At 39.0% G+C, this 58586-nt stretch overlaps 3 protein-coding genes across 7 annotated transcripts; 1 reads left to right on the top strand and 2 right to left on the bottom strand.

The window, feature by feature from the left end:
• The first annotated feature begins 1259 nt into the window (after positions 1-1259).
• Positions 1260-25567, top strand: CP (ceruloplasmin). 3 transcript variants are annotated; one of them, XM_030954149.1, is made up of 23 exons: positions 1260-1706; positions 2518-2607; positions 3250-3392; positions 3489-3669; positions 8356-8525; positions 10141-10385; positions 11295-11507; positions 12009-12182; positions 12756-13010; positions 14217-14382; positions 15333-15472; positions 16024-16155; positions 16278-16489; positions 16840-16990; positions 18588-18800; positions 19144-19351; positions 20496-20635; positions 21108-21236; positions 21802-21908; positions 22617-22833; positions 23489-23628; positions 24031-24193; positions 25251-25567. In XM_030954149.1, the coding sequence occupies exons 1-23, from the start codon at positions 1530-1532 to the stop codon at positions 25319-25321; spliced, it is 3837 nt and encodes a 1278-aa protein (XP_030810009.1). In that variant the 5' UTR covers positions 1260-1529; the 3' UTR covers positions 25322-25567. The 3 variants fall into 3 exon arrangements, with proteins under 3 accessions (XP_030810009.1, XP_030810011.1, XP_030810010.1); XM_030954150.1 differs by lacking the exons at positions 1260-1706; positions 2518-2607; positions 3250-3392; positions 3489-3669 and having other exon boundaries at positions 8371-8525; positions 16024-16170; XM_030954151.1 differs by lacking the exons at positions 8356-8525; positions 10141-10385; positions 11295-11507; ... (14 more) ...; positions 24031-24193; positions 25251-25567 and adding an exon at positions 4076-4421.
• HPS3 (HPS3 biogenesis of lysosomal organelles complex 2 subunit 1) lies at positions 22289-46219 on the bottom strand. 3 transcript variants are annotated; one of them, XM_030954152.1, is made up of 17 exons: positions 45723-46219; positions 44318-44812; positions 42842-43028; positions 41772-41857; positions 39885-40077; positions 39536-39617; positions 37616-37770; positions 35985-36093; positions 35593-35774; positions 35058-35235; positions 34185-34415; positions 32362-32547; positions 30994-31182; positions 30332-30439; positions 29772-29978; positions 28387-28477; positions 22289-27252 (listed from the first exon to the last, which is right to left on the bottom strand). In XM_030954152.1, exons 1-17 carry the CDS (start codon positions 45943-45945, stop codon positions 27125-27127), a joined length of 3030 nt encoding a protein of 1009 aa, XP_030810012.1. In that variant the 5' UTR covers positions 45946-46219; the 3' UTR covers positions 22289-27124. The 3 variants fall into 3 exon arrangements, with proteins under 3 accessions (XP_030810012.1, XP_030810014.1, XP_030810015.1); XM_030954154.1 differs by having other exon boundaries at positions 22289-25433; XM_030954155.1 differs by lacking the exon at positions 45723-46219 and adding an exon at positions 45504-45687.
• A 725-nt stretch (positions 46220-46944) lies between these two features.
• Positions 46945-50861, bottom strand: LOC115906765 (tubulin alpha-3 chain-like). The gene is made up of 5 exons (XM_030954215.1): positions 50833-50861; positions 49161-49383; positions 48478-48626; positions 47463-48143; positions 46945-47241 (listed from the first exon to the last, which is right to left on the bottom strand). The coding sequence occupies exons 1-5, from the start codon at positions 50833-50835 to the stop codon at positions 46945-46947; spliced, it is 1353 nt and encodes a 450-aa protein (XP_030810075.1). The 5' UTR covers positions 50836-50861.
• Between the last annotated feature and the right edge of the window lie 7725 nt (positions 50862-58586).

Here is a 58586-nt window from a genome sequence, read left to right as displayed (position 1 = left end):
GACCTGAAAAAAGTATCCGTAGTGGTGAGAGAGTAAAACAGGAAATATGAGAAGATCAAGAATGAGGACTTCAAAATGAAACCTCCTAGGAAAAGAGGAGAGTCACAGCAGAGAACAGGTAGAAGAATGGTGTAATTGTGTGAGTACCACCCTGCCCATTGCCTTGTGTGATCTCATGTTAAGCGATAGTATGCAATTAGTTACAACATGCAATCCAAACAGCTTTTATGAGAGGATGAGATGAGCCTCATGTGTGAAGAGCCTGAAACAGCTCACAAGGAAACACAAGGAAAATATATTGGGATGTCATTGCTTCTAAAAACAGCTTTCCTGCTTTTGATAGAGGCCCCTTTTTTATTTGTTTTGTGGAGGGTTTTTTTGGTTTGGTTTGGTTTTTTGTTTTGTTTTGGGGTTTTTTGGTGGGTTTTTTGGTTGGTTTTGGGTTTTTTTGGTTGGTTTTTTTTTTTTTTTTAGTTTTGTTTTGTTTTGGTTTTTTGTTCTCTGGCTGCAACTTTGCTATTGAGTAAAGCGTAAGGTCATTCTTGAGTTACTTTTCTGGTGACTCACAGGGGCATAAGACTGAAGGCTTGGGTTGTGCTGCAAGTGTTCAAGCTGCCCTGGCTCTGTGTTACTGGGATGGTGTTTAGGTGCTCAGGGGTTGGGGAATGATGACATTGACTATGGGAAAGCTGTCTGACTTTGGCTTTGCACAGTGCAAACAGCAGGCATTTCAAAACAACAGCCAGACCTTTTGTCCTGCACAAGAAGTCACATGTACGTCGGTCAGACTTGTAGCTGCGCAAGCTCAGCTGTAAACACAGAATGAAACAACTGGAGAAATAGCAGGATTTAATTTGCAAAGCACTGGAGCGGCATAATGCTGTGGGAAAGAGTAATTGATTGAAAGTGTGAAAATAAGTCTGCCTTGCAGTTTCTAACCAGTGTTCTTTGGGCTTCTGTAGTCTCTGCAAGATGGCCCAGACTCAGCCTGCTGCTGCAAGTCATTAACTCATTGGTTTCCCCTTAGGGTTCTCTTAATAAATCTCTGTAGTATAAGGCAAAGCGTGGTCTTCTGTACAGAGATTGGGCATATTTATCTTCCTACAGCCCCCTTCCCTATGCTGCAGTAAGGTTGAAAAGCCTTGCTTCTGTCACAAGCTATGTTGCAGTTTGTGTTGTGGGGAGGAGGAGATTTTTGAGCAGTCGCTAGGAAATGAGAGCTTTGAAGTTCCTTCCTGAGTCTGACTCCTAGACATATTTCATTTGGAAGATCACAAAGGAGGATCTTTTAAAAGGGAAATGACTACATAAAGCCGTGTTTAACGCAGGACAGTCAGTTTACACAGTGATATTCATCTGTTGTTCTGCTAACTGTTAAGCTCTTCTGTTCCTGGAATCACACCCCAGTCACTGGTTCCTGTGAATATGACATACTGAATCAAGCTGGGGAGGTCAAAATATTTCTTATATTGAAGGTCTTGTAAACTTTTATTAACTTAGAAGAAGGAAACTTCCAGAGTTCTTGAGAGATGGCTTTGGAGACATGCGGAAACTGTTTGAGTTGCCTGCTGGTACCTCTTGCACTTTGGAGTATTGTTGTGAACATCCTCCTATACTTTCCAAACGGGAAAGCTCTGCCTGCTGCCAGTTACCAGCTCCCCAACCATGAGTGGTATTTTGAAGGCATCTGTTTCTCAGGTGTCATGGTAAGTGCTCAGTCTGTGAATTTTTAATGAATTGCATTCTACTGCAAATAATATTGGATTACTCTTCAGTAATGTAATTGTTTTTAAAAAAGAGCATATGGATTTCTTCAACAAAAACCACTGCAGGCAGAAAACTCAATCAAACTGAAAAAAAATGGTATACTGAATGACAAGTTATGTATGTTATTAAGTGCAAATGATATTGCAGAGTGTGTTGGGGTTTTTTTTCTGCTGTCTTTTTGTTTATATGAAATTTATGTTTGCATTATGGAGGCAAACAGTATGTTGATTTAATCACCTGTGGAGGTTGAATTAGAGCTCTTTTACCCAAATGAACTTGAAAGACAAATGAAAGTCCAGGTGAATGTAATCAAAAGTTTGTGTTACTAGAGTGAATGTGTTGGTAAGGAAGGCAGTACTCTGATTTGTGTGCCTGTGTCAGCAAGAAGGTGTTGAACTGATGTGTTTGTATCAATAAAATATCCTTCTTTTCGCTCATATTGATTCTTTTGTTTGTGACCTTGGTTTTATAGTTTCGGCTTCACTGGTGTAGCTGTGGCCAAGGTCATAGCACTTTCCTGTGATGGTAGAGGCTGTACTCTTTGTCTTTCAAGTACAAGACACAAGTACACCAGCAGCCTACTAAAACCGCTCCAGTTCCATGTATGCCTTGAGTAATTGTGCTGTCCTATGGATCAGCTTTAAAATATCAAGACAGCAGAAGAGATGCAGTCCCTGCCTTCCAAAGGTGAAGGAGACTTTGGCTTAGTATCTGCAGTTATCTCACTGACCTTATGATGTTCTCTTACAGATCCTTCTTTTGGCAGTAATTCTAATAACACTGGAGTGTAGTGTCTTCTATCGATGCTGCCAGAGTGAGAGCTGTAACAAAACCTACAGGGTGAGTCTGTGTTTTATTTCTGTGCATCACATTAGTATTTGTTTCCAATGCCTTCCTGCTCCTGCTCCGGCACATCCTGCTGCCCTCTCCACTGCTCTGTTTTCACTTCCTTTCACAGAAGATTCTAAATTGGGTTGCAAGGTCACAGAAAGTGTAGCTTCTTTCATATGAAGCATAAACAGGATTAAAGAAAATTAGACACACATTCCCCCAAATCCTTGTAAAATAAAATAAGAACATAGAATGAAGCACACCAGCTAAATAGCTTCATCCCTTTGCCTGTATTATTTGGAAGTGTTTTTTTTCAGAAATTACTCAATACACTCTGTCTGGGATGCAGACAATTTTAATACACAGCTGCATTCCTCTGGTATTTTGGGAAACAACTTTACAAAAACGCAAGTTTAAAAACCCCACACAATTAATATATAACTTATAGTTGTAGAACTATCTTAAACTCTGTCTTAATCTTTATTTTGTATGTGTATTCTTTACCTGCTATTTTTCTTTCTGAGTTTTGAAGACTGGGAAAATCAAATGTGAAATTCAGCCCCAAGGAAGTAGCTAGACAGACTGAATGATCATATTTGCTGTTGACACTATCCCCACAAGGTAATACTTCTCTCTCTCTCTTTACTTCAGAGTTTTATTTCTATTGTGCTAGCCCTGCTTGGAATTGCTTTCTCGGGATACAGTTGCATCATTTTTACCCTGCATTTGATTCAAGGCCCTTCCTGCAATTCATCAAGTGGATGGAATTATATTTTCAAAGACACTGCTGGGGGGTAAGAAACATTGGTGTAACTCTTCTGGAAGAAATTGTTTACCAAATCAGTAGTCAGAAACATTCTTCTTACTTCAGTCTGGTCTTTCTCTAATAGGTACCTCACAGACTACCCTGCTTGGTCTAAGTGCACAGAACCTCCTAACATAGTGGAGTGGAATATTATTTTACTCTCGATTTTGATAGCACTCAGCGGGCTGCAGTTGATCATCTGTATTCTCAAAGTAGCTGCTGAGTTGAAACGAACACTCTGTGGGACCTATTCTGTCTTTGTGCAGGTAACAAAACATCTGAGGTTTATTTATTCAGCATCTCCTTGTCACTGTAGCTTCAGCAATTTCTCTCAGCTGGAGACCTACCCTTTTGATTTATGCATTCTCTATGCTACAGCATATTTTTTCCAGAGAATATGTACTGATAATACATTTGTTTGTTTTGATTCATCCACTAATTTCTTGTGGTATACAGAGGCTGGTGGCTGCTCACTCTGACCTTTTACACTAGGACTGAGAAGAAACAAAAGTGTTTAGGAAATTAACACGGTTGCCAAGTCCATTTCTATTATGTCAGCAGAGGTTGCTGAACACCTTTGTTCTAACATTCAATTGACAGACATTCTTACAAACGTGTGGCTTTCACAGCAATGATACGAAAGATTAGCACTTTTTTTTTTTTTACTTGCAGGCTGGGATTCTCTGAAAATGGCAAGGAAATTGTGGCTGCTTCTCCCCCATGCCCAGAAAAAGAGAGAAATGGCCTGTCCATAATCCATAGCGATAGATTTGAGTGCTACAAAGAAAAATGATACGCTTGTCTTAAATCTCTGTCCGTCAAACTTCTATGTTTTGGATGAAGTCTATTTGAACTGTCTGACATCTACATTTTTCTTCACCGGTCCTGTTGCGCCTGGCAGGGACACCTAATTTTTTTACCCTCCAAGTTGTTGTGACAGTAGGGATATTTTAATATAATGGAACTGCTTTTGTATTGAAATCACCTTATTGTTTTTTCTTAGTAAGCCGCTGTAGAACTGCTTTTGTACTCCTTTGTCATTGCTTAGACCATATGACTATTTGTGGTTTCAAAAGGGCCTGGTTCAAAGCCCAGTACATCAAGAGGGGTTGTTAGTGCACTGAGTGAAGCCATGATTTCTAAATGAATGAATTTTAGTTACAGACAGACCATGATGGCAATCACGGAAGGAGGTGGGCAGAGCCTACCCTTGTCCTTCCACCTTAGACGTTTGTAACTGCAAAAAGCAATTACTGAAAAAAGTCTGTCAAGTCTTTCTGTGGTAAAAAAGGCACCTGGGCCTGATTGACATATTAGAGACACAAGTCTGAACTCAGCTCTGCTAATTGGTACATGTCAATAGCTGCACTGGGTTTCTTTTCACTTTACACTTAGAGGAAATTTTTTTTCTTTCAGTCAAGTATGATTTGACTCCAGGGAACATATGAGGGAGCCTTGTGAGCACCCAGTGCTAGCTTATTAATATTCTTCCAAGTATCCTGACCTTGCTACAATGAAAGGCTAACATTCTTGACAATGATGATCCAATGAAAAAGAATAACCTGTTTTAAATTAGCAGCTAAAAGGAATTTTTACTTTCTCAGAGAATTATTTTTTCATTCTCAGTGAAAATTCAGGGATTCACGATGAAGTGGACACCTGGCTCATTTGCAGTTGCATGGCCAGCATTTGACTGTATTTAGCACTCGTGGTTTTGGTTTTTTTTTAGCTTTTTCCTCTGAACACTTAGAGGAAAGAGAAATATGTACTTCAGACTTGCAATAATGCATGTATGCCTATTACATCAGAACTAGTGCAACTCAGGTACATTGTCATCAAATACTAAACACTGTTAGACATGCAAACCATACAATAAGTGTCAGCTTTGGGTAAATTATTTAGAAAAAATTAGAATATATCAGTCATTTAGTTCTGTTTCAAGACAATGTTGAGTTTTTGCCTTCATATTGCACACTTGTTTTTCTCTAGACTTAAATATAATTATAATTTATCTTAAATTATAATCCTGCATTTTTATGGATTTGTGGACAGAAGGAAAAGAAAGAAAACTTAAAAAGCAACCTGTACTCCCACCAAACATCTCAGAGAATCTTGCTGATTTTTTGCCTACAAAGTCTGGATCTGTCTTTATCATTTTTTGTGTGATTGTGCCTGGTGAATTTACATTTCCACTCTATCACAGACATCTCTTAATTTTGGGGTTTAAATTAAATAAAGAGACACATAATGTAGTTCTTGTTTGGCTTCCTGATCCTGCAACCCTTAATTTCCAGAATCTGGCATCTCCATTACCATAACCAGCCTCAACTGCAACTTGGTGGTTCTGCTTTTAAAGATGCAATTTATTGATTTGAAATTGTTAAGAATACTAAAGGCTAACAGCGGGCTGTATTTCCAAATTTAACAGCCAGTTTCACACAGGCCTTTTGGATGTAAGGCAAAGTTAACCTTGATCTAATCAATTTAAGTCCTGATTCAATCCTAAGTATATCATCTTTAAAAAGTGGTGCTATGAGCTGTCTCTGGTAGCAGAACCAAGATTCCTGCAAAGAATTTTAATTAACTGCCTCGAAATCTAGACATAACCAATGATCCTGATGGTGGTGTTTGGGGCAATGTGACTGTCCAGCTGCAGAACACAGACCTCACTCAACAACAGGGAGAAGTGGCCCTCAGGGTCGGAACAAGGCTTGCACCATGTTGAAATGTGGAGAAACCCTTCCTTGCGCAAGAGTTCCTGGACATGAACTGCTGAAATCCCCGTGTAAAACACCCCAGGCACAGGAGGAAGAAAGCTGCGGATATGAGTTTATGAACTCCTGGCAGAGAGGAATTATTGCAGAATCTGCAGCAGGAGTTCAAGCATTATTTGTCCCCCACAGCCAGTGCATTTTGCCAGAGTATCAGGATTCTGTGTCTGGGACAGTAATGCCATTCATTAGAAGACTGTAGGTGGAAATCACAGTAGACTTTCAGTTTTGTAGTAAAATACTGTGGAGCCCCACCCATACCTTTGCATTTTAGGGTATATTAATACCTGTGTAGGTAAAAGTGACTCTTGCAAAACTACAGTTTCCTGGTTGTTCCCATTATGGATAGAGGGGTTTTCCACATAGAGCAGCAGAGGAAAAATGAAGCTGCACCAGCTCTTTAAATGGTGTTTAACTGCAGAGGTTTACAGGCAACCAGAGAAGCAGCATGGGCAGCAGGCAACAGACACACATCATTCAAATGTGAGAATTGTGAAATGGTGGGGGTTCAATTCAGCCTTGCTGTGTGATCTTGTGAATGATATATATATGTATGATATGCATATCTTATGAATATGAATATATATGTGACTTTTTGTCAGAATATTCCATTTGGGGGTTTATTTATTCTTTTCTTTCAAGGAACATTTTGGAAGTAACATATTTGCTTTATCTTTTCAATGCAATTTTGGGGATTTCAAAAACAGTCTGAGTATTTCAGCATCCTCAATATGAGAAATTAGGTACTATGGTTTAAAACAATTAAGGGGTATTAATGACACCAAACTGCAGACCCATAATTTAACCAATTAAATAGGGTATTTTTATTTAGGTCCTGAGAGAAGTTCCTGCTTTTCAGACACCTTCTGAAGATAAGACTTCAGAAACTGAGGTACTTTTGAGCTCCTTAAGAAAAAGATAAGAGGAGTGTGTTTAGGCATACAGATAATCTGAAAGTTTGGGGGAGGTGCGATTAAAAGCAGGAGTGGAAAATATTGTCAGAAGTTTTTGTTATATTTTTACATTAAAAAACCCATTCAGTTCTTTTGGAAATCAAGGAAGAGTAATTTAGAATATTCGAAGGTGTAAGGCAAAGTAAAGCATATACTTTTACCCTCAAATAAATGTGGAGATTTCAAGGGTATTGCTGATGTTGTTTTTTCTCTTCCTCAATCAAATGGAAATCTGAACAAAAATATATCAAAAACCTACATACGCATGAACAACTTATTTATGAAGGAATGACTCTGACTTAAAGTATTTTAATAGGAGGTAAAAGCTTTCTCGTTTTTACCTCACTTAATTTACAAATGGGGTATTTACAACCCCAATAGGCTGATCTTTACACTGCTCTACTTATCTTCATCTGTGGCAAAAGGAAAAAAAATCCCCACAGAAATAATTTTGATCATGTGACATCAGCCTGTGAAACTCCAGAATTTCATCATAGATTCGGGCAGATTTCAAAATCTCAGCTTTGGCTTTGTCATTTAGAGAGAAGTAGAATCCTTCATTTAATCCAGATGTGTAGAAATATGAAGAAATTAAATATTCTCACAGTGACTGATAGGAATAGTGATTAAAATTTGTGAATTATCTTATACCATAGTCCTGGTGAACAAGACTTAGATTTTTATGTCATTAAAGGAAAACTGCTCTATTTTAGTTATATTCTGAATCTTAGTCTTCTATCCAAAATAATCATAATTTTTCTGCCCAGTATTAGAATAGCTGCTAAGAATATCCTGCTTATTACAGATAATTTAATAAGTTGCCATACAATGGAAAATTGTAATTTTAGTTTAGAATGAGTATAATTGTGTCAGTGCTCAGAGCACAGATGACATTTTTAAAGAATTCCCAAATCTGTAAATCCATTTAAATCTGCTTTCAATTCAGTGACAAGATTTGCACTCTACAACAATCTGAATGCTATTTTGTGTGATTGTAGATTGGCAGAAATAGAAAAAGTTTCTTTGCTTTTCTGAACTGATGAAGTTACCAGAATCTTTTGTTTGCTCTTGACACACAGAGACATTGTGCAATTGTTTTTATTGTTTCCACAAAAGCAAACAGGAGCAGGGAGGAGGAGGTAAGGATATGGGGAGTAGGAGAGATAGGAACATATAAAAGTAAATTGCATGTGTCCATCCAGTGTTTTTATTTCATGTTTTCCTCAAGGTCCATGAATGCAAAATGAAGCTATTTCTCCTAATCTGCTTGCTGGTTTCTTGCTGTTGCCGTGTTGGGGCAGTGAACCGGGAGTACTATATTGGCATTAGAGAGACTGTCTGGAACTACGCACCTGGCAATGCCAATGCTATCTCTGGGCAGCTTTTTGCAGAAGAAGAGTAAGTAAAGCAGAGTTGAGTTCTATTTTACAACTTCATCTGGTTTAGACACCAGGGCTGCACTGAAAACCTGGTGAAGGCAGTGAAATGAGTCTTGGTGTCAGTGGATTTTCTGTCAAACATATATGGGAATTTTGATTTTTTTTTCCTGGCTTGCTTGAGAATTGCATTCCAATGTTCTGCTAATTCAAAGCACTGGAATATGCAGTAGAGTCTGAATTTGTTGTAATGAAATATTTACTAAGTAGAGTTTAGAATAAGACCCTGAATATCTAATGGTGTTTAATTTTGAATGTCTAAGGTGCTAGTGCTGAAGAGATGGTTTTTGGTTTTAAAATGCAGAACTGAAAAATTTAAAAACAAATTATGAATTTAAAACTTACCTACTGAGCACAGGGGTTTTTTTAGTTATTCACTGTCAGCAGGGATGGTTTTCACTGGTGCAGAAAGACAGCTGGGTACTTCCACCCACAGTGGGGGAGCTGGGTAGCTCATTACAAGGCAAAGAGGGTCCTGTGTAGAGTGAGAGCAGTAAGCAGGCTGAAGATACGTAGGGTGAGGAGGGGGGAAGGAGGACGTCTGAATAATCAATAAAGAAAATCCAGATATAAAACGCATCAGGAAAATATTTGAGAGAGGAAAACTGTTCCTTTCTTCTCTTTTTTCAGTGCCTTAAAAATTATATAGGACTGTATCAAAGCAAAAACAATGATGAGAGAAATCAGAAATTAAAAAGTCCAAAATCTCAAAAATGCAGTTCTCATTTAGTCTGTGGATGAGGGATTACAAGATTTCCTGTGGTTTGCTTCCTTTAGTGAGAGCCTCAGCCATAACCTGCCATGCAATCAGGTGTGAGATGAAGCAGTTAGCTTTTCATTTTTTCCACTCACAAACTTTGTGAGCTGTAAAACACTGCCAGGGATTCAGCAGGCTAGTAATTCTGACTGGGGATGGAAACAGGGCATCCTGTCTGAGAATCGCAGAGCTGTGTTGTAATACAACAAGCCACTGCTGTTCTCTGCACTTTCACTGCTTTCCCCTGGTCTGTGGTGACATGCTGCATGCTACATTCATTTCAGGTTTGCAGTGGTTGTATGCCTGCAATGGAGCCAGTCCCTTGTATTGTACTTTTCAGTTTCAGCTTCTCTGATTCCCCTTCTCCTCCTGGACGCTTTTTGAAGATGTGCTTGCGTAGAGATTGATGTTTATAGGGGCAGGGAAAAACACAGTGCAGAAGGAACACTCTACAACTAAATGGCAGCTGTTTAAATGGTCCAAGAAGAGCCGTACCATACATGTTCGATTTAGGTTGCAGCTCAAGAGCCTCATGTACTCAGAGTTATAGTAACTGAGCCTTTTCTCTCCAAGTGGAGCTCTGGACTGGCATTTTAATTACACTTCTGACCTGTGCTTGCCAAGGCACCTACAATTCCTTCCCCATATGCTCAAGCAATACTCCATCTTGTAGAAAATGCTTTGCATTTTTGGGCAGTATTAACTTATTTCACTGCAAGGCTTGCATGTAGTTGTGCACAGTGCTGCAGAGACCTGGTCTTTATTTGAGACTATTAATTAAAAACCACATGACAGATGCATTTATGTATTTTCTTTACAGGCAGGCTGAAGTCTTTCTGAAAAGAGGACCACACAGGATAGGAAACACTTACAAGAAGGCTATCTACATTCAATATACTAATCATTTGTATGATGTGATAGTTGAAAAACCTTCCTGGCTGGGTTTTTTAGGTCCCATAATTAAGGGAGAAGTTGGAGATTCCATTACTATTCACTTGAAAAACTTTGCTTCCAGAAACTACACGCTGCATCCCCATGGTGTAAGATATACAAAAGAAAATGAAGGTAAGCTTGATTCCATTCCAGACCAGAATTTATCAAAAGTTAATCGTCCCTTTGAGTGTAAGTGGTATTCTTCCATCAGAGAGAAGACTGGTCAAGTAAAAAGAGATTTAAATTAGGACACAATCAAATAAAAATAGGAGCTGAGTTTGATAATTTTTCAAGAGTAAAATACAAAGCCAAAAGTGGAATTTGTGAAGGAGGCAATTTTAGATCAACATTTTACCTGAAATAAGAATACTTGTGTTTCAACCAAAATGAGACTATAAAGGTATATAAGAGATACAGGTATGGAGGATATATAAAAATTTGATGCTGTGTGGAAGACATTGTTAACAATAATAATGTACTGCTCCAAATTCTTAACACTAAATTTATGTATATGGTATATAAGATACACAAGAATTTTTAAAAATGGTTAAACAGATACTGCTTAGTAATTTGTTTTCACTACAACTAGCATGTGACACACTCTGTCGGATCAATGTAGCAGTACGTACACTTTTCAGAATTTTTTCTGTTGCTATCATTCCAGCAACACCTATATTCCTTCAGAGCATATGCAGTGTTTTAGAACAGTTTCCAAGATTAATACTTAACAAATGTTTTACAAATATCTGAATTATTATCTTTTTTACAAGAAGCACGTAGTCTCCTCCAAATAAATTAAGGACTAGCTTTAATGGGCCATTAATTGAAGTACTCCTATGGACTTCAGAAGCCAATGAAAAGATTCCTAAAGAGAAAGAAAGCATCTACTCATCTGATTTAAAAGTTGTGGGTTTTTAACCTGTATTCAGATGTTCAGTCAATTTTGCTGCAGCATGTAATCAACTTCCAGTATGGCAGGTGCTATCCTAGCACCCTGTTGTGAATGTGTTGTGCTAATGTTGACTGTGTGGAATTCTTCAGGTGCTTTTTATCCTGACACCACCAAAGATTTGCAAAAGCGAGATGATGCTGTCCAGCCTGGAGGCCAGTACACTTACACATGGGACGTGACAGAAGATCAAGGTCCAGCTAAAGCAGATGCAGACTGCATAACCAGGGCTTACCACTCCCACATAGATGCTCCCAGAGATGTTGCCTCAGGGCTTGTTGGGCCTTTAATAATTTGCAGGAAAGGTAAACCATAAATAAATGGGTAAATAAATGTATATGCAAGGTGATTGGTAATTATTATTGATAAATAACAGTGAAATAATTTCCTGGAAGAGAAGAAGATTACAATTGATTTTGAAATAACTGCTTTTGGTCTTCTCAATCAGCTCCCTTCAGTAGTGTAGGAAGTAGTCTGATTTTGTGTATGAGAGTGAATATAATTTGCAGAATGCTTTGTTTACAAATCCATATGAGTGAGATGTGCTATGCTAGCAATGTGTAAGGAATTGTAAATACTAATATAAGAAAGAAATTAACACGCAATATTTATTCTCAGTAATTTTATAGAATCTATCAGAAGGGATTTTTTTAAGTGTGTCTATAACTTTATGTATAAAATCATGCTCAAGGAAAGTGTCAAAACATGAAGTAAACAGGGTCCAGCCCTACTGAGACTAGAGTTAAAACTGACAAGAATATTAATGTTAGTTACCAAGATTTTGAATATACCCCTTTGTTTTTCAGGTACAATGAATACGGACACTGATCGACACTTTGATGCTGAATTTATCCTTATGTTTTCTGTGGTGGATGAAAATCTCAGTTGGTACCTAGAGGACAATATCAGAACATACTGTTTTGAGCCTTCCAAAGTGGACAAAGATGATGAGGACTTCCAGGAAAGCAATAAAATGCACTGTGAGAGAACATTATATCAATGTTGCTTGTCACTGATCTCGTGAAGTAATATTTTTCTGTCTTGTCTCTTTTAAAGATGAATGGTAGGATTTTTTTTTTTTTAATCAGGAATATTTCTTAGAGGATTAAGACAGATTCTTTTAAATAAAAATTTTAAAATTTGAAAGTGATGGCAAGTATTGTACAATCAAATCTTTGGAGTTGTGATATAAAATTCTTAGGGGCCAGGAAGCTCTTTGCCAGTGTAATTTTCCCAGGCAGTCTAAACAGAGTTGTGTTACTTTGCTCTGTTTCTTAGTCCTGAGCTCTGTACTATAGTTCATAGTTTAGAAAAACAGTTCTTACTGTTAGTGTAGACAAATAAGATACCTCTGGCTCTGGCATGTATTCCAGAATCATAGCTATGTAGAGGAAGCATGTGTCTGGTACTGGCACTGATTTTCAAAAGTGTGGAGCTTTCTTTTGAAGCTCTTTCTATTTTGAAGAATAGAGCAATGGTTGTATGATACCTGCATTTGAAGAAAACATCCTAAGGTCTGTGAAGTTAACTGTAATAAATAACATTTATTTTAGCAATCAATGGATACATGTATGGATACCTCCCAAACCTCACAATGTGTGTGGAAGATAAGATAAAATGGCATCTTTTTGGCATGGGTAATGAAGCTGATATCCATTCAGCCTACTTTCATGGACAGACTTTAATAGAAAGGCATCATCGAGTTGACACCATCAGCCTCTTCCCAGCCACATTCATTGATGCTGTCATGGTACCAAGGAGCCCTGGGGAATGGCTGCTCAGCTGCCAAGTGAATGACCACATTGAAGGTACAGTACAAGTTTCAGTGATCAGAATTTTTTACCTTAAGTTAAGAGTTTACTGAGTCACTTTTGCAGGGCTCTTGACCTGGTGATATGCCAGGCAATATTCTCCTCTAGGTAAAAAAAATCTCAGAGTAATTGAAATGCCCACAAGTGCATTAGATGGGTTTGAGCCTGTATCCATGGGAATCAAGGGATTCTTTTCCCTAATGGACATCATCATCAGCTGGCAGCACTTAGCCCAACTGCATTTTTGCAAGCCTCGCCGTTGGGCAAAAAACCGGCGTGATGTTTGCCCCCTGCTGGAGATAACTAACCACAATTTTCTGTTCGCCAACAAAAAAGTTAGGGCTCGTTTCATCTTTGAAAAGGGGCACAGAACAGGCAGGCTAACATGCCTTCTGACAAATACATGTTCTGGAAAGCGCATTCATGAATAAGCAGAGATGTTCTTTTCGCTTCTCTGTATTGTCCTGTATTTTCAGTTTTAATAGCCATATTAAATACTTAGAAGCTAATTCCAGGCTTTTGAATTATCTATATTCCTGTGAGCAAAGTGATTTATCACAGAAGTGGGAAAGAACACAGGACTGAAAATCATTCTCCAAGATCTGAAAACTCCAAAATAAAAAGTGTGTAACCTACAGATTCAATGACACAGAGGTTCCAAGCTTTATCAGATCAAGCAATATCCTGATATGGCTGAGGCATTCTGGCCAAGACTTAAACCCTAAAAACTGGCCTGATTTATAGCTGTAAAAGGGCTCTCTTCGCCATATTATTTGTGTCTCCAGCAAGCAGATTTGCTAACTGCTTCCCTTAAGATGCAGACTTGGGAGTTCCACAAGTAAGTTGTTGATTATATTTAGATAGAGGATGGTCAGTCTGATAACCTCTGACCTTGGCTGAATGGTTCATGGACAGCACTGTGTCCACGCTACCCTAATCCTCTTTGCCATGCCAGTGGCAGCTTTACAAGCAGAATGCCCGTTGCCACGCCTGTCTGCCTGCTGTGGATACCACAGCTGTGTTTCTATATCCTAGCTCAGCTGGCACACCTTCTTTTATAGCATTTATCTTCCATTTTGTGATTTGCACATCCATCAGTGGTGTGGGAATTGTCCAGGGAACAGAAGAGCTGTTGGACGCAGGGAAAGAGAAAACAAAATGCAGTTCCTTCTCCCTAAGTTTCTCTACCTCTTTTTTTCCCAGGTGGTATGCAGGCCCTTTTTAAAGTAGAAGATTGTAAGAAATCCACACCAGGTCACAGTGAGAGTACAAAGATAAGACAGTACTTCCTTGCTGCTGAAGAGATCATCTGGAATTATGGCCCATCTGCAATGAATCTTTTTACAGGACAAGAATTAATTGTGGACAGGTAAATGCCTCTAATTAAAGAAGTTTTATTTTCCAAGAAGAATTGATTTAATCATGCTAAATAAGGTAAGCATATGGCAGAACTGACTTTTAAGCATAATTGCTCATTGTCCTCATCTGTGCTTAAATATTAGTGCTAGAATATATATCAGACCAAATTAGGTTGTTTGTTTTCCCTGTAATCTTACCTTAAATTTTGCTGCTATGTTAGTTGTTTCACTGTGATTAAGATGAATTATTATGTCATATATAGGCTGTGACTCCTGATTATTCAAGATGGTTGATTATCCTGAGTTAGGGAACAAAGCAGGAGATCATGACCATTGCCTTCGATGATGAAACTCATGCTAACAGCATCTCATGTAGAACAGATTGCATGACATAGCTTTGCCCTTTACACTGTGTTTGCATATTTACAACCTGGATACACTGAATACATTGATTCCTCAAGTTTTTCATCTGCTTGCTCTTCCACAAGCAATGAGGCACAGCTCAATGTTTGAATAGCACTTGGAAAACATTGAAAGGTCCTTTCTTAAAGAGTAGAAGTGTCGACTGAATCTTCTCACTTTTTATACAGATGTTACATATTCTTGGTGTTCATATCTGCTCCTGTTGAATTTTTGTAACTTCTAATTAAAAGAAGAGTAAGTTCAAGATTATGAAACGTTGACTAGAAATCATCATTAATGAGTCTCTAAGCAGACTGGCTTTGTACGGGCAGCTCAGCACAGAGGCTTTTTCTTAATGAGAAGTTAGTGAAGGATAATGGATTCCTACACATCTTCTAAGTCACTGCATATAAGTGTGTGACCATACCACTGAAAAGAAATCCAAAAGACCAACTCAGCATGCCATAGCTCTGAAAACAGAGTTGAGGTCTGACTGCTTTTTTACAACTGAGCATTTTGACTTGACGTGTTTGCATCTATTGCAATTTCTTTTACACAGTGAATCTCACATCTTTTTTGAACAAAGTGAGACAAGAATTGGTGGCTCCTACAAAAAAGCAATTTACAAAGAATATACAGATGGTTCTTTCACTGAACATAAAAAAAGGCTTGCAGAGGAAGCACACCTTGGACTCCTAGGTAAGAAAGTCTAAAATTTTTTTGTGTCAAAGATTTATGAGAGTAAACAGTCACTTCCACTGGTTAGTAAGCAGTGCTCCCACCTCCAAGGAGAAGCCCTTAGCTCTCCCTGCCTCCGGCAGTCACTAGTGCCTGTGATTTCCCCCAGAGTGTAAAGTTCTTGACGCAACACTGCCATGGTACCCAGCTTCCCTGTAGGAGCATGCCATGGTCTCCAAAGGTCAGGCTCTTAATTACAAGGCCAGGCTAGGCAGATCTAGTTCTATTGATAACCTTGCTGCTCCTGGCATGGGTTGGTGCTAATGTCTGTAAATCGCTTTCCAAAGGGAAGGAACTGTCCTGAAAGTCACTGGGCCTCCAAGTGAACTGGAATTGGTTGCTGCTGGGCAGTCGTGTGATTCAGGCCACGTGCCAGGGACCTGGTCTGTGGCCACAGAGGCCGAGGGGCATTCCTCGTGCAAGGGAAAAAGGACCCAGCCATTGAATGCCATAAATTCAGGGTGACCATTTGATAGAAATATCCCATAATTAGACCGTGTACACTTTTCCAGGACCTGTGATCAGGGCTGAAGTGGGTGAGCGCATCAGGGTGACCTTCCGGAACAACGCCAGACGCCCGTTCAGCATCCAGCCCCACGGCGTGAGCTACCGCAGGAGTGGGGCCGGGGCGCGCTTCGGCGCCGGTGAGCCGCCCATGGGCTGCTGCAGCATCTGAGCACTCACTGTCTCACCTGCCCATGTGTTGCAGGTGAGAAAAGAAAGAATGTGTACTTGGCATAATTCCCAATGCTGATTTCTGTAATAGGTACGGAATCTCCAGCCTCTCATGTGAGTCCTGGCACCACATTTACATATGAATGGGATGTGCCAGAAGATGTGGGTCCCACAGAGCAAGATCCAGACTGCTTAACCTGGCTTTATTACTCAGCTGTGGATGCAGTTAGAGACACCAGTTCTGGCCTTGTGGGTCCTCTCCTAGTGTGCAGGAAAGGAGCTCTTCTTTCTTCTGGGAAACAGGTCAGTCAAAGAAGAAAACTGGAAACATTTGCATTGCCACAGCTGAATCTGCTTTCTCTTCTCAGACTGCACCATGTCGTCTCCACATTACAGTTTCACCAATGTCCTAAGGGGAATAAACAACATGAAGAAAGTGGGGTTGGTTTTCAATATGGCTCCATATAGACAGTCACTTAGTTACCAGATACAGTAATTACAGAGCTTTGAGATTATCAGAACGCAGTATCAATGTATGCGTTTACTCTATTTTTGTGACTTGTACTCATAAATTATTACAACATAGGATTTTTCCCCACGACATTTTCTGTTCATTCATTTGTGTTTTCCCTTCTACTATTTCTTCTCAACAGAAAAATGTGAACATGGAGTTTTTTCTACTTGCCACAGTATTTGATGAGAATCTGAGCTGGTATTTGGATGATAATATTTTGATGTTTACACTAAGTCCTGATAAAATTGACAAAGATGATGAAGACTTCCAAGAGTCTAACAAAATGCACTGTAAGAAAATGATAAGTTAGTGAAATATTAATTTCTGCAGTGAGGTTTTTACTTTAATGGTTTCATGTTTGAGGCAGGAAAGCTGTATAGTGCAGACACCTTTCATTCCTTTCCAGTGGGAAAAAACCCCAAACATTTCAGTGCAATTCAGTTTCAACCAAATGTGGTAGTTTAAAGTATAATGGCAGCTGTTCAAGGTGTTGCATGACAGTTGAGGATTTAGCATGGTTATGTACCACTTCGAGCAGATAGAAGGAAGAATTAAGTCTTCAGCCTGTATGCAACACTATGAGTGCAACCAGTCAGCAAGACAAGACTGACCTCTGCTTTGCAGATGGTGCAGTTGAAAGGAGGTTTTTCACAGAGTTACAGAGAAATTGAGGCTGAATGGGACCTCTGGAGATCACCTGGTCCAACACCCTGCTCAAGTAGGGCCACCCAGAGCCACTTGCCCAAGATCATGTCCTGATGACTTTTGAATACCTTCAAGGATGGAGACTCCACCATCTCTCTGGGCAGCCTCTGCCAGTGCTTGGTCAGCCTCACTGTGTTTCCTGACCTTTGGAGGGCATCTCCTGTGTGTCATTTGGTGTCTGTTAGTGTCAGCAGGGCTTCTGTCCCTATTACTGGGTACCACTGGGAAGAGCCTGGCTCCATCCTCTTGGCACACTCCCTGAAGGTGTTTGTACAGGTGGGTGAGATCCCCCAAGCTGCCCCTTCTTCAGGCTGAAGGGTCATCACATCTCCCTCAGCCTTTCCCTGTGGGAAGAGATGGTTTCTTGTCCCTTCATCGTCCTTGTGGCCCTTTGTTGCCCTCTCTCCAATGTGTTCATGTCTTCCAAACCGGGAAGCCCAGAACTCAACACAGCCCTGCAGGTGTGGCCTCAGCAGTGCTGAGCAGAGGGCAGGGATCCCTTCCCTCCGTCTGCCAGCTAGACTTTGCCTCAGAATGGCTCTTTGCTTCTTTAATAGGGCAGAACTGAGTTTCACACTGATTGTGTTTTAGTACTGCAGAAATGTGTTTCACAGGAAAAAGACTTTTTTACCTTCAGGCCCTAACCTTGCCAGTAAGTCCTAATCTTTAAGCATATTTGTTTTATGCATTTGAAAAAAATTCCCCTCAGGCCATTCCTGTTTACAGACTCTTGGTGCTGAGCATTCAGTAGTACCTGAGAAGCCCAGGATTTGAAAGTTTTGCAAAGGACTATCTAGAAAGGGTTAGTAACTCAAATGAAAAAACCCTCCTGATTGCCTCCACTGTACAGCTGGAGGGTGTTGCAGGGTATAAAACAGGATCCTTTATGCACCCTGTATACATGACAAGTAGAAAGCAGGGAAATTTCCAGTTGACCAAGGTAGCAATACGTGCTGTGGACATTGAAAAGGGAAACAGTTGGAAATTAAACGCTGGGGTTTAAAAGTTGTTTTGCTTGAATTGATTCCTTAGTTTTGTTGATGTGATAAAGTATTTTATCATTGATATTTCTGTCAGTCTAAGGCATGACATTACATCTAAAGTGTTTATTAGTTAATCTCTATTGCAGAATTAAGTAGTATATTAATCAAGGTGGCTTTTGCTTTCTCAAATCTTCTATAGCCATTAATGGTTATATGTATGGAAATCAGCCTGGTCTTGAGATGTGTAAAGGAAGTGCTGTTTCCTGGCATTTGATGGGCTTGGGTTCAGAAGTTGATGTCCATGGGATATACTTCTCAGAAAACACATTCGTAACTAAAGGAACAAGAAGGGATACAGCAAATCTGTTTCCACATACAGTTCTTACAGCTATTATGAAGCCTGACTCTGAAGGTAAATGTCTTATTTAAAAATCCTGTTACTAATGCAGAAACTGTTACCTATGAATGCTTTGTGCATAGAGACAAGCTTTAAGTAGGTGGTATATTGATCCTGGTACTAAAACTGTGCACAGTTGTGTTTGAAGGGCAGTAAACTGTAAGGACATATGTTCTTAATGCTAAATCCTTGATTTTCCTAGCTCCTCTGTACGCTGAATTTTATTACTACAAGTAGCCATGCTGCACAAAGATTTTGGACATTGCTTATATGAGATAATTATATGAAGATATTGCTTATATGAGCAATAATCTGTGTCTCGGTTTCCTCAAGTTTTTGTTTCTTATATGACCCCTAGGAGTTTTTGAGGTGTCCTGCCTGACAGCAGACCACTACACTGGGGGCATGAAACAGAACTACAAAGTGAAAAAATGCCACCGGTGGAATGTAGATTTATCTATGTATTTGCATGAAAAGATTTACTACATCGCTGCAGTGGAAGTTGAATGGGACTATTCTCCTAACAGGACATGGGAATTCGAGCGGCATCAATACCATGAGGAAAGGTACTTCAGAATATACACAGGGGAAAAAATGCAAAAAAAAGCAAAGGAGCAACTCACTTCTCCTCTGAAACTTTTCCTCTTCCAGACATTTCTAGACACACTTTCTTTTCACAAACATATTTTGGGTTCACTCGAATTTCTCCTTCCCCAGCAGTGCTGCCATGTTACTGAGCCAGACAGCATAATGCTTGAGAAATTGCACAGATCTTCTGTGGGACAGGTGTAGATTTTAATGGATCCCGGATAATGCACGTGCATTTGTTATTTACTGATGTTGGTAGTCCTTGATGTGGAAAGCTTAAAATGTTCATTGTCATTTTATCTACGATGACTATGTCCTGATAAACAAGGTCTTTGTCTCATGTTTATTTGTAGTCTGAGTAAGGTTCTTTGACCCCTCTCAATTTCAAGAGCTTACACAAGATACATTCATGAATTAATTCACTGATCATGAAGCTTGTTGTCTTGGTGTTTTATTTCCAGTATTTGAATCTCAATGAGAGAGAACTGATTGGATAAACTAGTTCATGCCAATTAGCAGAAAAGGCTAAACAAGAATGATGAATTTCTGTGTTCTACCTGAATACCTTGAGTAGCAGATTATAATTGTATTTTGTTTTTAACTTAATTGTATTTTCTTCTTTTTTCCTCAGTTTGATAGTACATATTTTGCCCTGTATACCAGTGGACTCTGACATAATTCTAAGCACAAGTAATATGGACTATGCTGTTACTAGACTTTCCCCCCTCATATTGTGTTCACTCCCCATGCAGTTCAGCTTTACAAGTTTTAGGCTTCATTTTAGATGTACACTGAAGTTGCCAAAAGCTCTGTTTTTCAGTGTGCAAGTTGCTGTGTGTCTTCATGCAGTTTGCAGCATTTGCCAGGCCAAGCACTCAGCATTTTTTCAAGTACCATAGACTTGATCTATTTATAGTGGGGTTTTTAACCTTCTAAAGGGGAACCTCCCAGCTTAACAAGAATGTTTTCATGTTGAAGATACTCGCAGTTCGTGAGATTACTCTTTCAGTTTATGAGATGACTATTCTTTTGAGCCAGATTCTTGCTTTATAGTTAATTGACATACCTGCAAAAGGTGTTCTAAAATACATGAAGGAATGCATTTCTTTCTTCTTTTGGCAGCCCTGGCAATCCATTTTTAAATAAAGATGACAAATTCATTGGCTCAAAGTACAAAAAGGTAGTATATCGTGAGTACACCGATCAGACATTCAGTACTCCCAAAAGCAGAGCAAAGGAGCAGCAGCACCTGGAAATTCAAGGTAAAGTCATCATGTTCAGTTTTGAAAATGCAAAATATGCAGTCACACAAATCAAAAGATACTATTTGAATAATATTGAGTGCAGTTCTACCCACAAAAAATTGCCTCAATCTAAATGGAAAACCTACTTGGAACTGCTACTTTTACTGCAGTGCTTTCCCTGCAAGATAACATTGGTGCTCTACAAGGAAAAAAAACCCTTTTGGTTTGCTGCTTGGTCAGAGATTCTAAGCCAGCATAAAACTGGGCAGCAACATCCAAACTGACTTCAGGTACACAGTAAGTGCTCAGAACTTGAGATGTAGAGGCCTAAATTTAACATCTCAAGTTGGCATGTCATAGTGAACATTTTCTTTATATAGTTTTCATCTGACTTACAAGCTAATGTTGTGAATTGGAACACAACAAGCTGGCTCTGTGTCTGTTCTGATGTTTTGTAAAACCAAGTTAATATTTCTTTTTAATCCAACAGGGCCGCTGCTTGTGTCAAACACTGGAGATAAAATTATAATAGTTTTTAAAAACTTAGCATCAAGACCTTATTCTATCCATGCCCATGGAGTGAAAACAGACAGTTCTGTTGTTGCTGTGACTAACCCAGGTATCAAACCACCCTTTATTATTTCCAGCAGGTAACATCAAGACTTCTGGTAAGATTTAGCAAGCTTCCAGAAGCAGGAAAACCATAATTTTTTTTGTCTTGCCTCAAGTTCTTAAATTTTTGACACTGATTATGACAAATATTTCTACAGTTCAAACGCCCCTCATAATTATTTCTGTGTGTCCTAGTCCTTGACTGATCAGTAATTTTTTGATACAATGTGGCTGCACCTTTCATGAAACCAAACAGATTTGGCTCCATAGGGAAAGCGTAGCTTATGCTGTTACTTCTCAATTTCCTCTGTGATCTTTACAAAATATTCAACCGACTGTTAAGTAAGTGACTGCAACTGGACAGTGCAGACACACTCACACACACAAAACCATTGTCAGGAAGAATCATGGATCTGCAGAAGGGGCCATCAGCCAGCCAGTGCAGTAAATGGGAAGGGGAACTTCAAGACAAATATAATAAGATGTAAATGGAAATAACATCTGCTTCATGATGACCACCTGGGTCAGCACATTGAAAACTTTAAAAATTAATTGATACTTATTTAATTCAGGTGATACAACAATGTATGTCTGGAAAATCCCAGAGAGATCTAGTCCTGGGAGAGGAGATTCACATTGTATTGCATGGGCATACCATTCAACAGTGGACATTGTTAAGGTATATTATTGATATCAGTTTTGTTTGTGTCTCCAACATAGATATAGTCAACGTAGATGAGTTTGAAACTTTTTCTGCTTTCTCTGTTACTTCCCCTATTACCATACCTTTGAATTTATATGCTTCTTGAAGGCAAGTTGCAAGAACGTCGGGGCAGAAATTCAATGCTACAGACATTCATGGTTTTGCTTCCTGGTTGTTCTGCTGTCAGTATAGATCATCTCACATTCCCTTCTTAAAGCTAACACTTTATAGCTTGCTCAATATCTAATCAGTCATCTGGGGGAAAACTAAAATGCAACTCTGAAACACAACTCTGCCATATTTTACCAAACATGAATTAGCTTTACATAGTATTTTTAATGGAAATGAATGTATTCTTGCCATGGTCTCAACAAATACAAACAGTGTCAAGAAGTATATTTTGAATGGAAATCAAGCTCAAAATTATAAAAATAGTTTGAAAAAAGAGCAGTAAATTAATATGGAAGAAATGTTTGTAACAAGAGACAAAAATGAGGTAGTCTTCATTGAACTTGATTTCTGCGTAGCATATAACAGTGGAGAAATAACTATTTTCGACACTGGCTTCCCTTCTTCCTAGATACTGATAGCTGTGAAGATAGTAAAAGGATTCCTGCATGTCATGGAAAGTACTTCTGTTTAGTTATAGCTTGCAATTATGTGGGTTTTCATTTGTCATTTCAGGACACTTATAGTGGATTAATAGGCACACTCATTGTGTGTCACAGACATTATCTGCCATCATTTCATACTAAAAAGAAAGTTCAGTTTGCTCTTCTCTTTATGGTTTTTGACGAAAATGAGTCATGGTACTTGGATGAAAACATTAAAATGTATTCTACCAACCCACACCTTGTTGACAAAGAGGATGAGGGATTCCTTGAAAGTAATAAAATGCATGGTATGTTTCCCAATTTAGTTCATATAGCTCTGCAAATTCTACAAAATTATGTATTTGAAAGTAGTGCATATAAATTCAACTTTCTCAGCCCCTTGAATTTCCAGTTCCAGGACAGAAGGCCTGAAAAACTTTACTCAAACTGTTTGAAAACACTGCTAATGCCAGTGAATGACTTTTTTTTCACAAGTTAAAAAAACCCTTAGCAACAACAAAATCCCCTGGTATATTATTATGTTGAAGTTTTAGTAGAGAAAGAATAAGAATGAAATTTTAAGTTCTGATTTGGTGTCAGTAAACAACTGCTCTGGATATGTTGGAAAGTCTATGTGAATCCTGAAAGCATGTCTTTGTAAAGCTTATTCTTTTACAAAGATTTACAGGAACTGCAGATCTTTAAAAAAAGACCTGCAATTCCCACAGCTCTTTAAAAACTGCAACAAGAGCAATGATGTACAGCAAAGACATTTTCTTTATTATGTCTTTCTTTCTATTTAATGTGGAACATAAACACAACCATTCATCATGTACCATCCAAAACCATTTCTTTTGTTTGGCATTGGCTTTTAAATCTTTCAATCTGTATTATATTGGAGATAACAATACACAATGCACAAAATCTTATTTGTTTTCTCTGTCTTACTTTCCTTCTTTTTAGCCATTAATGGAAAGGTGTTTGGAAATTTGCATGGCCTGACCATGCATGTTGGAGATAATGTCAGCTGGTATCTGATGGGAATGGGCAATGAGATAGACATTCACACAGTACACTTCCATGGCCACAGCTTTGACTACAAGGTATCAGGTCTTTTTCTTGCTGTGTTAAGAATGAGATGTAAGTCAAATATCAAGGACTGTTATCTGTGGTGAAAAGTCATGTTGCAATATTAAGCAGGGCTTGTACTTTGACCATAAGGGTTTTATGCCTCAAACCTGTATTTGATCAACATACAACAGCCAGAAAATATCTGCCAGTAGCATTCGCTCACTAGAAACCTCAGAAATTACTTCAACAAGATAGTTGTGAATTTTTCATGGCTGTGGTAAGACAAAAGCTATAGTTTTCCTTCATTTCCACTTAGTTGCTAGTTTATTGAACTTTGGAGCATGAAGTGGATGTGCAAAGTGATGTTTCAGTAGAAATGATACACAGAACATGGGCTTAACACAGTTTAACTGTTGCTTCTTTTTGTCTTGAAGCAAACAGGGGTTTACCGGGCAGATGTCTTTGATCTGTTCCCTGGGACATCTCAAACTGTGGAAATGACCCCACAGAACCCTGGAACCTGGCTGTTACACTGCCATGTTACTGACCACATCCACGCAGGCATGGAAGCGACCTACACTGTACTCCCAAAGGAAGGTAAGAGGCACCTAGCTTAGTAATGTTTGTTATGTTTTAAGATGCACAATGGGGCTCACAGACAGGCCAGCATACTTAGAACCAGTTCAGGCACCCAGCAGTATTCCATGTCTAGAAGCCAAGATGTTGCAGACAACCTGGTCATACTTCCTTCAGTGCTGCTCAGGAAAATGAAGTAGTTAAAGGACTGGATGATAACTGACTACTACTTCAACTTACCATCCATGAAATCTACATGACAGATTTTTTTTATTTCAAAAGAATTCTTCGTGAGACAGAGTATTTCTGTACCCAGTAGTGACAGACTTAATCTCAATCTTTGTTAAAACAAGCACCACTGATAAATACAGCTGAATTCATCATCCCCATACAGCTGAAGTACTGAAAAACTAAAATAGTGTTTACTTTCTCAAGGGCATGTTGTAGCTTTATGGACACTATTACCTTGCTCTGGCAATATCACCGGTGAAAAAACTTGAATTTTGAAGAAAAGTTATTATTTCTAAAAAGTTAATTCAATTTTAGAACCAACATTTTTCAGTACTCAAAAGACAGAGCATAACAGGTATGGAGAGAAACAGAACAGTAGAAATAATTCAAAATATGTGATGTATGTATATATATACAACCATGTGATTTACATTTTAGCAATACTAAAAAATACAGAATGCAATGTTAAACAGAAAATCTAATTCTATTTGATAAACCACTGGAATATGAAACAGAAACCAATTCAATTTTATAAACATTAAAACTGATTTACAGAGTATGTTATGCCAGATGTCCAGACAATAACAAGGCTAATTTAAGAGTATACAGAAAGACATGTAAAAACAGACTTTCAACTTGGATCAGCAGTACATCAGATTTTTTTATTATTAACCATCTAGACTGCATTAAAATGTAACCTTCATTGCATCTTAAAGTTGTTTTTAAATCTAACTCACAATGTCCAGAATGTACTTAGATCCTCTGTGCTCATTTTGGACTCTTCCGGCTGCATGCACAGACTATTCTTTTGATGAAAAGTACAATAAAGCTATTTTTCTTCTTCTAGACAAGCAGTCTCTGTTCCCAAGATTCTTCAATCAGTTCAAGCGTAAATGCATGCCAGGCACTCAAGAATGATGAAAGCATTTTAACACAGTGACACTCCAAGGTCTACCTTAATTTCTTGGAAAATATTCTTCTGGACCACTCATCTCTACACAGTTTGGAAGATTTCGCATAATGGCCATTGCTAAGAAAAGAACCACAGACTAAAACAGCTGAATGGATGTAACAGCTTATAAATATATGTTTCTGTAAATGAAAACAGTATATCGCAAGCAAAACATATTCTAGGTGATGGCTAATGCATATTATTTAGCAGATGAGGAACATGGAAGAGCTAATGAAATGTACTTTATTTTAAAGTTTGCAAGTAACCCTGAGTAACAGAAAATTTGGGGTATCAGTCATCATACTGTCACATTTTTTAGTATGTCTGTAGTAAATGTTTAGAAAACAGGAATTTGGTTATCACGTTATCCATAGGTTCACTCTGAAAAGATATATAGTATTGTATAATTGAGCAGTTAACAAAATAGTTATATTATTTCTATTTAATTACTTTACAATTTTATTCAGTAGTAACTCTCAAGAACGTGCATTTAAAAGACTTGGTTTTCTGTTCTGAAAATAATTCCAAGGCAAAATTAGGCTGAAATAAGCCTGATGAAATGCAGACAGTGAAGGCCAAAATTTAGTAACTACGGTACTGAAAAGCTTTGCTCTGACGAACCCTGCAGTGGAATAATTTTGCTGTTGCAGCTCTTGGCAAAGGAAAAAGAAAGTGTTTCCTGACAGGTGGAAGCAGCAGTGTTAGAGCATGGCTGATGCTACTCAAAAATAAAAACAGTAAGAGAGATAGGGTTGCGTTTCAATAACCCAACTCCTCATGTTAGATTTGTGCCAAATGAGAAGGAAAGATGTATGGGACAGGCAAGGAAAGCAAGATATCTAGGCTTTATGCCTGCAAGAATGAAATTGCTTCTCTTTAACAAGCCTAAATTTCTTAGGTCTTTTTTAACGGTTACACTGAAACCAGCACAATACCTATCAGTAAATTAGATAATTCATTTTACCTGTAGCAGGAATGCTATGTGAGTAAGTTAAACTACTTTTGATTTATCTTTTTTTTTTTGTTAATGTATTTTAGCTGAAATATAGATGGTCTCTTCTGACTGACTTCTACAGGTTTAAATAACATTGCAACTTCAGTGAAAACATTTTTATAGAGTCACTGTCAGCTAATTAGCCTTTAGATGGTTTAGATGGTTATGAGATCATGGGCGTCGTTGTATTTTTGGTAACTGTCAAAAACCCCAAACTACATTCATAAGGACGTTACAAACATTGTGACAGTTTACTATGACTGAATTCCAGCTCTGAAGGAGCAGAAAGATGCTTTCTGCTCACGAAACGGCCAAACATCAGTACAGACATGCACAAGACCTGAGATGCTTGCCAAAAACCCTAGAAGAAATTCAAGGAAATCTCTGTGTTACAATATCAAGTCAGTTGGGCCCAATTCCACTTGGCAGAGTAAGGTACTCACTTTTACTCATACAGTTGACACTGAGCCTGAATTCCTCCCTAGGCCCGTGATCCAACTAACAAAGATTTAAGACTGACTTTCTACTTTACTTTCAGTCAACACTGTATGTTCAGTTGTACTGCAGAGTCTGTATTTCCTAGCTGCTTTGGCACCAGAATTAGCTTCAAAACAGATGCTTTGCCTCAGGAAACACCTGTCCTTCAGCAGTTGATATAAGATGTATGTGAAGGGAGGCCCGCAGTACCTTATAAGGAGTTCTACTGGTTGTTTCATTTACTTTTTTATTACACCACACTATAGTTGAGTGGACAGCAGGTCCACAGGTCATTGATTTAGGTCAGCAGCTTCCTCTGGCTGCAGTGAAGAAGATGTGGCAGAAAAAATGCTGCAGTTCCATCTTCTGGTAGAAGACTGAGGAAATCCCTTAGCTCCAGTTCCATTGCAACAATTGATAAAGTTTCTACTCAGAGCAGGGGAGAAAATATTGTTCAGGTATTTTGAGTTTAGAACAAAGAAAAAAACCCCAAAGCATTAACAATGTAATTATTAATTAAAGTAATCAAATTATTTAAATATTGCAACTGGAATGACATTTGAGACATAGCCATTCGTGCGCAAACACAACTATGGGACATCTAACAAGGAAACTGAAATTATGACTTCAATCAAAAACAAGCCTCTATCTAACAAGAACATCGGGTCTACACATGGCACTAACGCTATGAAGTCTGATCTAGTATTTCACATGTTTTGCATGAAATGCAAAGCAAGCCCTAGAAATCTTACTAGTACCCTCACTCAACACTATCTGTAAAACTGGATGCTCTGCAAGAAGCTTTTCAGACCAAGCTGTGTAATGTTATGTTGTTATGCAATTACAACACAGTTACTACATGAAAATAATTCCAAAGAAAAACTGCTGGCAACAGAAACTAGGACTTTACAAGAACTGTGCTGCACAATGCAACGCCACAATGCCATTTTTCTCAGGCATTCCAATAGCATACTTTGAACAGTATATGTGCTTTATTTAATATTCGTAATTTGTCAAAACAATCACACTGGCCCCTCAGCAATACACAATATTATTGATTTCTTACAAACGTGTAATGATAGGACTACAGAACTACTAGGGTGAATTTCTCTACTTTTAGTATTAACATACTGTTTTTTTTAGTCTATGAACTAATCATCAATACACACTTAAGCCTCCCCTGTGTTATCACTAACAGCCTATTACCTAAGAACCATATAGTCATTTAGCCTAGAAAAAAACAACTGGAATTAGTTCTGTTTAGTAAGTTTGTTAATGGGGTCTATTCCTTACCTATACAGAAAGAGTATGATTACAACAATTTACCTGTTTTCAATACAAAATTAATGCCCTGATTTTTATCAGGCTACACTGTCTACATAGCAGAATTCTGTGCTTATGACCGAAAAGGCTGCTAAACTGCATTAGCTTTAACTGAAGAAAAAGACCCCTCTTTTTTTTTCAAATTATCAACTCAGTAGTCCTTAGTCTGAACAGTTATTAAGAATGTTAGCTGATGAACAAAGCCTTCTGGAGTTGAGTCACAACCAATTGATTTACCTTTGAGGGATGAAATAAGAACGGGGCAGTCATTTCCAGTAAGTCTAGTTCTCTTGCAAAGTTCAGGAAGCAGCTTGTTCCACCACAGAGCCTAATCCACAAAATCCAACAGCAAACGTATAAATGCACAAGGACTGAAATTAAGAGTATGAAAGACCTGCTAAAAATAACCCGAACTAAGCTCAGATGTGTACAAATACAGGTCAGTTATTATGAACTCAATAATTCATTTATATAATGCTTTGAAATGCAGTGATTTTGCATATGTTGTGTTTTTCAATCTTCAGTGTAACTTTTTTCTGCTCTTTATACAGTGTCCCTCATATCTCTATAGAACAAAGTTTAGAAGACAAAAACAGTCACCTAATTAGCAATACCAATTCAGTCAGAGAATTTTTTCTCTCAAAACAGCTTGACGGAAAGTGGTGAATAGCATTGCTCTGTCTCCTGACCTGATCTGTCTCATTCCAACAGCTGTAGTAGTAAATTAGGTTTTGTGCACAATTTTGGGAGAGAAGGAAAGCGATTTCTTTCCTCCTTTAAAACTGGTAACTATTTTCTTTCACTTGTGTTCAGATGCAGTACTGCAACCTCACATTCTACTCTAATGTGGGAACAATCACAGAAACGATTTTCAGATCCGAATAAAAAGCTCAAATCTGGTTCTGAATAGAGTTCTAGTACATCTGTCTGATAGAGATCACATTTCCTGACTCTGGTTAGCAGAGCTCCATACAATTCATTGAGTTGCTGTGCTGGGAAATGGAAATTACTTCTATTGACTACTTCCTGTAGTCCTGGACCACTAGAATAAATTCAGTTCCAACGCTAGAACTGTACAGAGGTGTAATGGGAAAATGGGACACAAAGATACAATCTTTCCACTAGTGTACTGGTACCATTCTGATTGCTAGAAGGTCAGAAGATGTCACTAGAACACAGGAAGAACATATTTAGTGCAATTTTATTCAAGGGACCATGTTCTCTTGTCAGTTAGCTTATTACTAAGATTTCATATACATTTATAAACATTGACAAACAATTCAGAACATAGTCAGTCAGTGAGAAACTAGATAGCTTTTCATTTATAGCAGAAAAAGAACATATTCTTTTTTCTGAGGCACTATACCATCTAAAAAGACTATGCTTTAAGTTTACCTCAGTGAATAGAGTAAGTGGCAAAAGAAACTGGAGGAAAAAAATATTCCATTACAATTACTGAGGACTGAGTTAAGGAATTAAAACGCCAAGAAAGAGGTGGAACGCAAGCTAAGCAATTTACTTTGCCTGAAAGCTAGGCTATGTGATGCATCCAGAGTCCATCTGTACGTACGGCATTTCAGTTTGGGAAATGATAGTGAATAACTGTATCAAAAGTAGCCCACCTGACTGTCACCTTTCAGCTCATGCTGAGCGTAGAACACAGCTGCATCAGGACACCTTCTGAGCAGCTGGTCAATGGCTTCCTCGTAGTTGCCCAGACGGGTATTGCAGAGAACATGGACAGTGAGGCCGACACTGTCAGCCTCTGTCAGGGGCTCCAAAACAGGCAGCGCTGAAGCTATATTGATTGACTGACTGCATAAAAGAGACTGAAGACAAGAAGTATTGTTTGGATTTAAGACAAACATTGCAAAAAATGCTAACCATAACCTTAGAAGAAAAGCCCTTACTTATTTGAATAATCCTGAAATAATACTTCCTTTAATAAATACTGCTGAAAATTGGGAAAGCAAGTTTAGAGTAGATGCAAATGTAAATACTGTTATCAACAGAACTCTTCAGTATTTTTTTCTTGCGTCTTTTCAGTCAACCTTTTATTTTGACTTGGACAGCTTAGGGGGGAAGAAGGAGAGTCTGCTGGAGAAAGGTGTTCGCAGAATCATGAATATTTGCAGAATGGATCTATGATGTAAAGCAATAAGATGTAACACTTGTTTCATACCTGCAGTCTTGAGATGTCTTCATGGTAATCTTTGTCAGATGAACATCCCACTGACATTATGGAAGCTATCCATGGAACAATCAACCCAAAATGACAACAGGAATTTATCTATATGAGACAGAATTAAGTTGCAATAAAAGAAACATTTCTGTTAGTAACAGTACCATACGAAGCTCATATGAGTAAAGAAAATTTTAATCTCAAATAGTATAATTTAGAAGAGCACCTACCCCTTCTTTCCTGATTTGTGCAATTTGATAACAAATAAACTGGAAACTTCTATTTATTTATAACCCCTATTAATGTCTGTATTTCAGCTTTCCTGTTCATAATTATTTAGAATTCATCATTCACATGATTTCCTCATTTAGTTAGCTTAGTAAAATTGTAAACAACCCACCTGACAAATTCTCACTGTTTCGTTTTAACCCTTATTTCTATGCAGAGCTGACTCCTGTTGGAAGTGTATTTGCAAATGTCCCCAAGGAGCAAGACTGGCCAAAGACACAAATACGAATTTGTAACTGCACATCACCTTATTTTATTTCAGTCTTCTTTTAAGAGATAAACTATCTAGAATTCAAATGGTAAGGATGGTACTTGGATAGATTGTGGAGGAACACTGCAGTCCTAAAACTTACTCTCTGTGGTTTACAACTTACTAGATCCTCTGTTGTTTTCAATGGCTTAGTCTCAGGAAGTTGCTTCTTTGATATTCTCCAAACATACTGAGAAGTAACCCTCAGTAGGAGCTCCTGAAGTATTTTTTCCTGAGAGGACACTACAAGAAGAGCTTCCCAGAAATCCACCAGGAGCTGGGGAATAGTGTTTTCACTGCTATTACACAGCATCTAAGAACAAAAATGATAGAAGACAGCAAGTTAGACTATGGTGATTATTAGTAGCAAAAGTTAGAAAAAACAGGAGGAACAGTTTTTCACTTTTACTAGAAGCAGAATTTTGATTTCATTTTTGTCCTGTGATTCTATGTAATACACTCCTATGCAAAGTAAAAAGTTCATTAGATGATTTTAAGGTAATCAATTCTGACCAACAGATTTGATTTCTTCTTCAAGATTAACTCTACTGCCAGAAATGTCAGTACAACTAAGCAAGTATTTACAGACTGCTAATGAGGAGCATTTTTACATATGCCGATAGACAAGTAAGTGTCTTGAAAAGAAGTCTCTATAGTCCATTATAACATCTGCTGCGCAGTTCAGCTGGGTATCATGGTAGAACCCACAAGGAAGATGACTTAGGATTTGCTGTGCCACCAAAAAGAATTCTTACTTGGTTCCCAAATGGTTTTAAACAACAACACTTGTTCTAATTGGAACTTCATGACTTGCTCTTTTTGATATAGGTCTTTCACAGTAACAGATATACTTAAGACTGCAACACATGTACATTGAAGAACATATCTTTTAACCCAAGTGTTTCTATTCATTGTAGATGAAGAAAAAAAACATCTGTCTAGTCCCAGTTGAGAGAAAGAAAACTTCAGGGACACTAGAAAAGCTATTATTATTTCTTAAAAACCGCAGACATATACTTTTCTTTCACTGATTTATACAGATCATCAGAACATTACATATCTGTTACATATTTAAGTCGGATTCTTTAGAAGTATATTTAATTCTGAAGATTTCTTTAAAAGAAGATTATGGAATTAATTTATCTAAATTCTATAACATTTGCATGGCCTTAGAAAGCTCAATTACTAGGAAGCCACTGAAAGGGTTCTGAGATCAGTGTATTTTCCATTCAAATGACAGGTTAAAAGCAAAGAACTTAATGGGTTGGTTTCTTGCTTTCTTTTTTTGCTTTACTTAACCAGTATTTCATTCCATAAGGTATGGTTTCTGACTCTGTAACCATCTATCATGACTAGAATATCTCCACCTGTCATCTCGCTCTCTCTGAAGAAGTGCTGAAATGTGTGTGAAGGAGCAGCTGAGGCTGCTTTTCTTTCCCACAACAATGTCACTATGAAAAAAATAGAAGCGAACACATGATCACAGGCCAACCTTGAAAAAGGTATCTGCTTCTTCTAGTTCAATTTTACTGTTCTCATGTAAAGCCACAGCGGCAGCCACCAGTAAACCAGGCTGCATCTCCTTCAGGTGAACAGCAAACTCAGTTGGTGTAACAATTCCTTCCTTACGCTGCTGCAGGAGCCGTGGTTGCCCAATGAAGCCGCAAGCCAGTGTTGTCTACAAACATCAACAGATACAAATCAGGTAAAGAATTCAATATATAGATTATTCTACTCAGTAAACTCAGTATTTCCTCTGGCAGTGAAATTTAGATGGAAGCAGTTAGGGAAGAAAGCAAATCCTTTCTGCAATTCACAGAGTAGCTCCCCAGAGACAGAGATCCAAACTACATTCTGGAGCAGCAACTCCTGAAAAACAGGCCTTGTACCTGAACTCTGAAAGTAATATTCTGTTGAAAGATGGAGTTAGTGTGCACATAAAATGGATTTCACTAAGTAATCCAAGATATTTGATATACAGGGTGGTTTGAAAAATCACTGGCTGACTTTTCAAGAGTCTACTTTGCAGAAGTGTGATTTTTATTATGAAAATACCCCTGAAACAATGATCAAAATGTGCTTCACTTTGTGTAACAAGAAGCTATTTTGAGTTATGTGAGTGCTTATGAAGGTGAATATAACATATTATTCCCATTTTAAAGACAGCGGCAAAATAATGCCTAAGTAAATTACACGAATTACACAAGACATATAAGGCAGACCTAGAAGAAATATTAAGATTAGCTTTCGGGAAGTGTTTTTCCTACTTTGAAATAAAATGCTTTTTTAAAGGTGAAGAGCAATAGAATATATTTAACAGATCAGATTAGAAAGAAAGAAACTCCAACCAAAACCACTCAAGCCTAAGCCACCTTATTCTCAAAATAACACCATGTAGCGTGTTTGCTCACAACCTGGCAATTCCACTTGATCGTGCTGCAAAAGCAGGTGGTGCTGAATATAATTTTTGAAACAGCTCCCCACAGTTCTGACCCTGCAACTCAAAACCAGCTAACTTTAAAAACTCTGCAGGACTTTTTCCACCAAAGCATGATATCTAACTTTGAAACAGCTAGCCATTTATTTCAAAAGTGTTTAGACTCCCAATATTCCACAATAAGAAAAAGTCTCTATTACCTTTTAATATTCCACAGTCTTGATCAAACTCAACAAGAAGTAATTTACAGACTGGTCTCACACAATGTGAACATCTGTGGCAGAGACAGCTCCACTAACATTTTTGCCCCCAGTGATGAGGAATTCTTACTTTCATAGCTCTGAAGTAGGTTCTGATCTGGTCTTAATAAGAGTTAAGTGCTTTTATTCCACATAAGATGTGAAAGTGTATACAGAAACTTCAGTTTGTAAGCACAATGAACAAATATTCTGTTCAAGAAAAATTTTATAATGGCTGTTTGTATACAGGTGTTTTGATGGGCATATCTCATATTAATTTCAGGTGGAGAGGTGTAGAAATGCTACTATACAACCCTCCCATGCAGCTGAAGAGCACTGGCAGAGTTGGTAACATCCCAGGAAAACAACATCTAATTGATCAAGAATAAAGAGCTTCAAAATTTGCTTATTTTGTAAGTTTTCACCAAGACAAGACTACCCTACCTGTAGGGCAAACTGTACAGTCCCAGTGTACGTCAGCCCTCCATTCTACTGTTACTGCAGACATTCAGTGGAGCCTATACAGCCTATCAGGAGAAAGACGAGTGACTGGAAGCTTCTTTTACTGTAAAATACAAGTCAAACTATTGCCCTGGACTTTTTAAAGCACGAACAGCTCACGCTCTTGGCATACTTTACCTCCTTATAGGAGTGCATTTCACGTTCATACATTGCCAGGTCTCCCATTTTAAGAGCAAAGAAAGCCTTAGTAAGTGTCAGGACCACTGATGGCATCATCTTTTCTACTTTCTGAAGATACTTCACAGCTGTCAAAGGACATATGTTTCTCATGCTGGGACTGCAAAGGATATCAGGCAGCTGCACAGGGTCCGCAAGATAGAGTATCTGGAGAACTTTATTTCCTGATTCCTATTGAAATAAAAGTCATTTGACAGTTTAGACCTTTTCAGATGTACATTTTTCGATGGCATTTGAAAGTACTGCAGTTCTGTTGTTTTGTTTTTTGTGGCAGGTTTGTTTGTTTTTTTTTAAAAACAGACAAGTTCAGCTCAGCTATCAAATCACAGCACCTTCCCTGCCTCTCTCCTCCCTACTGGTAAAAGTAAAGGATTTCTAACTGGTAGTCATTCAACTCATATTCTGGCATGGTAGGAAAACATCTACCACCAAAATGAATTGTTTTAAGCAATTGGTACAACTTAGCAATGATCAAAGAAACAACTTGTTTTGCTACAGAAATGGAAGATGACAGAAATTTGAGGCAGGGCTTTCCTAAAACAGAAGTGTCTCTGTGCAAGTGGGAATCAGATCATAGCAACATGCATCATGATAGCCAAACGTGTAAGACATTGCTTGAATGCAGTCCAAAGCATCACAGGTGCTGCTTGCTATTCAACAACAGTGGGAAAATAAAAATAATGTGAAAAAAAATAACTGTAAAACTAAAAAAGCAGCTCAGCATTTTCAAAGGGAAAGTGATTAATACTTGATACACAATTCTTAAAATCAAAACTAAATTAGCAGATTACAATTAAAACAACTTATTTCTACCTTACTTAATTCTTCATTTGAGTCTTCATTAAGAGAATGAGTTAAGTAAAATATAAATCCTCTCTCGTATGTCTGTATTTCATCACCTTCTGAAACTAGTCTCTTTAAAACTTCAGTCATGGATAAACCTGACATTCTGTAGTATGGCAAAGCAAGGTGGTAATCCTTTGTGTCAAACCTGAAGGAAATAGAGAGAAAGGAAAAAAATAACAAAACAACTAAGGGCAATGCTTTTGCCATCACTCTTTGTAAGAACTAAAAGTACATCAAACAAAGTCACAGGCACATCAGTTATCTGCATATATTGTTCATATTCAACATAATTCTGTTGAATTCAACATAATTCTGAATAATTCTGTTTAATGACAATAAAGACAACCAGAAGAGAAGACTAGACTAAGCTGGTTTTGTAAAACAGAAAGGCTTGTATGACATATGCAATATTAATGTAAAATAGCAAAGAATTATGGATTTTCATTTTAAGGTTACACCACTGGAAACACATGCCTATGCCACTTCGACATCTAAAACATACCTGCTGTAGCAGTCTCCTAAGAAGGCACAACTTTCTCTGAATGCTCTTAAAAGATCTTCCTTCTCATCTGATTTAAGGAAATGAGGGTCCATTATAGCTGCTCTGACCAGTAAGTGAGCCTCACTTAAAAGATGGATGCAGCTCTCAGTTTTAACATTTTCATAAGTTCTACTATATTCTACCTAGAACAGACACAGCATATACTTAGGCTGCTGACAAAAATTAAGAATATACAGGAACAATTTTAATGAGGACAGCATCTGTCTGAAATAGGACTATGGGCTATTCACAAGAAATATATTACACCATATTCAGCAATGACATGCATCAGAGATTAACTAGCAGTACTTATTTTTAGTTAGCAAATAACAAAAGTAGGAGTTGAGCAATACCATTTCTCTGTAAAGCTGAATTGTTGAAACAGTGTTTATAATATATAAATTCCAACCCAGCTCTGACTCAGAATTTGTTCTGGATTTGATGCTGTCAGCCTTTCTGGACCTAGAGAAAAAAGTTGAGTTGTCAGTGTTGAAATAAACACTATGCAACCAAAAAACCCCCACTCATTTTGTAATGCAAATGCATAAATAGGTATGTCTGCAGACCAGTAAGGGCTGGGGAGTTAAGCTCTGAATTTAAGTCATACTGGCTAATAACAGAACAGGGATAGGCATATTCACACATAAGAGTCATCATCAGAACTGTCCACTACATCTTCTCCTGTGCTTAACACCAGGGAGTATCAGGAATCATAGAATCATCAAATGGCTTGGCTTAGACCTTAAAGATCATCTAGTTCTAACCCTCCCATCATAGGCATGGGATACCACGCACTGAACAGGTCAGACTACCCAGAGCCTTATCCAAGCACACCTTGAACAGTTAAGTAATTTAAATTAGCTGTTTAATCTCCTGTAAGGACTTAGTGCATGGTTGCCACTGCAGTTCTATCAAAGTGTTTGCCAACACATGGCATAAAGAGGTATCAGAATACTTTTATTCTAAAACTTTGGCTTGGTCTATAAAGCCCTAAGGTTAAAAACACTGTAAGAAAACAGACTCTTTTTGTTCTGTTTTTAAATTTTATTTTAACTGTACAGACAAGAAGATTTTTACATCTTTATTTTCAAATGATTGTGCTACGTAGCTTAGTATTTGTCCATTACATTTTTTACAGAAGGCAAAAAGTGTATCTTCTTCAAACGTCAATTTGATAGAATATTTGAATATTTGAAACAATGCAACTGGCAGAAAATGTGCTTTATAAAAGAAAACTACAGTATTTGGAATAGTCGTTTTTCCTGACAGGTTTTTCCATATCTTCTTCGGCATAATGTCTGCTCTAGACTTTATGAAATACTGGGTCAACTAACTCCTCAATCAACTAAAGCTGGCTCACTCTTGTTAATTAACTTAAGCTGACTTTAATAAATGTGGTTTCTGAATAACTGCTTAGAATAGCTCCTTAGCTGTTTTATGAAAAGCCTTCAAAAATGGAAAGGGAATAGCAGTTTCCTTGGAAACTTGTAAAAAGTCAGATATACCTCTGGCTACACACATGCTATAACTGTAACCTGGGGCAAAGTCTGACCAACTTTTGTCATCGATAACTACAGTGATGTTCGCAACTTTCTTGGCAAGAACCCTTAGGCAAAGATAAGACATTTAATTTTGTGCTGCGACATATTTTGTAACCTGTAGCTATGGCACTACATATTTTTGGTACTCTACATTTTTTCTCAAGATAAGTACTTTGTAAATTCTCATGATAAATTCTTAGTAATGCTATTTTAACATTTTGTTGATTTCAGGCATTTGTGACTTTATGCTCATTTCCTCTATGTCAATAAATACAATAGAATTGAAAAAAATAAAAGCTTGATTGCTCTTCTCAGTCACTTAGAAGGCAACTATTTCTCAAGAGTTTTTCAACAGAAGAACCTCTCTTAAATTGCAATATCACAAGCTCAACACTGTACACAGAGCTGTAAGTACCAGCTCCCTAAAAGACACAAATTCTTACAGCATCCTTCTTGTAGGCTTTCTTCTTTCAGTAATATCTTCTGTGTCTGCCTTAGTCAAAAGAATTATATGGTTTTTGAAATGACAGATAGCTCTTGGTCCTATAAAAAGCTGCATTCTTAATGTACAGACATCCAGTGTGACAGGTGGACAAGCCTATAAAGGAAAGTGACTGTTTTGTAATTTCACTTGGTATGCACATTGAGTTTTTAAATAAATCAGAAAAAAAAGTAACCTTTGTACAATGATCTGACATTAAAAACATCCACTGGCTTTCCTAACTTTGAGTGCATCATATAAGCAAGAATAAAAATACTCATAAAGGCCTGAAAATAATTATTTAATAATGAGTGGGAAAAAAAATTATTTCATTCCTCAAAGCAACTGCACAGTTTCAGCTATGTTTCTCAAAATAATTGAACCTGAAGTAGATGCCTAACACAGAAAACTTTATCCTGATTAGTTTGATTTTGGCCGCTGATTATAAAAGTCTTTAGTTGCCTATAAAAAGCAATTACAGATAGAAGTATTATATTTGCTTGCCTATTGTTACCTTACATAGCCAGTATTATTTTCCCAATTTGTTCTATATGCACTTTTCATGTACAACATATGCTATCATCTATACTGGACTTAAAATTGAAAAATGCAGCCTCATTTGCACAGAAATATTCTAAATTTACAGCTTTAAAGAGATAAAATACTACACTTACAAATTAACATATATAGTGAAACAAGACAACACAGCGTTACATGAGTAACCTGCTTTTTGAAGACACCTCAATCTCTTGTAAGAGGTGGAGGCCTACAGTGGTGTTCTGGAGGCTCTAGACTGCCCTGGGCTCATGAGACCCAGAATGAGGCAGCGCTAAACCTGGTTTAAAAAAACAGCAGGAAAAATAATAATGGCAAATAATAAAAATAACCACCATAACATTTCAAACTCCACACTGGGGCAGGGATACCCCTGAGGGAACTGGCCCATGAAGGACTCACACCAGCACAGGGATGTCCCTGAGGGACTGTAGCCCATGGATGGATCCATGCCAGGTGGCAAGCTGTGGATGGCAAGCTGCAGCATGGAAATCTGTGTAGGACTGCAGCCTTCACACCTCTCCAAAACTCCTACAGACACAGGAGGCAGCCTGTTGGCTGACTGGAGGAACTATGACGGATGTCAATGTAACGCACAGTAAAAATGCAGAAAGCTGAGACTAGAGAATGGACAGGAGAGATTGTGTCACGTGCTGGTATTAGCTATCCAGAGCAGAGAATACATGTTTGGCTCTTGAAAAGTTTATAAAACTTCTAATGTCCTATGGTTTCTTTATATCTGCTGTCTACATGCTCAGAAAAAATCCTTAAATGCTACCTTAGAATATACCTCTGTCTATCTTTCCTACTACTTTTATTCATGTATATCACAATCTTTACATTCAATAGATTTTTACTCATAAGCAATTTAAGGAAGCAGAAAAGTTAAGACCTCCAAGGATCAAAAGCCCTCCTTCTAAAAAACATGCCCTAAGTATCTGGTAGCAGACTTGTTTGATTGTCTACATGCCTCTTAGAAAAACTGTTTTTTCAAGGACACCTAAGAGAGAGAAACATCATACAAAAAAATAAAACTCTGCACCCTTTGTTCAATTTTATACAGAAAAGCATGGAATGCAGTTTTAAAAATAAGTGATTTTATTGCTTTTCATGTTTTTGAAAACATTCTATAATGGTCTAAAATTTTACATGGCAATAATAGATTGTTTCATTGAGACATCTGTAGACCACCAAAATACAACATGACATTCATTTTGGATGTTATTTATTGGTTCAGCCACCAGAAACGAACAGGATTTTAAACCTTAAGTCAACTAAGTGCCATACCACTACTCCCATTCTATTAGTGAGGTAATGAGAGGTGTACCTTCACAGTCGTGTCAATATATGGATCCTCACTACGAGCTGCTGCTGCACTGCATCGCACTGTGAAGCACTGCAGGTTCTGACTAGAGGAAAAGAAGAAAACACAACAATGAAGAAAAGAAATTAAGATTTGCAAAAGTCAGGTAGCCAAGACTACAGTTAATCAGCTCTTTTTCCTTTGAAGAAATGGGTTTAAAAGTCCAAGCAGGAGGGTATGTTGAACTAGCACATGAGCCTGCCCAGAGATTTCCAGGAGGCTACGAAGGATGCATCAGAGGGGAAAAAATTTTGAAAGGACAGCAGCACAGAGAAACATAGTAATACTATCAGTAAAACCATAAGCATAGTACCTTGTAATGACGTGTAGGAACTGTGGAGTGAGGACTGCCTGCTCTGACTTTTCTGAATATTGGTAAGTAGAAATTAGTTCTACTAACTTCCCAAGAGAGTAGAGATATCCAACATGAGGTAAAGAGAAAAAGCAGAAGAGACTCAGAAGTTTTCTCTTGTTCTCAGTTTCCTCATAGGCTGTTGCAGGAATTCCTAAAGATAACAATGAGAAAGGCATTTTATGCGCTTCATAAATAAAAACCCACCAATTCCATTCCAAGCCTGATGCCTAAAGGACAGAATCAAACCTGCCCAAGTTGCAGACTAGTTTTCTTAGTAGCTAGTAAAAAGAAGTTTTATATGAAGCTCAGTGCATATGTCAAAAAATTGTATGACATGTAACCTCATTTGGAAGCATTTTCACAAAAATATGAATGTAGCACCTAGAGAAGAAATTCTATAGATGTAACAGCATTAGAAAGTCCTAAATTCACCAGAACTAAGCATCCATGGACTGAAAGCTTGATCTTAGACAATTACTTTTTGAGTTGGAATGAATGCTCATCCAGAGCTGCAGCTCACAAAAAAGTAGGTATTACTTAAGGGAAGGAAAGGCTGGAAATTGCAGAATTTATAGAATGCCACTTTAGCAGGTAACAGCTGTGATCATATTCTACAGACCCTCTTAACAAAGCCTGTAAGTCACACAAGAGCATAAGAGAGCTGGAGTTACATGGCAAGTAGCTCATTCTTTTCAGTCAGCTGCAAGTTAAATGAGGCATTGCTACTTAGCAGACAGTAAACCATCTCAAACTGAGTGAGGAGTTAATAAAAGGGCCAACCATATCCTGGGATGCATCAGGCACAGCGTTGTGGAGGGGGGCAGGGATAGGATTGTCTTGCTCTGCTCTGCACTGGGGCAGCATTAGCTTGAGCCCTGGGGGCAGTTTAGGGCACTATAATACAAGAAGGATATAAACAAGAGACTAAGGGAGGGCTAAAAAGATGGTGAAGAGTCTGGAGGGAAGGCCATAGGAGGAGTGGCTGACACTTGGTTTGTTCAGCCTGGAGGAGACGGAGGAGAGATCTAAGAGCATTCTACACGCAGTTCCTGAGGGAATGAAGCTGCGTCAGGGGAGGTTTAGGTTGGCTATTAGGAAAAGGCTCCTCTCCCAGAGGGCTGTCAGGCACTGAAACAGACTTCCCAGGGCAGTGGTCATGGCCCAAGCCTGCCAGAGCTCAAGGAGCATTTGTAAAATGTTCTCAGGCACTTGGTGGGATTCTTAGGGTTCTCCTGCACAGGCCCAGGAGTTGGATTTGATGATCCTTGTGAGTCCCTTCCAACTCAGGACATACTATGATTCTACAAAATCTGACTGCTAACATACAGCATTAAATTCTTCCATGGATCTTTTGGGGCTTGAGCTAATGCACCTCTAAAATCTGCATTCATCCCTTCCAATTTTAATTAAGGCCCTTCAGAAAGGTAACCAGTATCTTAGTGATTACTAAGGTTTACTACTCTGATTTCCTTGGCTGGCTGAGCGGCAGTCTAGTATCTTGTAAGACTAAGGAAAATTTTATTAATGTAATGTAAAGAGTAACTGGTTTGCAACACAAAATTTATTGGTAAAGAACCGATAAAAGCTGATTTAGTCACACTTACTGTGAGTTGAATTGGTATTTTAGTTCAAGTTTTATGTAGAACTTGAGGGAACTTAAATACTTTTTTGTTAACAGAAGCTCAGTTTAAATCATTGAAAAGGGAGAAAAGATCTCAATTTAGAAACAAATCAATTTAAAAACAAATCATACACAGTGTATAAAAGAGGATACACAATGAAGGTCTTTCCTTTCGCAAGCCTCCTGTGACACAGTCCATGGTGTATTCATGAATATCCACTTACCTGTCTGGTATACAGGAAGCAGTTGAACAGAGTGCAACTTCATCTCTTCACAAAACCCAAAAGGCGACTGGTCGGGTGCAAAACGTCTAGGAAAACAGTCCAAAAAATCATGGGACTGCAGTGAAAAATTATGATTATATACTTTGGACAAGTAAACAGCATTGGATAAAAGAGGCAAAGCTCATGTTTTAACACTCAACAACAATGCACACTCCTACTACCAATGCCATTAACAGCAATGCAAAGAAGAACATGGTACAGTTAGATGGAATTCTATTAATAGAGTTCCTACAACCTAAATCCTCTCTCTTTGCTTGTCTGCAAGATGCATGTCAAAGTTTGACATCACTGAAGAAATCCCACAACTGATTTTGACCTCAATTTAAATTTTTTTTTTCATCTTTCTTTTTAGTCCACTGAGCTATATGGAACACCATGCCATGTCCAACACTATTTTTTCCTACTATGTGTCATCCATTTTCCTGCTTTGCTTTGGAACTCACTGATGGACCCTGGCATCAATTCTTCCTTAGCTTTTGATAGAAATTTTGGTGAAAAAGGAAGACTAAATCAGCTTCCTGATGAGGGGACCTGGAGACACAGGTGCTGAACTGTTCTCCATGGGATCCTGGGAAAGGCTCAAAGGTGTGCCAGGGGAGGGTTATACTTGATGTGAGGAACCATTTTCTTACCAAGAATGGTGAAACACTGGACAGGCTTCCTAGAGAGATGGTTGATACCCTAGACCTGTCACTGTTTAAGAGGTGTTTGGACTGTGCCCTTAACAATATACTTTAGGAGTGGCTCCCCCCTGAAGTGGTCAGGCAATTGCACTAGATGATTGCTGCAGATCCCTTCCAACTGAAATATTCCAAGATACTAAAAAATGGACTTTCCTCAGTATCCCATGATTTCCTCAGTTCAAAAGAAACACCAAACCTTACAAAAACCCCAGAAGTCAAAACATCAGGAGTTTCCTTTCAAAAAGACAAAACACACAATGCAGTTTGGTTTTTTGTAGTAAATTAACCCGTAAAAGGGAAAATACATGGAAAATACATCTGTAATACCTGAAAAGCAGATACTGCACTTGGAAGTGCTTTGTGTCTTCTGCAGGTAACTCTGTAGATTCCAGTGTGACAGGTATCTCACATAGCTTACTTTCTTCCCCAAGCAGTTCCACTGGCTTCTGACATATGATGAACTCATCTAACTCAAGCTGTAAAGGATGTGCTGAAGGACTTTCATCTTTCACACCTGAGCAATGAAAATGCTATCTTAATTATTCAAACCATTCCATGCAGCAGTAAGAAAATAGTATGACAAAATTGATTAAATACTCCAATTACAGCTACCCTGCTAGCATTGGCTTCCTCAAACCACAAGATTTTGAAAACAGCCATACTACAAGATGGGAACAATTCCTATTTAAGCCTTAACAGTCTGAATACTTAAGAGTCAAGATTTCTGGGGAAAAAAAGCCCTAACAGGTAAAGTGCTCACTAGAAAGTGAGTCAATGGCAACTGGTGCCACGAATGACTGGTCATCAAAAAATGCTCACTTTTGGCTGAAGAGGTTTTGAGAAGGCAAATGCAGCTATTACAGGAAGCTGTGTTATCTTTAGCTCACTTAAGTCCTGGAAAGCAAATCCTAGTAACACTCAGAAAGTAACTAGAACTTTTCTAGGTGGTTTTAGTAATAAAAAAAAAAAAAAAACAACAGGGGGAGGACATTATTATCTGAGAAAAGACCCATCTTCACTCAGTGAAGAACATCGCATTTAAATTGTCCCTATCTGAAAAGCCTTATTTACCTATAAATGTTTTCTAGGTACAGTTTCCATTTCTAAATGACCTTCCTTTTAAGTTTCTTCAATTAGAAAGAAAGGACCTTCCTAAGGTTTGTTGGTGTTGATCTGATACATATATGTTTGGAAAAGTGGGAATTGATAATTGATTACATATGGATTGATATCCTGCAATATACAGGAATGAAACCTCCTGAGTACATCTATTTCTGGGATTTCTATAATTCTAAGACAAGCTCCTGAATAAGATAAAGGACTGGAAAAGGAGAATTTGCTTGATTATGGCAGGTTCTGATCCTAACAGTTAAAAAAGTATACAGATATACTTTTATACTTTTTTTACAGATTACACAACAGAAACATTCTTCATTGTGTAAGCCAGTTACTTAGGCAGTGACACTGATAGAATATTTTTCTGAACACAGCACACTGAACTACTACTACTTGAACTTGGCCCATGGTGGCATCCTAAAAGAGGGACCTAATTCTGTGTCTGCAGAGGCTGTGCTATCTTCTGAAGGTGAGCACGATGGCGTATTTGTTTGAAATGTTACCTCCAACTGCAGGTTGGTACAACTTTTCAGGCTCTAGAATATTCAGCTGACAGTCAGTGTTAGGACAATCTGGAAATATTTTTTGAAGGGCAAAGACCTTGTTCGAGACTACTTTCAGAACAACGGGAATCAATTAGCAGATTCTTGGAGATTAAAATATTTAAAAATTTATTTCAGCACCTACCTCCATCCACAGCCTTCTCTGGTGCACTGACTCCCCGAGCACATTGCTCTGTCCTGTCTGCACTTTGCTGGACCAGTTCCAGTTTCAGGATTAGAACATCCAGCTCTGTTGTTATGGCTATATGTCTGGCACAAAATGCAACTTCGGCAGGAATGAGGTTATCAATGTGCAAAATTAAGGAGCGTTCAAAATCTAATACAGTCAAATTCTGGTTTATGACACGGTATTTCAAACAGAATATGACAAGTTTATTCTTGCAGCCCACAAGTAGATCTCCATTCACAGGACAACATGAAATGCACAGGGGAGGATCTGAAAGTGGCATTTCAACAACTGACATTTGTTCTTTTAAGGCTTCACTGTATGACTCTTCCATCTTGTGACCAACCATCCGGACACACACACGAGAACTCCCTGCAGACATGCATCTCCAGTTCATATATGCTCTTAGGAAAGTTGCTTTGCTTTTTTCTTCAATTGTCACCAGATAGTCTCCTTAAAAGAAAGCAGTCATACTGAGAATCATTTAAAAATAGATTACAGTTTCTGAGCTCATTATCTGCTGTAGTATGCTACAAAGAACATCTTCAAGTCTCAACTCTTACAAAAAAAATTCCAAAAACAGTTTTCACCAATTTTCCTCAACTGAATACAAAGCACGAGTTTCTTTGCTAGGGGGCACACACTTCACACACTACTAAAAGCAAAGACTTACAGATGTAGGTTCAGAGTAACTCCTGTGTGAATCCTCTCTGTAAGTTCTGATTGCACACAAGGTTCCCCCCACCTCCCCGCCTTCTGATATCCATTAACGAGGAAATGTTTTGTTCTCTACAGACCATGGAAAGCAATGGACCAATAGATTCATGAAAAGCTGTGGAATGGGCTGGAACGACCATCCCCACTCCGTGCTCTAAAAACAAAACACCAAAAACAAGAAAAAAACCCGAAACAAAAAACAACAACAACAAAACAAACAAATAACCCCCCGCCAAAAAAAAAAATCAACGAACACCCCCAAAAGAAAAAAGCAAGCAGGGGCAGGTGCACAGACCCAGCCGAGGCGGAGGCAGACGATGAACGGCCTCCCACTCTCCCTGCAGGCCCGAGCGCTGCCTGCGCTGGGACCGGCCCGCGCTTCCCTGCCCGGCCCGCAGGCCAGCCCGCTCCAGCAGGCGCGCCCCACCTCCGGCTCGGAAGTACCCTGAGAAGGAGCCTGAGGGAGCCGCGGGTGGGAGGGCCAGGCGCTACTTCCGCGGCGGAGTCCGTGCGGCTTTGTTCGCCGCCCGTCTCCCGCAGCCCCCGGCCCCTGGCGGAGCCCCAGGGCCGCTCCACCCACTCAGACCTCACGCGACCCGGTCTCCCCTGCCGAGCACTCACGGACCCAGCGATGGCCGCCACTGACCTGCCGAGCTGTGCGCCATGCGCAGCACCGGACCCAGTGTGGCGAAGGAGCCCAGGGCCTCGCAGCGGCCCTGTTCGCGCACGGTGAACACGTCCACCCGGCAGCTGGCCGCCGTGCTGGCCACGAACAGCACGTCTTGGCCGCAGCAGAAGTGCGCCGGTTCTTGCTTGCAAGGCACTACTCGCTGCGACCCGAACGGGTGCAGATTGTAAAGCTGCACCATAGTCCCGAAAAGTTCGGCAGCGGAGAGGGCGCCCGCAGCCTGCCGGGGCGGCGCCCAGCACTTCCGCGGTGGGCAGAGCCCCCTCCGCGCGGCGCTGTGCGGGGCGGGCTCGGGCGGCGGTGTGGCTGCCTCGGCACAGGTGCTCTCGTACGAGGTTCCGTATGGCCTTGGCGTGGCTCAGCTGCTGGGTGAGCATCCCCGGGAATCCTCCATCATGGTAGAGCAGCGCCGTACACTGGTGGAGCTGTCGAGTGGAAAGAGAAACTGCGAGTGATCCATGAGGAGTGTGATGACGGAGGACTGGGAACGGTGGCTCATGAATGGAAGACCTTGCTGACGGGTGTTTCGTCGGTGGTTTGTGGGCAGAGCAGCTTTCACTTGGGCACGGCTTGGAGCTGCTACTGCCAGCAGGAGCACACCTAATGCATTAGGCTACTGAAACCTGGGTTCTTCCAGTCTCCCAGCGTCAAAAGCAGACTTTTTTCGTACTTAAATACACCAATTCTTTCTTAATAGCCAACAAACCCCCCTAAACAAAAGCCTAGTTATTTCACAGGATATTCCCATAAGGATCACTTAGCTAAATGGTCTATGCGAGGATTGAAACCACAACCTTGGTGTTGTTAGCACCATGCTGTAACCGGCTGGGTCAGCACTTTCTACACAAGCTGAATGTCCAATGATAGAGCTGCTTCCATGTGTCTCTAAAGCTCTATTCATGAGACCATACTAGTAAAGCTTATGAGATTTTTTTTTTTACTATGCTAATGTAGGAAGCTAAAAATTACTATGTACTTTTAAAGCAGGTAACAGATCCACTACCAAAACCTGCAATCTCAAATTGTCCTTCCTTCATGAATATGCACATTAATAGTGAAGAAGACAAAAAAGCAGCAGTATAATCTTTGGAACTTTATTTGGAAGCACATTTGAAAACAAACAGGGTTCTGCGATTTTTTTTTTGTTTTGGTAAACAGATTTTTCCAGGCTTTGGTTTTCTCAGTATTCGTCTCCTTCTTCAGCCTCTGCTTCTACTGAGTCTAGGCCAACTTCTTCATAATCCTTTTCAAGGGCAGCTAGGTCTTCCCGGGCTTCAGAAAATTCTCCTTCCTCCATCCCCTCCCCAACATACCAATGCACAAAGGCACGCTTAGTATACATGAGATCAAATTTGTGGTCGAGCCGAGCCCATGCTTCTGCAATAGCAGTTGTGTTACTCAGCATACACACAGCCCGCTGCACCTTGGCAAGATCAGCACCTGGCACCACAGTTGGAGGCTGGTAGTTAATGCCCACCTTCAAGAAAACAAATGAAAACTTTCCTTAGAAATGCCAAGGCTTAAAGACTCATTTCTGTTAACAAAAATCACCATGATTACAAGTAAATAAAAAAGCTTAATTTTGTACTTTATCAAAATATTTAACAGGGACATTACAACATTGTAGCACGACTGTCATCTCTGAAGACTACACAATTCTTAATCACTCAGATATCCAGTACTTAATAGGCTACATACCTTGAATCCAGTTGGGCACCAATCCACAAATTGAATGGTACGTTTAGTCTTGATAGTGGCAATGGCTGCATTGACATCTTTGGGCACAACATCGCCTCTGTATAACATGCAGCAGGCCATGTACTTGCCATGGCGAGGGTCACATTTGACCATCTGGTTGGCTGGTTCAAAGCAAGCATGGGTAATTTCAGCCACAGACAACTGCTCATGATATGCTTTTTCAGCGGAGATGATAGGGGCATATGTTACCAAGGGGAAATGGATTCGTGGGTATGGAACCAGGTTAGTTTGAAATTCTGTAAGATCTACATTGAGGGCTCCATCAAAACGTAGTGAAGCTGTGATGGATGAAACAATCTGCCCAATTAATCGGTTTAAATTGGTGTAAGTAGGACGGCCAATGTCCAGGTTACGACGACATATATCATAAATGGCTTCATTATCTACCATAAAGGCACAGTCTGAATGCTCTAATGTTGTGTGGGTAGTTAGAATTGAGTTGTAGGGTTCCACTACAGCAGTGGAAACTTGTGGTGCTGGATAAATTGCAAACTCCAGTTTAGATTTCTTGCCATAGTCAACAGATAGCCTTTCCATGAGCAGTGATGCAAACCCTGAACCAGTGCCTCCACCAAAACTATGAAAGATAAGGAAGCCTTGCAGCCCTGTGCAGAGGTCAGCCTATAACGAGGTGGAAAAAAATGGGAGAAAAAAGTTATTGATGCTTTTGGAGAAATCAGTATTAAAATAATCATTCAAAAGCATTTCTGTCATAAGTTTGCTGGTTTTACATTGTTATTATTTAAAAAACAGTGTTCTTGAAAGGTTCTGGTTTAACTGATTGAGTTTTTATTTAAAGGGGGGATGGGGCACACCAGGAAATAAAAGGTTTATTTTGTTTTGAACAATTAACTATGCACAAAATTGTTAACAAAAAACCAGCAAATCATCAATATAGCTTGCTATAGAGCTGTATCAATTACTTTAAATACTAATTTACAGCATGAATCCTTACCAGTTTGCGAATGCGGTCTAGCACTAAATCAACAATCTCTTTTCCAATGGTATAATGGCCTCTGGCATAATTATTGGCTGCATCTTCTTTCCCAGTAATGAGCTGCTCAGGATGGAATAACTGCCTATACGTGCCCGTACGTACTTCATCTACAAAAAAACCCAAAATACCACATCATAAATGTGATCTGTTCAGTTCTGTGTGTGCTGCCTAGTGACTACACACAAAGCACACGTGTCAAAAGAGTGTAGACAGCATTTCTGACTACACACAGTTTGTCTGACTAGTCTAAGAAATGGGCACAACTTTTGCCCCTTTGTTTCAGGGCAAACATCAGGCACACACAAAGCAGTATCTGTACTCAAAGAACACAGAGATCACTCAGAAAACTACATTACAGGTACAGACACAATACTGGATAGCACTCAAGCAAAACTCTGTATGCAGTGCAGCAGTCTGAAAAGATGATCCAGATAAAAAAAAGAGTTCTCTTGTTTTCCAGATATTGTTACTGGTAGACCATTATTTAATTTCTTTCCAATAACAATAACTACAAATGTCAAAGCAGCATCCAGACACATGTTTTAAAATCTATAGTGTTCTAAACAAACAAAAAAAGACAGTAGGGAATCCATAAAGGATCCTCACTTTTTCACTTAAGATCTTTAATGTTGGGTACATACCAACTACGGTTGGTTCTAGGTCTACAAACACTGCTCTCGGAACATGTTTACCAGCTCCCGTCTCACTGAAGAAAGTGTTAAATGAATCATCTCCACGTCCCATAGTATTATCACTAGGCACTTGACCATCAGGCTGGATCCCATGTTCAAGACAATACAATTCCCAACATGCATTGCCAATCTGAACACCAGCCTGCCCAACGTGGATGGATATGCATTCACGCTGCAAAGTAAAAAGAGAATGATAATGAGACATGGAGCCACTTGCCCGTGGGTTGTATCTTCCATGATCTTTCTCTGCTGCAATATTCCCTGGTTGCCCTTAAGTCATAATTTAAGAGAACAAGTTGTTGGCTGCTGGCAAGGCACTACTCACCGTTGCTGACCTGCACTGACTTTGTGAATATGGGAAGATCCTAAAGACAACATAGTTCCTATGAACACATGGGTGAATACAAATTCATTATCCCTTACAATGCTGCATATATATTCCATCTTTAATATTCAGCCTAGTCTCTTTTTACTCTTCTTTTAGTTTTTGGAAGACCTTTATATAATATCGTCCCAATCTCCTTGACTCGTTACCACACCATATACTGGGTAACTGTTGCAAGAATCTTTCCTGCACAGGACCATTCAGTACCTTTTCCTTTATAATAAGCATACCAGTACCTAGGCCCTAGCAATTAGTACATCTTTTTTTCACACATATTCCTACGTGAAATCGTCTTAAGAGTCCCAATCAAATATAATCTGCCCCCTTTAATCTAGCTCCTTCGAGTCTAAGCAACTGTGCCATGTATGTTTAATCTCCCAATACCTCAACTGCCTTACACCTGAGATGGAAATAAGCTGCTTTTCTAGTTTACTGTTAGAGTGTATCTAGAAAAAAGCAGAGGTGGAAAAGAAAGAGCAAGTTGTCTGGGTGCTCTTTCCCGTTGCTTTGGTAGCTTCATCAAATTCCAGTCTCCGCTCCAGTCCCGCAGATCCGCTACGAGACTCGCGGCGCCCACCGGGCCCCCCACCGCCGCCGGCCACTCCCCCTCCCCTGATTGGCTAACCCCAGCGACCGGCCCACGGCACGCACCGCCCGGCCCGCACCTGACGGCCGTCGGCCACACCCCCTCCTCTGATTGGCTACGCCCAGGGAGCGGCTCACGGCGCGCGCCGTCCGGCCCGGCCCTCACCGCCGCCGTCCCTCGAGCACGCGCCGTGCCCTCTAGGGCTTCACGCGCCAGGGCGGCCCAAAACCGGCATACAGATCCGGCCGGCGGCCACCATGCCCTGTCCCGCTATCTCCCCGCCGCCTGGACAGAGGTTTCAGTTCGTCCCTCGCCTTTTCGCGCGGGAGGTACCTGCTCCGAACAGAGTTCCTTTGCACATATCTCGTCTTGCTAGCTATCGGTCGGTTTCTATGCCTCGCCTCCCCTAAAGTTAATAAGGTTTCATACTAATTTCTCACCTTCTCCCCAACCCTTCTACCTTAGAACTACCACGGGAGCTTCAAGCAGAGACTGCCTGCGAGTCCTGCCGCAGCACGTGCAGTCACAAACTCCCCTGAAGTGCCGCAACAGAAGCGGTCCCAAACGCCCTTTCTCCCCCCGCAGCCACAAGGATCCCGTCTCCCAAACGCCCTTTCTCCCCCCGCAGCCGCAGGGATCCCGTCTCCCACCATGGTGCCTCGTTAAGGTGACGAACTCCAACTGCGCCACAATACGTCCGCCGCCGAGACCGACCAGCACCAACTGCCGACCGTTAACCGCCTCGAACGCCTCGCCTCAGGTGCTGGCTCCCCATTGGCCATTACCCGCGCGGACGGAGCGCGAGGGAAGGCCTCTGATTGGCCGAGAGAGCTCTTCTCCCAGCGAGGGGGAAGACTGCCACGAGGCAGGGCCGTATCTGGGGCGGGGCTCGAGCGGCAGGGACGGGGCGCGCGCGGCCCATCCTCTGCCGGCGGGAAACGGCCGCGGGGTGCCGGGGTTCGCTGCCGAGGCCTGCACGAAAGGTGGAGTGGTATCCCACTGCTGTGTTGTCTTCATGTGTCAGCGTAGTCTGTACTGGTGTGGTGGTAGACAAGTACTACTTCCTGTGGTCAGTCCTGATAATAAAAGCATACACATCTGCTTTCCGGAGGGAGATTTATTTGATAGAAATACAAAACTGAGGTGGTACTGTAATTACGGTGCTACTCTATGAGTAGTGAGCACACTTTCCGTTACCTGCTTTTGACTAGGCAGATTCACTTTGGCACTTCTGGAGATTGTGTCATTCACTCCTTAAACCAGCCAAGGAAGAGGGAGGAGACAGATGCCTTTTTGCTTATATGCTTAGAATGAAATATTAGTAAAGGATATCAAATGAAGTGCCAAATAAAAAGATTTATTGCTCTTGAAATATAAGAGTACTAGGGTATTCCAAAGAAATAGGTCAAAATATAACATCTTCACCCATTTGAACATTAGTGTTATTTGCAGTTTTTGTAAGACAACAAGGAGGACACCCTTGTTGATTTTCAGGATCCGGAAGACCAATGAGATATGGTCAGAACCTTTTTTAGAAGGTTGTTGTTTATTTTCCTAAAGAATACTGGATGGAAAAATTATTTGAAAATTGTTCCATAATTATTTAGAGCTTAATTATTAACCAAGTATGGCTTGAATTTCTTTACTTAAAATTTAAAGCAATCTTAACTATAAATAATGTCACATCCGTAGTATAATTGCTACTTGAACAGCTGCCACAGGAAAATTGCTTATTCCTGTTAGGCATTGTGTTGCATACATACTTATCACTGCACATACTTTTAAGTTCTAAGTACCGCTTTTCCAAGTAGGATTACTCTTAATATATTTTGAAATGTTAGGCCAGAATTTTCTGTAGTATGGGGCAGCTTGCGTTTTTATGCATTTTAGGCTATATCCTCACTGTGTATCAAGTGTTGTGATTGCATTTTGATCAATGGAACTGTTTTGAAGTATGAGAGATCAGAATGTTTCCTGTATGGAAATCTCTGGGATTAAGTATGTTTCTGTATTTGCAAATGATAAAACTCCTAAAGAACTGTGTGAGACATTAGTGAGTAAAATTAAGTTGGTTCTGAGCTCTGGTTCAGATGAAGAATGCACAGTTTGCTTGGAATCACTGACTCTTCCTGTGATAACACACTGTGCACATGTGTTTTGTAAAGCATGTATTTTTGAAGTCCTCAGAAATGAAGAGGTTGGTTGTTCTATGGTTAAAAGTAATTCTAATAGCAATTCAAAAGCAATGAACTGCTATCACCAGAAGCTCTTGTTCGTTTAAGTTGTGAAGCGTGTAAACCTAGTTATCATCTGGCTTGTAAAAACTGTTGACCTGAAGTCAATCTATGGAGAGAGTAGCTGTCAAACTGAACAGTGGTAAGGTCTATCACTATTTTCAAAAGCTCGTTCTGTAGTTCTTACCTTGCTTTTTCCCTGGGGTAAAAGTGTGCAGCCATTGTATGCCTCCACATGGCTGGGTGCCTCTTCACTGCTTGTATGTGATATGATGCAAATCATATATATTATTGCGCTTAAAAGAGACCAAAGCTGTGTATTGGAAGTTGACTGTTGAATTAAAATCATGTCTACACTCCTTTTCCAAAGCTGATAAACTTGGACAATGAAATAGCTGTCTTGCTAAAGGGCCATCTTTAGTCCCTTCTCTGGGCTCTCTCCAGAAAAAGCTTGTGAATGAGTATACTTGAATTGCTCTTTTGAAAACCGTAGTATTTATTTTTCTTGTGTGCTTCTAAGATATACTTTTCCTTTTTATTTGCCCTTTCTAGGGAAATATAATGGCATGGTAGTCTCACCATCTGTATCCAGTTCTGCTGCATTTACTCTTGGGAGTTGTTCTGACTCCCCCTCAGAATAGAGCTGCAAATGTTAGCACAAACCTGGGTGGTGCTCTTTATTAGGAACAAGCAGGGAGGGACAGGTTAGTCCCTACTTGTGCATAGTCAGCAACCTAAGAAGACAGAGGTGGAAAGGGTACTCTGTCTGGCTTCTGGACTGACATTGTTCCATTGCCAGATACACAAAATTCTGATGCAGCTATCCCACTCTCTAGAGTTTCTGATAAATTTGAGGGAAACTAGTGAAGGAAAGAGCACTTGCAGAGGCCTTTTTCCAGTGCAGAGGTTCTTGATGTGTTGTAGAAGTCAGTGTCCCTACTGAACCTTCTGGTGCTTTTAACATGGAGAGAAATAAACCGGGTTATGATGTGATGGAATTATCATCATTATATACTACTTGACTGTAAAGTCAAGTTACTTACTATGTTTTGCCAAGAAAGGACCATGGAATCTCCAGAACTACCACCTTTGTCCAATCCTGTGTTGGTCTATAGATTGCTTTCACAGTAGTGAAGTCTGAACAGAGGTGGGTATGGGTTCTGCTCTTTTGAACTATCATAAGTTTCTAAAACAGTGAGTGAATAAGCTTTCTTACCTTCAAAATGATTCCTGATTGTCAAGGAAGTTTTTGCAGCTTTTAGCCAAAACACTGACATCTAAACATGCATCTGTAAGTTCCAAAGTTGACTCTGACATGCATCTAAATGCATCTAAATTCCAAAGTTGGGGAATTCACTGTTTCCACATGATAGGGCATTTGATTTGGGTAGTTTCTGTGCCTGAATAGTTACAATGCAATTCTCTCATAGTAAATAACATGGGAAAGTACTTTAGGTGTCACCTTGAAAACGAAGCAGACCAATAAACTGCATACCCTCTCCCCAGAACAGCTTGGGTTCAAGCAGGATTCTTCCAGGCAAGATGATGGTTTCCATTATTAATACAAACGAGATGTGAAGCTGCAAGCACAAAACTGCTGAGTGAAAAGTTTGGCATGTCACAGTGTTACAAACTTGGAAATCATTTTATCTTTCTAATGTTAACCTGAAAGCATTTACCAAAATTGGAAAAACTTCTTGGTATGTAACAGCTTGAGAGTTAATACTACCTTCATTTTAGTCTTCTGTTGAGACTGTATTTAGAGTTGTGCAAGTAAGTAAAAATCCTATGCAGAAGCCACAATAAAGCTGTAAGATCTCTGTAGTAATCTGTCTTTGTGTATCAACTGCATTCTTACAAAAGCTTGCCAGATGTGCATTCGAACATTTTTTTTTTCTTCTAGCTGTTCATTCTAAGACTTTTTTGTCATTTTCACATGCTTTTACCATAAGTCTTCAGTATCTGTGTTGGCAATGTTCATCTGACTTTTGTGTTTTGTTTATAATTACAGTACTAAAGTGGAGAAGGGATGCATAAAAATGTGGATTTTTTATTAAAAAAGAAAAAGTCTGTGAGCATTGTTAGGAGGTTGTGGGTTTTTTTCCAGAAAATATTTTTCAGATTTAATAGAATTAATTTATTTTGGCTTGTCACTGGAGGATTTTGGGTTTGCTGCCAAATCAGGAATGGCTCATTCATTCACTATGTTTGGAAAACTGTTATTTCAAATTTCTTTGTGTTAAAGAGTCTGCCTGTTGAAAAGATATCTTTATTGCTGCAATAAATTAATGGATCAGACTATGACTGCTAGTCTCTCTAATTGGCTATCAATTCATTCCAGATTAGTAGCCCCCAATATTCATGTGCTTTCTGAGGTCTGATTTGAATCCTTTCTAAAGATGCCTTGGTTCTGTGGCCAGATTTCTATATAAACAGTGTTACCTAATTTTAAAGGGTTGCTTCGTTAGGCAGAAGTTTTTCATGTCTGTCATTTTTGCCTCACAAAATTGTCCATTTGTATAGTGCACACAGTCTATTATTAAATTTTCTTAGTAATCCTATGAAAGTGCTATTGAATAAATTTTGATTTATCTAGAATGTACTTCAGAGAAGAAGGCTTTGGTGTTAAATTATGTCTCATTTCATGTGTCTGTTGGGGAAAAAGAGAAGATACCCTGTGTCTGGTCCTGACAAAGCATATTTCATCAGACTGCTATTATTTCTGCGCAGGCTTTGAAGAAAAAGGGTAAAAGGTCATTCTTTTGTTTGTAACTAAGAAAGATATTGTCTTTGAAATATTGTTTATTTTTCTCATATTTTAAATTATCTTACCCTCATAGCCCAAATATATCCTTGCTTTAAAACCTTAAGATACATATTTCAATATAAATGTGCTCAGAAAGAAGACCAATTAAGAAAGGCTGAGTGTTTATAACATGTGCAGCATTTAGGTCATATTAATGATCTTGCAAATAAAATATTTTGACTGTCACAACAGAAATGAGAAATTGTGTTACAAGAATGAATCCTTGAGGATGTTTTTACATCAATATAGTAAACACATAAAAGGTGCTTTGTAAAGGTGGTATTTATCATTCACTATAAATGACTAGATTTAATACATTTCTTTTAATGTTGTTTGGGCTTTTGCACAGCCAAATGCCCTCTCTGTAGGAATGAGCTTCAAGTAGACAGCTTGGTGGAATGCTCCCCTAGAGGAGGAAATAGACTCCAGTAATGAAAAGAAGCCTGATCAGGAGTGGATATCTAAGTCAAAGATGCGTTCTATTATGTTTTATTTAGCTTTCATTGCGGTTTTGTAGAGCATACGCTATAATAGTGTAAATATACTGAACATTATATATGTATGGATAACATACTTTAAGTTATTATTTAGAAGTCTGTCGAGCATGTCTAGCCAGCACAGAAGAAAATGTGTACTAAAATCACACCACAAACAAACTGCAATTCCCTTGCAGCAGGGAAACAAGACAAAAGGAATACCAGTTGTAAATTGATGCTGGTCGTTGTTCGGTACACAGATGTGCGTTAATTAAATAAAACTTCGGGTAAAGAGCTTTGCTTTTTGTTTCAGTTTCTGAAGATAGAGCAGTTTTATAACCACTGAAACTTAGTCAAATCCTAATTTACTCTTGGAAACAAACTCTAAATAAATAATTTCTTAAATCTTACTTAAGCAATATATATTCTGCTCTAGAGGGGAAAACTAAATGGGCATATGTTCAATACAACTCTTGTCAGAAAAAACATTGCAGTATTCTTATTTTACTTTGTAGACTTGTTTCTCAAGCTCTGCCACATCATTTTTCTTTGTCTCACTTTCATTTGCTGCCAGAATTTGTATCTTTCTGTTTGTACGTTGACCTTTTCATTTTGGGATTGCTTTTCTGAAACATTAAGTTTTTAACATTTAATGAAGAAATTGTTCTTTCAAATGCTGGTTACAAAGTTGTTCCTTAAAAATCTTTTTGTGGAGACATAAGAGCTAATTTCAGACATTATGCTCTACAATAAATCATTATTTTTATTCTGTTTCTTTTTAGCTGGTGCAGTTACTTTCATTCTCTAGTTAGTGGTTCTTTATGTCATCATAGCTAAACCTTACTGAGAAAACTAGCAGCGTTCTTCTGCCTCACATCCTATTCCTTGTTCCTTTTGTTCTCATGTTGGTTCCAAGAGAGATTCTGGTGCCTCCTTATTCCCTGTCATACCTAGCCAAGGGTCTTGCATGCCTTATTTTCCTCAGTATATCTGGGGGAAGCCTTTCTCACTTCTTGAGTATTGCTATGGTAGATCACTTGCCTTGGGGCTGTCCATAGCTTAAGCCTTATTCTCTGAAGTTCCAGTACTTTGTTCCTATTTTCCATATACCCTGGAGATAGAGGACTTGCAGATTTTGACAATGTGAAGTATGTCTGGAAAATTGGTTCTGAATTCTCCTTCCCAAAAGCACTCTCAATCACCCTGTAGTTTGTGACTATTATAAATGCTGAACCCATAGTTTCCTATGGAAATTAGAAGAAAGCCTACTCACAGAATTCAAGATAAGTTTGTTTAAAAGATATTACTGAACAGTGATTTGTCTCAATTGATGTGAACTTTATCAAAGCCATCTGTAGGAATGGACTCTAACCAAGTTAAAATGAGTTCCTTTCATTTCAGATAAATACTTAATTTGATTTCAGATAAATGCTCTTATGCATGCTTTAGTAGAACTACGGAGGGATAAGTCCAGCTGCTAAATGTCTGGTTGTTTGTCAGTTCACAACTTTCTTGTGATAGAAAACTGTTTGAAGTAAGTAGAACTGATGTTATTTTCAATAAACGCGTCCTTTTATGGTGTTTTAGAAAGATCTCTCAAAGAAAATGGAGTTTTAAATATGCAAAGGTCAGGATTTTAATGTATTTATTTCCTGTTGTAACCCAAAATGGATTGTTAAATTCAACATTTTTACTTTCTCTTTAGAGAATCAGGGCTTGCATTTATTCATTTGGATGGGTCAGTGGCACAGAAGAAAAGAATGAAAGCAATTTGTTGTTTCCAAAGCAACCAAGCAGGGTCCTGAACTATAATGCTTTTGTCTCTGAAAGTGGGTGGAGTTGGATTAAATGTGACAGCAGCTTTCCTAGTGTTTTTAATGATCCTGTGATAATGGGTTGTTCATAATGATATGGCCTAATCTAGGTGAAACTTCTTTGGTGTTTTTCTAAGAGGCAGAAGGAAAACCTGTCTGAGAAAGAATGACAATGATGAATATCTGTTTAAAAGACAAATAGAACTTTCCTTCATTTGTTTCCCTAGCATCTTCTTGTTTTAACACTATATTTTTTTGCTGTCCATTTATTTACTATAAGTGGAAAGAATGCTAGTAATACTACTAACAGAGTGGTATGACATCTTACAGTGTAGCATATGCTATGTTCATTCTTCATATCTCTCTTTCTTTCTGATACTTTTGAATGAGGCTTTCTGTTTGTTGTTTATGAACTTCAAAAGCCATAAAGTGGAATTTGAGGAACAGTATATATTTAATGTAGTACTTGTCTGTTCTAGTCTCTTCTGCTATTACTGAGAATTTATTTATAAATTAAGACATTAGTCTGAGGTTACCTTTTGTGATCATGGGAAACTGGTAATACTTACATTTAGGAAGTGTTTTTCCTTTCATTAAAGCACTCAGAAATGCAAAATTATTTGTAAAGAATAAAAATGTAAATTACCTTTATTGATAACAAAATGGTTTCCTTAGCAAAACCGATTTATGTGTTGTGTCGTTGTACCAGATTAAGGGTTTTCTATCCACTTCCTGCCTTCCCCTGTTCACTCCTCTGCTGTAATTCCCAAATCTTTTTGGCAGTTGGAAACTGTAACAAAATCTGCACTTGAAAGAAACAGAGTAAATTAAAACAATAGTTTAGCTTTGGACTTGGGCATCCGTCACCGCCAATCGAAAAGAAAAAGTATAAGCTTGGACATCAGGTCTTGGATAGTAACAGTATGAAGACAAAACCTATTTATTTAATAAATGAAAGAAATTAAGTATGAGTAAGAGTATGGAGAAGTTGCCATGAAAGATTTTTTTTCATGAATCACAATGCATCTTCACAAATATTGTCTGTGTATGGACTGCATTGATCCATTCAGTTGG

The sequence above is a fragment of the Camarhynchus parvulus genome, chromosome 9 (assembly GCF_901933205.1).
Source record: "Camarhynchus parvulus chromosome 9, STF_HiC, whole genome shotgun sequence".
Lineage (NCBI taxonomy): Eukaryota > Metazoa > Chordata > Aves > Passeriformes > Thraupidae > Camarhynchus > Camarhynchus parvulus.
This window is presented reverse-complemented; position numbering and strand designations above follow the sequence as displayed.

What these genes read in the sequence shown, in the direction of transcription:
- LOC115906765 (XM_030954215.1), bottom strand. An exon ending in TAGACCGCATTCGCAAACTG is followed by an intron (nt 48,144 to 48,477) that starts GTAAGGATTCAT and finishes ACCTCGTTATAG; the next exon opens with GCTGACCTCTGCACAGGGCT. An exon ending in GGTGCCCAACTGGATTCAAG is followed by an intron (nt 47,242 to 47,462) that starts GTATGTAGCCTA and finishes GTTTTCTTGAAG; the next exon opens with GTGGGCATTAACTACCAGCC.
- HPS3 (XM_030954152.1), bottom strand. Translation starts at nt 45,945, where the DNA reads ATGGTGCAGCTTTACAATCTGCACCCGTTCGGGTCGCAGCGAGTAGTG. An exon ending in TGAAAACAACAGAGGATCTA is followed by an intron (nt 30,440 to 30,993) that starts GTAAGTTGTAAA and finishes TGTCTCATATAG; the next exon opens with ATAAATTCCTGTTGTCATTT. An exon ending in AAGACATCTCAAGACTGCAG is followed by an intron (nt 29,979 to 30,331) that starts GTATGAAACAAG and finishes TCTTGTCTTCAG; the next exon opens with TCTCTTTTATGCAGTCAGTC.
- CP (XM_030954149.1), top strand. Translation starts at nt 1,530, where the DNA reads ATGGCTTTGGAGACATGCGGAAACTGTTTGAGTTGCCTGCTGGTACCT. An exon ending in GCTGTAACAAAACCTACAGG is followed by an intron (nt 2,608 to 3,249) that starts GTGAGTCTGTGT and finishes TCTTTACTTCAG; the next exon opens with AGTTTTATTTCTATTGTGCT. An exon ending in TTTAATAATTTGCAGGAAAG is followed by an intron (nt 11,508 to 12,008) that starts GTAAACCATAAA and finishes TTTGTTTTTCAG; the next exon opens with GTACAATGAATACGGACACT.